We start from the raw sequence: 72,089 nt of genomic DNA on the forward strand, positions 1-72,089 counted from the left end.
TCAAGTGATGTTTTGTATAAACTCATTGTAGGTACATCTTGATCACATCACTTGAAATGATGTGAGCATTTTAGTTGGTCAGAGAATGGGTGGGCGTTGGAGACAGTGTAGTGCGGCAGAAACAGTGCAGTCAGACACTTTATTTCCAGTTATGACCAATTGACTTGTACTGTGATGAGGGAACCACAAGGGTATCAGATCCTTGTTTGGGTTCCTAGCTCCTGAAGCTGTAGCAGTTCACCTTTAGCTGGAATTCGTTAAGCTTGCAGTATAGTCCGAGTAGGTCAGGTTCCCTATCTGGCTCTTAACAGTAAGTTTGTTAGATCATCAAAATATAAGGCAAGAACATTAAAAACCTATCAATTTTCCCCTTTTTGATGATGACAAACTTAACATTTATAGAGTAGATTTAGAGCAGTAATAACCAGATTAAGTAACAGGGGAACAAGCTCTATCGTAACACATGTACTCTTTCCCCCTGAGTTAATGGCCATATTTCCCCCCCTTTTGGCATCATTAAAAAAGAGATAGAATAACAACACAAAGAAGTCCAGCTAAGCTAACTCATGTCACATATGTGTACATAATCATTAAAGAGAATAGAAACACAGAAGGAGAGTACTGACGTAACAAAACAAGGATTGATATTAATAAAACTTTAATATTACTTTGCTTTGAAAAAGCGAAAGGCAACATTGGACTGTTTAAAATGGGAGCATTAGTGTTTCATCCCAACCAAAAAAAACATCCGCCAAAACATCAAAGAAAACTTAACAAACATTTCCAAAAACTGGTCACTGAAGGGGTACTTAGGGGGCACTAGGAGTAAAGGGCTTGGAAGCTACAACAAGTGTTTGGAGAATGAGGTCTATTCGGGCATTTCCCGACTTTTGCTCATTGAGTAGTTCTGCTTTTAGGTTCTCTACTTGCGCCCTAAGATCAGCATTCTCCTTTGTCAAACGAGCCACTTTATCACTTGACACTGGAACCGCTTGGGCTTGCTGACCTTCCAAGATAGCATTCCTGGCCGTCAAACGATGAATCTCCTCAGTTGCACTATTCTGAGCATTAATATGTTGTGAGACGGTTGATGTACTTCCTACCCTCTTCTTTTCTATGCATTCACACTCTTCCAAAGTTGTCTATGAGAAATTCTGCTTCCTAGTCCCCACCTTGCCTGTCCCCAATGGGACTTCAAAGAATTTGAACACTTGAGTAAGCAGGAACCCATAGGGAAGGCCATGATTACCATCTTTGAAGGTGGCAACCTTTTGCATGTGTTCAATCATAATAGCAGGCAGACTCACAGGAGTAAAACTGTCCAGTTGCTCCATCAAGAATAGGTCAGACTTACAAGTCACTGACCTCCTCTCGGCTCGAGGCAATAGAACTTTGTTAACCAATTCGAACAACAGCTGATAGACAGGGAGTAGTGCTTTCTTATGGATCTGGTCCCCCTTCTGGTTTGCATTGGTTTTTACCATGGCATTTATGAAGTTAAACTGACATACATCTTTTACATGGGACACACCAGCTGTAGGAACTTTAAGAATCTCTCCAAGTAACTTTACATCGAACACGATGTCCACCCCATTGACCAAGGCACAAATGTGGTTAGTCTTAATTGGAAAGAGGCTAGCAAAGAAGCTTTGTACCTTATCCGCATATACCTTAGGTGCATCAATTTGAAATAGATACGCCCAACGTTGAAACTCGACCATTTCCAGAATTTGGTGCATTCCAGCCATCTCAGAGATTGTTGGGTCAAACGTACGCCCAGTAGAACTTTTTGATACCTCAGGCGTTCAGAGCCAAGGCTGACTTCAGTTCTCATTCTCTTCACATAATTAAGTTCTTCAAAAGGTTCAGACTTGCGTTTGCCGGACTTCTCTCCACTAAATTTTCCTTTTCCCTTGGATTTGACTAACACATCCTCATCAGACATCGAAAACTCACTCACCACCTCCTTCATCTTGGACCTAGATATTGACCCCTTCTCTATTGAAGCAGGCTTCATCTTTTTCGAAGACCATCTAACAAGTGAACTAGGTTCATCTGGGGTTTCCTCTTTCACCTCTACTATAGGGATCGCCTCATCACTTACAGGTACACCATCTTTCACCAACTTTCTCTTTTTCTTCTTACTACTCTTCTTGCTCTTTTGAAGGGCAGAATCGTAGGCCACCTTAACTTGAAGCCTAGTAGTAGGTCATATAGTTTAAGACTTAGGGGTGGACACAACCCTCCGCTTACTTATGAAGGCATCAAGAGCCACATTATCTAGGTCTTCTTCATCACTGGATCTCATTTCAGGTGCTTGAATTTCCAAGGGCATAACATCGAATGTAGGAACAACACTATCCTGGGAACGAGAGCCCTGACCTAGATCCTCTGGAGAGGGATCAGGTTCCTCATGTGATGCCCCAGTAGTATCTGCTAGTGCATCCCCTTCAACAGTTACAATGGCCCATTCTTCCCCCATACTGTGTGCCTCATTTTTCTGAGAGGTGATCTCATGCAGTACACCATCAGCAGACACTACAAACATGGTTACAACATTTTTCTCTTCCTCAAATGGTGCTACCACCACCATGGAATCGGTAGCAACGATGGAAGAACTCTTTGTGACCTCAGTGTTTTGACCTTGTTCTCCACTTGGTTTTTGACTGGTGGGAGCCTTAGACCGATGGGGAGAACGGAGCAGCAGTTTTAAGGGTTTCTGAAGTAGGAAGAGACTGGGAAACTGGGTGAGGGGTGACTGTAGCGGCAGGAGTGATAGTGGGTGAGGAAGGCTCAGTGGGAGCAAAAGGCTCCATAGATTGATCAATAGTAGTTATGACTGAGGCAGGGAGATCGGAAGTTGTCTCAACTATTGAAAAAAGTGGTGTAACGATGCTTTTGGGAAATTTTAATGTAAGACTTATGGTTAGGAAGAGCACGAAAGAGGGGTTTTTAAGAGGAGAGGATAATTATGAAGAGAGAGGAATATGCACCAGTTCTGAACGGTGGTTTGGGTGTGGAGAATTGCAATGTTTCAGAGGGAGATAGAACGATTTGAAATGAAGAAACGTGACAACAGGATCTAAAAAGTTGATGACATGGTAGTTGTGTTTTGTACCCTTTTTAAGACGTGTATTAAATGATGCACATAACTACTAACCTTTGGTACAAGAACCAGGTTCTTGACCTTTTTATTTGAAAGAATCAATCCGCTTTTATCATTCATGCACTGCATCTACAGCTTCTATCCTCATCATGCGTGTTTACCTGTAACAGTATTGAAGTGAGTTAGACATGGCCAGAAAATACTCTTAGCCAGTTATTTCTTGAAGGTGAAAGACAGATAAAGAGGAACCAGGTTCTCAATTGGGCTTTAAAAGCCCCAACTTCACTCTGTTTCTTTCAAACTGTTCCCTACTTAGTGCCTTGGTGAAAATGTCTGCAATTTGATCTTCTGTGCTGCAAAATTTCATACATATCAGCCCTTTCTCCACATTGTCCCTCAGAAAATGATGCCTCACATCAATATGTTTTGTCCTTTTGTGTTGAACTGGATTCTTGGCCATGTTAAGTGCATTTGTTTTATCACATAGAAGGGGCACACTCTCAGTGAGTACCCCAAAGTCCTCTAGTTGCTGCTTGATCTATAAAAGCTGAGCACAACAGGATGCTGCGACTACATATTTAGCTTCAGTTGTTGAAAGAGCCACTGAATTTTGCTTCCTTTGCCCCAAGAGATAAGACATGAACCTAAGAAGTGAGCCATTCCATAAGTGCTTTTCTTGTTCACAAGATAACCTGCATAATCTACATCAACATATCCAATCAGATTAAAACTGTCACCTGACGGATAATACAACACTAGGTCATGTGTTCCTTTGAGATATCTCAGTATTCTTTTGGCAGCCTTCAAGTGAGATTCCTTGGGATTTGATTGAAACCTTGCACACAGCCCCACACTAAAAACAATATCATGTCTGCTGGCAGTGAGATAGAGGAGAGACCCAATAATACCTCTATACATGGTTTGATTCATAGAAGATCCAGTTTCATCCATGTCCAGTCGAGTGGCAGTAGCAATGGGAGTCTCTATCACCTTTGATGCTACCATGTCAAGCCTCTTCAAGAGCTCCCTGATGTATTTTTTGCTGACAAATGGATATACCCTTTGGTGACTGTTTTACTTGAAGACCCAAGAAGAAGTTCAGTTCCCCCATCATGCTCATTTCAAATTCACTTCCCATGAGTTTTGCAAATTCTTCACACAAAGAATCAGTTGTTGCTCCAAAAATGATATCATCAACATAGACCTGAACAATGAGCAGGTTCCTTCCTCGTTCTTTAAGAAAAGAGTGTTGTCAATATTCCTTATTTTAAAGCCATTTTCCAAGAGGAACTTTGACAAGCTTTCATACCAAGCTCGAGGAGCCTGCTTTATCCTGTATAGAGCTTTGTCCAGTTTGAACACATATTCAAGGTGCTCATGACATTCAAACCCTGGGGGTTGCTTCACATAGACTTCTTCCTTAAGGAGTCCATTCAAAAATACACTCTTGACATCCATTTGGAACAAGGTGAATTCCATATGAGATGCAAAAGTGATTAGAATTCTAATAGCTTCCATGCGAGCCACTGGAGCAAATGTTTCATCATAGTCAATCCCTTCCTCCTAATTGTAGCCTTGGACCACCAGCCTGGCCTTGTTCTTTATGGTAATTCCATGTTCATCAAGCTTGTTTCTGAATACCCACCCGGTTCCTATAATGGTTCGATCTGGGGGTCTAGGTACCATGTGCCACACATTGTTTCTCTCAAACTGATGTAGCTCGTCTTGCATGTCTGTAATCCAATCTGCATCTTTCAAGGCTTCCGTGATATTTTTGGGTTCTATCTGGAAGAGAAAAGCTGACAAGGCAAGTGAATTTCTGGCTCTTGAACTGGTTTGTACTCTAGAATCTAGAGGAGTAATAATTTTGTCTATTGGATGAGAGCTTTGGTGTCTCCAGTTAGACGATTGAGGTTCATTTTGAGAGGAAAAGGGTATGTTTGGCTAATTTTCCTCTGTCCTTCTCTCAGATGATAATGGAGTTCCACGAACTGCATCAACCACTCTTTCTTCAGCTTTAGTGGTTGTAATTGAGGTGTTTGGTTCTATTGAAGATGAGGCAGCATTGTCTTCATTTAGCTCATTTACTTGACTCATCATATCTGCCTTTGTGTTTGTCATGTTAATGACTTCACCAGGTACTAGTAAGGGTTCTCCATCTTGATCTTCCTCATCACTCTTCTCACATGATGGATAAGATTCATCAAAAATAACATGGACATTTTTCTCAACACATTGAGTCCGCTTATTATATATCTTATAAGCCTTGCTTTGAGAAGAGTAGCCCAGAAATATTCCTTCATCACTCTTGGCATCAAATTTACCAAGCTGATTCTTTCCATTGTTGAGAACATAGCATCTGCATCCAAATATTCTTAGGTAAGTCAGCTTGGGTTTCCTTCCATTCAACAATTCATACGGGGTTTTGTTCAAAAGTGATCTGATCATGCACCTGTTCACCAAGTAGCAAGCAGTATTGACAGCTTTAGCCCAGAAGTTCTTTGCAATTCCACTGTCAATAAGCACTGTTCTTGCCATTTCTTCCAGAGTTCTGTTCTTCCTTTCTACTACTCCATTTTGTTGGGGAGTTCTGGGAGCTGAGAAGTTGTGAGTGATGTCATTTTCATTGCAGAATTCATCAAATTTGACATTGTCAGATTCTATCTCATGATCTGATCTAATGCATGCGACTCTAGACTCCATCTTCACCTAGATTTTCTTCACAAAGGCCACAAACACCTCAGCGGTTTCATCTTTGGTTCTGAGAAATAGAGTCCATGTGAATCTGGAGTAGTCATCTACTATCACAAAAATATATCTTTTTCCCCCTCTGCTTTGCACTCTCATAGGTCAACACAGATCCATGTGCAGAAGCTCTAGTGGCTTTGAGGTGCTCACATCTCTTTTAAACTTAAAAGAGGACTTCACATGTTTTTCTCTAGCACAGGCATCATAGACTTTTTGCATCTTGAATTGTGACATAGGTAGACCATGGACCAGGTCCTTCTTAATTAGTTTGTTCAGAAGAGAAAAACTTGGATGGCCCAGTCTTCTGTGGCATAGTTCAGCATCATCATCAACAGCTTTCAGACAACTCAGATCACCACTCTGTAAGGACTCGAAATCAGCGACATAAATGTTCTTGTATCTTTTGGCCACCAGTACCATTTCACCGTTCACAAGATCGGTGACTGTACATATTTTGGACAAGAATTCTACCTTGTTTCCTTTATAATAGATTTAAGAGACACTCAAGAGATTGTACTTAAGGCCATTGACATATTACACATTTTCAATCGAATGAGTGAGTGACTTCCCGACTTTTCCAACTCCAAGAATGTACCCCTTTTTACCATTGCCAAAGGATACACTCCCTCCTTGCACGACTTTAGTGAAAGAAAGTCCGAGGTGTTCCTGGTCATGTGCTTTGAACACCCATTGTCCATGAACCATTGTTGACCGCTTCCTTTAATTGTTCCCTGCATAAGAGATTAAGAGTTAGTTTTAGGAACCCAAGCAAGTTTGGATCCCTTGTAGTAGGCAAGAGGATGAATAAGAGTTCTTTTAGTCCAAGCAGGTAATGTGCGTTTTTTGTGAGTGGAAGCTAGTCCTTTTTTTGTAGCCACTTTTTCAACAAACACTTTGTTTTTCTGAATCGATTGATTCTTGGCCTGAACATCTTCCTTGAAGCGTCCAATGTTCTCACATTGGGTACAAGGCCGGTTATCAAAGACAGTGACGTACTTACTGTGAGGGTTGTGAGGAGTTTTCTCCCTTTGGAACCCTATTCCCTGCATGTTTTCACAATTATTAGTATGCAAGGCAGTGGTAACTTCTGAGGACCAGGTCCACTTTATGGACCTTTCACGATCATTCTTTACTCTTTCCAGATTAGTATGGAGTTTTCGTTTTTCTTAATTTCAGCACACATCCTAGATCTCATAGCTTTCACCTCATTTTCAAGCGTAATGTGTTCCTCACTGGCTATCTCCTTTCCTTTTCCAGAATTTTAGGTTTTGACTTAGTCCATAGTTTCACTATTATTTGCCTTAGGTCTGTAATTTTCACCAACAGATCATTCTTTTCTTTTTTGAGGATTTCAATGGTTTTCTTATGGTCAGTAGCTACAGCCTCTAAGTCGTCTCTAGTTTGTTCAGATTCTCCTAATTCTAAGGTCAAAGAATACCTATCCTCCACAAGACTATGAAAAGTATAGATTAGTACATCAGCTAAAGACATGAGTTTTTTGGGAGAATAAGATTTCAGATTTCTCTGAACATCCCCAATATTTATTCACAATTCGCAATCAAGGAATAGTCTGCCAACGAGAACATCCAGCCTCTGAACCTCACGAATACCCGAATCTTCATATTTGATCTCAACATCGTTCAAATGGCTGTTGCGTCACTCATATTCCATTATCTTACAGAAAAATACCCACAAGCCAAAACACAATGCACTTGCTAACACGCGAACTCTCCTCCAACAAAAACAAATAGTGCCAGCATAATCTTAAACACCAAAAATTGTTTGTGTCATCAAGAACTCATATCCTTCCCTCCAAAACTAAACCGCAACCTTGTACATGCAACTTTTCAACCCCACACAGCGCATCACCTCTAATATGCTAACTCGTGACACTACAAAAATTCCATAATCAACTCTGAACCATGAGCAAATTGAATATCTCATCAACCGCAAACCTTTCATTTAATTCAATCCAAGAGAATATCACCTCACACAATATAGCTTCTATACCTGTAGCAAACACCAACTCCGGCCGTGGTCATAACCATGATGAATCCTTCGGAACTCATTAACACATAATCGAGTCATCAGAACCGATCACATCTAACTCAACTGAGTCACACAGGCTGTCAACCCGAAAATAGCTTGATATGATATGCTCGCCCTGAAGGAACCTTCTGTGAATCCGAAGTCGTTTCTTGTATCTCTCTAATATTTCTATGTAGATTCATTCTTGACATAGAACTACCGCATATCTGATCACCATTCACCACCGATATCAACCCTACTTGTACACAAATTTAGAAGACCTTGAATGCTACATCGGACCTAGAACTAGTCAGATCCTTCTCGATAAACACTCACCTTACTCTAATCTTCAATACACAGCTAATACGCATCGATTAACCCGCGCTTTACTAGCACATGACTATTCGAAGAAAGAACCAAGCAATCCATCGACCTAGAAATTGATACAACGCATAATCCTACAATCCGATCGTCATTAGCAGACTTCCCCACTTAGTACGAAGTCATAGAACACCTCATCGGCAATCCAAATTACCATATCTTCATAGCATGCCCCGATCCCCCACTGCTATTTAGTTGAATACTTCAAAAACTCATGCAATACTGATCATAAAACACTCTGAAGACTCTGTCAAGCGCTTACTCATCCTTGCAATAGTCAAACAACTTCCCCAAATGCTCTGAAATGATAACATATGCACTCCACCGAATGGAAACCTCATACGAGACACATGATCCAAACTCATTACGCAGGAGATAGCCTACCGGCTGTACTCAAATCGACACCTTACCATGAATCTACTATAATCACAACAACTAGGCCACCAACCAGTCTTTTCAAGTTCGTGCTTACCAACTAGATACAAGAATCTGCCTCGTACCACAAATGAAGGACTGAAAGATCTATCACTACATTCGTTCCCAAGACAAGACAACACGTTGTGATGATAATCAAGCATCCATAGTCCTTCGCAATCCATCTACAACATTACAAATCGTCGGTGCATAACGAATACCGAGTGCGCAACATCGCATACGAACAAATAGGAAGAATCAAAGTCATATGTTTCCAGCTAAAACAAGGCCGCACGATGAGGAAAGAAAGAAGGGAAATTTATCCTAAATGCTCTACAACCCTAGCCGCCGCCTCTTTTCACAAAATCAAAGAACTCCGGGCACTACCACCCCACAACATATACATGAATGGATATATCTCCATGATACTGTCATGACCCGAAATCCACAAGTCGTGATGGCACCTAACCTGACCCGTTAGGTCAGCCAATTAATAGTTAACACAATTCTAATAAAATAAATATGATCAACAAATGGTATGACTGGATACCATACAAAATCCCAAGGACTGGTAGTACAAGACATGAGCTACTAAGAGTAGATTATTGCAAAAATGGATATAAAATAAATATAACTTTTGTTTCAAATGTACATAAACAGAATTCAACTCTACAATTACCCCAGTAAAAAGTGGTGGCCACATCCGGAAGGCACAAAAATCTTTAGAGTCAGCCCCCATAGCTCCGCTCCAAAATCTGCACGCAAGGTGCAGAAGTGTAGTATGAGCACAATCGACCCTATGTACTTAGTAAGTATCGTGACTGACCTCGGTGAAGTAGTGACGAGGCTTTTTAGTTAAAAGATACTCATTGATATAATCGGTACAGTAAACTAGCAATAGAACAATACTACAATATAACATAAAAGAGTACACGAAGCGAATATGCAAAGCAATAACTAAGTACTAGAAGAGATGACAATTTAATATTTCCCAATATCTCGACCAATACTTTTCTTAGACTGATAACCAACAAGCCACGATTGTAACTCCATAACTTTCATAGTGTGAGAAACGTACTCAAGATATCAAGTTAATGGCACGACAACACCCTTCGTGCACTTATCTCATCCTTACCAAATATGCGTATAACGGTACCAACTAGGTGGCAAAAATGTCGATAACAGTAATGAAGAAGTAGGAAATACACGAATGGTAATAATAAGCAAGGAAATACATATGGACAATGGTAATATACTAGGTTGAAGGCATAGGAGTACTGACATTAATTAGAAAATAGGAACATAAACTTCACCTAACTAGCATGGTAGAAGACCTAGTTGTAGATATAACAATTAAGAAGGGAAATCACGATCTTTATAAGCTAACAAGTAGAGGCATGAATGACTATCATGGTAGAAGGCTTGTACTAAAGTGCAACAAAATAGAAACGACTTGGATGTAGATATAACAGCAGGAAGGAAGGCATGATATTTGCAAGTTAAACAGATAGAAGGCATGGGCAACACAACAACAATTGAGGTAGGGGACAAATACAGAACAACAACGACAAGTCACATAGATAACATAGGTGCAACAGTATTAACTCCAGGTAAAGGCATGAATGTACACATAAGGAAAAGATATCACAACATAAGGCATGTCCCTCATCCTCGCCTGCACGGAAGCACCATTCGTGTCATGAACTCATGATAATATACGGCATCACCCTTCGTGCTTTTACTCCAATACTCACATGATAATATAAATAAAATGGATAATATAAATGAAATAGCATGACATCACTCTTTGTGCTTTTACTCTCAAATGAAATGGCACGGCATCGCCCTTCGTGCTTTACACTTCTCTTCACATGATAAAATATATAAAATTGTATGGCATCACCCTTCGTGCTTTACACTCTCCCTCACATGATAATATATAAGCAAATGACACGACATCATCCTTCGTGCTTTACACTCTTCCTCACCAAGAATATATATATCAATGACAAACAAGGTAGGAAGTATAAATAAAGTCAAAGAGAGTGGTTAAACGAATATTCTAAATGAAGCCCAATCACAACTTTCAAGCCAAGAATAGTTCACTAAACCCTCAAGAACCTTATTATTCAAGTATTTCAACAAATCTCAAGAGTGATCTACAACACGAGTATAGAATCTAATATCTCAAGAATAACGACTGTAGTAATGTATTAGTGTTTAAGCATAATGATGACCGGATTAGACACATCAATATTTCTCAAAATTCTGTCAAATTTTAATCAGGTTATAATAAACTAAATCTTGGTTTTTAACATTTAATTCCATATCCTTAGTGATTGGAAGTCAAGTAAGATATGAAACAAGGAGGTCACGTAATTCTACAAGGCACAATTTATAGTATAATTTACCCCCGAGCATGAATAAACCCGGCACATGCATATATGCTCGTCACCTCATATATGTACCCTGCATGTATCAAATAATGTCAATTAGTAGGAAAAATTTCCTCAACAAAGTTAGGCAAGATACTAACTTCAAACAATCCAAATCGATACACTAGAAGTGCCATCCCGTTCAAATCATTCTCCGAACGGTTCGAAACTAGCCAAAAGTTACTCAAAATCATCAAATAATGCCATAGAAAGCAAACCCAATCGATAAAGGTCGAATCTTTACACATTGACTCACCTTGAAACCCGAGAAAACTCACAAAATCCGATAACTCATTTAATTACAAGTTCAACCATACTAGTTTCACTCAAATCCGACTCCGAATCGATGTTCAAAACTCAAAAATTTACTTTAGAAACTTTGGACAAACTCCCCAATTTTCTCTTTAAAATTCACAATCCAATTACCAAAAATGAAGATAGATTCACGAAATATAACCAAAACCGAGTAGAGAACAGTTACTTCAATCCATATGGTAAAAATTGCCCAAATCCGAGCTCCCCAACTCAAAATATGACCAAATGAACAAGAACAAACCCTCAATATTAAATATTTTTGCCCAGTTGTTCTGCCTCGTTTTATGTGCCAAACTATCCCAATACTCACTTTTGATACCTCTAATGGATTTCTTGTAAAATCTCAGTCAAGTTAGACTTTTGAATCACCTAGTTTGGCCTTAAAATGAGGGAGATATGATATTTTGAAGTTTTAAATGAAGTCTGAAAATTTAAGGGATAAAAATGACATTTTTCGTAATTATTTTACACCAGAAAATCAGCAACGAAAGAATTTTCGTTTTAGCACCCAAAACTCATTCGGAACCTTCTGAACACAAACCATATATGCATTTCAATCATAAAACATGCTACAAACTTGATCGCGGACTCAAAAATCCAAAATAGATCATCTTGACCCGATATTGATCATGGTCAAACTCCAAATCCTTAATTTAACTAGTTTCTCAACTAATGATCCAAAACACACCCGAGCCCCTCGGGACCTCATTCAATCATACCAACAACAACAACAACATACCAGTATAATTCCACAAGTGGGGTCTGGAGAGGGTAATGTGTACCCAGACCTTACCCCTACCTGGAAGGTAGAGAGGCTGTTTTCGATAGACCCTCGGCTCAAGAGAAGGTGGAAGAAGAAGAAGAAGAAGAAGAAGAAGAGGAAGAGGAGGAGGAAGAGGAGGAGGATGAGGGGAGAAAAACAGACGAAGGAGACAAAAGACGATAAGGAAAAAAGGAGAAAAAGTAGCATCATATAGTAACAATCAGGGAGCAACAATTTACAGTAAAAAGGAGAAAGAGTAGCATCAAATAATAATAATCAGGGAGCAACAATTTTCAGTAGAAATTTAAGTACCAGATATCATAACAAACTAAAAGGAAGTAACTTTCAACCAACAACAAGAATATTACTAGTACTATGATACGAACTTATTCGAAGTTTCAAATCATATCAAACAATATAAACCACGAATCGTACCTCAAATGAAACTTAATGAACTTTTGAACTTTCAACTTCCAAAACTCGTGCCGAACCATATCAAATAAACTCGGAATGACTTCAAATTTTGCACACAAGTTTCAAATGACATAACGAAGCTATTCCAACTCTCGAAACCAAAATCTGAACCTGATATCACTAAAGTCAACTTCCAATCAAACTTATGAATATTCTAAAACTCTAAATTCCCAACTTTCGTCGATTAATGCTAGAACCTTCAAGAAACATCCAAATGCAAATCTGGACATACGCCCAAGTCCAAAATCACCATCTGAAACTAACCAAACCATCAAAACTCCGATTCGGGGTCAAATATTCAAAAGTCAAACTTGGTCAACTCTTCCAACTTAAAGCTTTCTAGTTGATAATTATTCTTCTAAATCAACTCCAAATCACCTGAAAACCAAAATCGACGATTCACACAAGCCATAATACATCATATGAAGTTAATCAAGGCTTCAAACAGCTGAACGGAATGCTAATGCTCAAAATAATCAGTTGGGTCATTACACCTTAGCACTTCCTTTTTGTATTACAACAAGCTAAAGATTGTGTAATAGACAATGTGTCTAGTAATAAACTAGCTACTTGGTTGCGTAATAGATACTGGGTTCATCAATAAACTAGCTACTTAGTTACGTAACAATCAAAGCCACGTCTAATAACTTAATCACATATCACATTACATCAGTAGAACATTACATTATCTAAAAGACTTCCAACAAAACAAACTTCCAATAATTAAACTATTCCTACCAACAACAAACCAATATTCCTTCTCACTTCATCGTCCAAGCTGCCACGAATCCGACAACGACGCACAAGAGCATAACCCACTTATTCAGCCTCATTTCATTCATCTTAACCATCCCTCCAACATAATCATTTACAGGATATTGATTGCCTCCAAATAAATCCCTCCATCATCATCATCTTCCTCATAAACAACCTTTGCTAATATATTTTCAAGTTCAGCCTTCTTCATTTGCATAATAATTTTTTCATGCTTAAGAGTGTTCTTTTCACACTTCAAACTACTGATAATGTCAACAATTCTTGGATTTAGCAGATCATCGTCCCATTCCCAAAATTGACATCTTGTACCCTATCGAATGAAATGGAAAAAATAATTTATCAATAAAATTGAATCCCCAAAATTAAAAAGAGGCAAATTTGTGAAATTATCTTACCTTAGGTTTCGAACATTTTGAGAATCGCCTACTAGCATTCACTGGAGTTATAGCTGTGAATTGGCTGGCAGCCATGCCGTAGTGACAATTCTTTCTTGACTCAAATGACGCATTCAACACTTAGCTCATTTTCTTTAATTGTTTGAGTACGTTTTCGGAAGTAAAAATTGAGGTTGAAATGTGATCAATTTTGTTTTGAGATGTCCAGTCAAATGGATAATTTTAAATAGGTCAAATGGATAATTTTAAATGGGTCGAAAAAATATTTGGCTATGGATAGGCCACATGGACATATTTTAATTCCTGAACAGCACGAGCTATCTTCCATCAACCACTAGTCGCTGATAAACCCCTTTAATGGTCTATAAACCTTGAACCCTAACCCTGAAAGTTCAAAATAAATCAATAGACTTCTTTAATGGACGAGTGTCAACTTTAGGTTGCGTCCTCAATTCTTACTGTGGTCGAGGATAAACTAATGGCCGAAAATTTACTAACATAAGAATTATACCATGTTTGACCTTAGTTTTTTTGATTTTATAGCATTTAAACATCTTATTAATGATATGGAACATTTAAAGTTATTATACTTGGTGGTGTATTTCATACTATTAAGAGTTAGTCACTCTAGAACATATAACAACACAAGAAGCAAGGCCTCTAAGTATAAGAGTGTTGTCTAGTGAAGTGTTGTCAACAAGTAATACCTCTAAGTAGATGGCTGTTGTATATTGAATATTGGGCTGTAATATCGACATGTGTTGATATTAAGTAATGTTTTGATCGATTATAATGAATAATTAGTCTTCAAATTGCTTACATTACCTTAACATTATTTTGTAATAATGGTCAATGGCTATATAATGAAAGTTGTGTTAATCAATTATCAGCTTAGGTTAATACCGATATAACGGATACGTTATACTAATCCATTTTATCCAATTCAAAGTTTGCAATTTGATGAATTAGTACAACTTTAAGTTATTCACAAATAATTGTCATTTTTGAATTAATGTAATTGAATTAATACTTTACACTAACGAATAACTAATAATCGATGATCTATCCCTATGTCTGTCCAATTTATAATTGATATACAGTTCTTAATTCTTTACAATGGAATTCTATTAGTTTACATTTACAATAGAATTATAGACCACCAATGGGGTAGATTATATACTGTAGGTTTATTCAACAATTCATGTGAAATTCTTTTCAATTCAATGGCGAAAAATTCAAATATTTGGAAGACTGCATATCAATTCGAAAAATGGTAATTAGGCAATATTATAAAATATTATATTGTTTAAAAATAATAAATTCAGCACTTGCTGCAAAGAAACTCAACATAGGCGAGAACAAGTGTAATATTACAAACTACGAGAAAAGATGGTGTTACGAAACTAAATTGGAGTGAGGTGTCTAAGAACCCGTTTGGACGTAAGAAATTTTCCTTTTTTTTTCCTTTTTTTGCATTCATAAAATTTTCAATTTTCACTTAAAGATTCATTTTAAAATTTTTCGAAAATTTGAAAAACTCTAAAAAGCTATTTTTCAAAATTTTTACTCAGATTACGCACAAAACTTCAAAAACAACCCAAAATTATATTCATGTCCAACACAACACTAATAGTTTTCAAATACCATTTTCACTTGATTTTTTTTTTGAAATTTTACAATTCTTATGTCCAAACGCCCACTAAAATTATTCCTGCTGCAAATTTTGTTAAAAAAAATAACAACAACGACCCAGTGAAATCTCACTAGTGGGGTCTGGGGAGGTAGTGTGTACGCAGACCTTACCCCTACCTCGAAGGGGTAGAGAGGCTGTTTTCGAAAGACCCTCGACTCAAGAGGACCCAAAGACAAAAGGAGATAATATCAGTATCACTACAAAAATCATAAGGAAAATAAGAACAACATGAAATCCAGAAGAAATATGCAACGCAAAAACGTTAGCTAGTAAATAAGCCCGACACTGAAAAGCGAAATAGTAAGACACGACATTGCCACTAGCTATCTTAGACAGAAACCCTACTAGACTAGTCTCACAATAGTACGAAGTAAGGCAAGACTCAACTACCTACTAACCTACAACCCTAATACTCGACCTTCACATCTTCATATCAAGTGTCATGTCCTCGGAAATCTGAAGCCTCGTTATGTCCTGCCTGATCAACTCTCCCCAATTCTTCTTAGGCCGATCTCTAACTCTTCTCGTGCCCTCCACAACCGGCCGCTCACACCTCCTTACCGGGGCATCTACGCTTCTCCTCTGTACATGCCCGAACCATCTGAGCATCGCTTCTCGCATCTTATCATCAATGGGAGCCACATGCACTTTCTCCAAAATATCATCATTCCTAATGCCGGCACATCCACCGCAACATACTCATTTATGGTATTTCAATCTTCTAAAAATTCTTTACAGAAAAGGAAAGGAAAAAGCATATAAAGACGTTACAAGATGCGGCGTACCAAATATACAAAAACAAAAGAAGAACCCATTACATTACTGGAGTTTAGTTCATTTTGCAATCCATTTAGGGCGCGGACTCCATTGTTCACAGCTCAACAGTATAGCACTGCTCACAAGTATCGGGGAAAATGAGGAGGGAAAGAGGTGAATTGATTTACAAGATTTACAGAGCCCTAACTTATGGCCTATCGCCGCTGATTCACCTTCACCTGCGGTGGCGCAAATTCCGCGGCCTCGAACATCCTCTCCGCTGGCGCGAGCGTCTCGGATTCCCCTCTTTCCCTCGTCCCCCTGGCCCTCTCCTCTGGTTCCACGCTGTCTCTCTCGGTCATACTCCTTATCCTTTCATTTTTACTACACTGATTCTTACTCCAATTTATATATAAGAAGAATTAGTGTGTGTATGCATACACATATACACTCAATCTCAGTCACAGCAGAGCTTCAATTGATAATGCATGGATGAATCTGAGAGATAAACTCAGATTCATCAAGCTCACATGGTATCATAGCAGTGTAGGTATATATAGAGTTTAAGTTCTGTGCATTGTCTGTGTAAAAATATTTACACAATCGGGTCATTTGAAATGTAATTGCTTCAAGTAATTGCAGTTAACTTCATTTAATAACATTGATTTATGACCTAGAATAAATGATCAGAAACCTGCTATAACATGTTAAATTACTTTAATGGTGTAAAAAATTCATTACACTGGTAGTGTATATAATATAAATCGTTTTATATAGGCTCTAATTTTTTCCACCATTGTGTATGTACTTGTAATTAATAAAATATGTATCCGTGTCTATTGTGAAGTATGTTGGCCGATTTTTTTCTTTCTCTTTTCATTTTTCCAGCTACTCTGCTCAATTTTTTGTTTCATTTGTTATTGTTGTTGTTTCTTTTTCTTTTTTACTCCCTAATTTAAAATTGTTATTATTGTTTGTTGTAATGTGAAATTAGGTGAAGGAATGTGTGCAATTCCAGTGATTAAATGCTGCATAGAGAGGAGGCCTGATGTAACTGTCTTAATGACGACTACCACCACATCAGCATTGTGAGTCTCTAATTTGAATTCCAAGTTCAAATGTTATTTTATTTTGATCGTTGCAGTTTGTTGCTTTGTTATTTCCTTTCAAATTTATTGCAATATTTTGCACTTATAGAAAATTGGTTTTGTTAGTCTTTTCACCTGACAATGATTTTCTATAATTTAGGGATGTAACGTTCCTTTAGTTTTTTTTTTTCTAAAATAAAATGGAGATATATGAAAAGGATGGTCCTGTGATTTGGGGAGGTTTAGGGAGGTTAAGTTCTTCGATTTATGCAAGTTGTATACCTGGCCCTGTATGGAATAATATGTGTCTCGAGAATCTCAGGAAAAAATATCGAGAAAAATAAACATGAAAAATCTCTGGATTGATGTCAAAAGTTTATGTTTTTTGCTGACCCAAGATTAGAGAACTCTTATGGATAGAAAGACCAAGCAATGTGGGGGATGGACATCTTCTTTAGGGTCTTGTATTTGTTTCTTTTTAAGCATTCAAATATATGGGTTGATCTTAATTGTGGTGCACATTACACGAGATGATTGCTTTTGATTCAATACCGTTTTGGATGCTATCAGTCTGTATTCCAGAGAATAAAAAAAGCTCATGTATTATCATGATGACTTATATATATTGTATTTAAAAGAAAATATATGAAAGCATGCACCTGAAACCAAAAATATTGGAAAATGTAGAAGTACTTGATATAAAAGTTTGGACAAGAGTCAGGAGGTGAAGCTATTACGGGGAGTCAGGTGTTGCACAATAGAACAGCTAAGAGGTGTATCATTAGTCATAACCTGTTTTAACTTGTTTTTCATTCATTGCTGGAAGAGTTTGTAGATGTGAATTCATTCTGTATCTTCTTTCATCACTATAGTTATTGCTGAACAGAAGATGTGTGATCTACAGAGAATATAAGGAGTCTAGGGTTCAAAGGAGAAAAGGAATTTCCCGAGTTCCGTTGTGTTTCAATATTTCCATGACTAATAAATTCAAGGTCTTTTTACTTACTACTAGTGTTGGGATTTTACTCACTTCCTATAGTTTTAACTTTTAATTGTAAGAAACTGCATCATCAGAATGAGAGACATTCTTCCACCTCTTTTTTCATTTTCCATTGAAGAGAAAATTCAGTATGTCTAATCTACTTTTGCTTTCCTACAGTGAGGTAATAAAAAACCAGCTTTGTGTAAAATTGCAGTGTCAGCACACACAATGTTTTCTACTTTCTGTTCTGCTGAAAAATACAATATTAAGTATCTGATTCTTTGCTTTCTTACAGTGAGGTGATAAAGCACCAGCTTCCAAATAATGTCATTTATCAGGTATTTGTTATGCTGTTTCCTTAAGACTGTATTATGCTTGATTTCTTGACATCACTAAGTTGAGTTGTCTGACAAGGCACTGCTATTCCAAATTTTTGAACATTTGCATGCGTAATTTTTTTTTTTGAAGAATCAATTATCATGCTGTGTAGACCACAAGCTCTTCTTCCTCCCGTCATGTTATTTTTATTCACCCTCCACATTTAAATTATCATTTTTTGTGGACCCTAGGATCTTTTCCATTGCTGTGATTTTTTCTCCCTTCCCCTTTCTTCTGAGCCACACTGGAAGAATGACCCTGTTCGTTTGCAACATTCTTATGATGTTCTGGCATTTCTTTTTCTGTACACGTGTTTCTTCTGAATTTCACTCCTGAGATGCTTAGTTCCATGGACAAGACTGAAGAACTTATGGTAGCAAACTATCAATTACATTTTATGTGTCTTTCTTACGTAGGCTAGAAGGTAGAAGGAGTGCCTCTGACATGTCTCTTTTTTTTTTACGCAAATGTACCAGTTTTCTCCCATTGACACTCCTGGTGCCATTGATGCTTTCCTTTGTCATTGGAACCCAAATGCAATCATTTTAATTGAAAGTGAGCTCTGGCCAAACCTCATTATAGGTGCCGCAAAGAAAAGGGTAAATATACATCTTATTCTATGAATGCTGCTGAACTTAGAGATCTGCTATTTTAGTTTCTAGTATCTTGGCTAAGGCTTGTCTTTTATCATCTTTATATTTTCCTGTTATGAGGTAACTGATGTAATGGAAATTTATTTTATTTTTTCATGAGAGGACTATATCATTTAACCTATTTTATTGTTCAGACACCTAGTTTAGTGGGTTAGCATCAATTATTTTTGTTCTTTTTTTTTTTCTTTTTTATATTTCACATTCTACTCACTTGTATATTGGTATAACATGTCTTTCTCTACTTTTACACTCCCGTTATGCTACTCAGATTGCACTTGCATTGCTTAATGCTCGAATGTCTGCAAAATCTTATGACAGTTGGTCTCAACCATTTATTATTCCTCTGACATCATTGATGCTCTCTAAATTCTTGTTGATTCTTCCACTGGTACGTCTCGTGTTTTATCGTTGACGTGTTTGTGATCATCTTTTAAAGGCATAATCTTACCTTTAAGCTTCTGCATTTATATTTCTACACAGAGCACTACACAGGCAATTCGTTTTCAACTGCTGCAGTGTCCACCATTCATCATAAATTTTTGTGGCGACCTAAAGTATGGTATGGCCAAAACTAAAAATACCTGATCTTATTATCTTGCATGTACATTGGAGCTACTAGCACTTCATAATAAACTCTTTTTTTGTATATCCTTTAGTTTACTGTGATTATTTGTTTCTTCTTAGTGGCTTAGGAATACACGTATGGCTTCTTTCTTTTTCAGGTTCAGGAATATTTGTCACATCTACCGCTGCTTACCAGAGAGCAGGCGTTGTACCCTACTTCTCACTTCCTTTTTTTCCTGATTTAGCTGTAGGAAACATTGAGACTGCTGAAGGGGATCAGAGAGCTCTGGAAGAGTTGCAGGTACAGCTTATGAACAGAAAGGTTTGGATGGCATCTTCCATTCATAAGGGTGAAGAAAAAGGTAAATTTCTTGATGTATAATATTTTCCATGTATTAGAGACAAGATGAAGGAACAAAAAGAATCTTGAGGCAAAGGGAGTTGGATGAGAGAGTCTTAAAGCCCCATTATCCTATGCTGTTATACCATGGTAGTAGTCTGAGATTGAGTTCATCTAGGCACGTGTGTGAACAATATGTGTTGTGGTTTAGTCCCTTACCTTCAATTTTCTCTAAGGTGTTTTGGATAGGTTAAGTGGGGAAAGGTGGAGGTAGAGGAACTAGGCATGGGCTGGGCCCTCAAACTCATCACTCATGTCTTCATGAGTCTACGACAGAGTAAAGAGAAAACTCACGGAGCATTAGTGATTGGAAGAAAAATGATTACTGGTAGATGGTTTATTTTGATTGGGGGCCAGGAACTCAGATGTATGTATGGATATCGATACCTACCCAGTTGATTGTTTCTGTGCCAAGTCTGTTGTCATGCATTTACGGATGAAGTCAAAAATTCCTAGTGGTTCAGATTGACCTTGATTTCCCGCTTCAGCTAACAAAGTTTAAGGTGATCTGCTCTCTGTTTCTTCTTGAATCTAACTTAAGAATGTTGTTCTGCTTCTAACTTATCTATAAAAAAGGAAGAGAATTCTGTTCTACTTCTCTATCACTTCTCTAAAAAGATACATGTGAGGATGTTCTCTTTTATGGTTATCAAGTGTTTGTATTATTGGAAAGGGAAAGGGAAAGGGAAGGAAGTTTTTCCCAATCTGAGAGGAGTAAATTTCTGCTCTTTGGATGTAGCAGAAAAGAAGTGAATTGAGTCTACTTCATGGTCTAATGACCTTGAATATGACTGTAAGTTACTTTGTGCTGCTGAACGAAATTATGACAAAATTGATATGCAGTCATGTTGGATGTACACAAAGAACTAAAGCAAATACATCTGGATATCATTACCATCATTGTGCCTCGGCATCCTCAGCATGGAGAACTAATTGCTTTGGTATGATTACTGTGCATTAGCCTATTATAAATGTTTTTATTTGTGTTGATGATCCATCTATGTCCTCTTCAAATTACTCTAGTATTTTTCTCTTGAACTTTAAACTTGACTGCATCATTAAGTTATTAACCATGACCATGCACCACTTTCTTGCCACTAAAAATGTCCTCATGTTCACTTGATTGGATGAGAGACCTTTATCGACCGGGGGCGAATTTAGGGGGCGGAAGGAGGTTCATCCGAATCTATCATGCAAAATTTGTTTTGTACCTCATATTATATTTTAAATCCCGCTGATACAGCCCAAAAGCATAGCTCAATGGTCAAAGGGGTTCAAAACCTTTGTGAGGTCACTAGTTCAATTCCCACTGGCCATAGTCTCTTCTAAATTTTTTAACTTTTTTCTTTTTTGAACCCCCTTAGCGAAAATCCTGCTTCTGCCACTGTTATTGACCTTTATCTTAGAATATGGAACTTGTATATTACTTGCTCTATCAAGGCTAGATTTATGATAGTCTTCTTCAACTTATGCAGGAATTGGAGAATGAGGGAGTAAGGGTGGCATTAAGGTCTCGTCATGATAAGCTCCTGCCAGGAACAAACATATATGTGGTTGATACATTAGGTTGTGACCTCTTTTTGCTTTATGATATTCTTTAAGCTAGTTGACTAAGAGATTTTCTTTTTAGATCTACTTGTTTTAGCCATCCGCATTTCCATTCAAAAAGTTAGTGACATTATTGTTTTTCTGTAGGTGAAGTAGTTGAATGGTCTCCATCATGCTTTTTCTCTGAATTCTTTAGTAGGATCTCTTACAAACTGGGAATAACTACATTAGAAATCAGAAACAGTTTTGCAGTTTGTTACTTGTTAATAAGCTTTTTTCAAGTTGTGGGTAAAAATGCGTCTAATATAACTATTGGGTGTGTTGTATTCACCGATGAATGATCTCGTCTCTCGCCACCTTCTTAAACTTCTATATGGCATGGATCCACATACTTCAACAAAGTACAAATAGCTGAAAGTTCCAATTTCCGTGTCTCACAAATTTTCCTTGTTTTTAGTTTACAGAGTAGAGCCAGCTTGCATATTAGGAGCAGTTCGAAAATCTAACCCCGAACAAAATAAAAAAGAGAGAAAATCTATCCCCTCATGCCACAATCCACATTATATCTATCCTTATATTATATGTTTTTCCACATAAGCTAGAAGGTGCAGTCTTAACTTCATAAAAAAGAGGATTAGCTACAGTGTTTAATTGATGAAATACTTTTTTTGCTTGTTAATGCAAAAATTTAAATGAAACAAAGTCACTGATTTTCTTATCATTCTGCTCTGTAGGTGAATTGAAAAAGTTCTACAGACTAACACCAATAGCCGTGATTGGAGGTTCATTTCTACCTGGTTCAGCTGGTCATAATATTTCAGAAGCCGCTGCAGCAGGCTGTGCTGTTTTGACTGGTCAATTTGGTTCCCTTCTTTTAAATAGAGCTTTTGATCTTTGGATTTCCTGGTTAATTTTGTCGTAGAATTCCAAGTTTGATTCTCATCTGGTGCATAATGTATATTTATATCGGTTCTTTGTTTTGGCCTAATTGTCAGGTCCTTATATTGGTCATTTCTCTTATATGGCAATACAGATGCAACGATTGAATCCTTTATCAGTATTACAGGTCTGGAAGCTTACTGTGAATTGTGATCTATAAAATTCAGTCGATTTATGTTCCTTTTTTCTTTTAGAAGTATAACTCAGTTGATTTGCAATAGAGTTCTACAGGACTGTATTCATGGTGTATTTTACATGCTTTGCATTGGAAGGGAAGGATGGCAGGAATATTTTAAGAAGGGGGTGGTTGAAATGGTTCAAGACCTATGTAGTCAAACTTCAAGGTCAACATTTGTAGGCTTCCTGTCAAACACTAAATTGGAGAAAGTGGCTTGACCAACCTGATAGGGAGAAAAGGAAGAGTCAACACAGTATATACCCATTAATGAGAAGTGGGAAAGAGCATGGTTGCAGAAATCCTATTTATACTTATAAAAAAAAATCCGTATCTATGAATATGGGAATGCAAGAATTCAATTATTTAATAATAGAAAATGAATTAAGAAATTTAAACTAGCAAGACTTCTTATAATTAACAACCTTTAAGTCAATAGCCTCCTTTGATTGACAAAAGCTTCAAGGATCTAGGTTTATTGTCTTTTGCTGAAATTCTGAATTTATTACATAGTACAGTACATTGAAGTGAAGTACTCCATATGAATTTTGTGAGATATGTAAATATATAGTGTAGCTTTTTATTTGCAACAGCAAAATATTTACTAAAAAGAGAATCCAACTGCAGATTTTATATAAATTGGTGCTGATGAACCTATGGTTTTTTTTGGGGTGGGGGGGGGGGGTTGGAAGATTAACGCATAGACAATATCATATTGAAGTGTTTATTGTGGTTTACTTTGTATTTGATTTTTATCTTATCTCTTTGAGATCCTTGTCAGACTTCTTTGCGCTGTCAGGTTTCTGGCCACATTCTTGTTGAAGCTCTCAGCAACCTTCTTACTGATGCAAAACTTCTGGAAGCACGTCAAGAAGCTGCTAAACAAGCTTATCATGCTCTGTCTCATGGGATCACTGAAAATGTTTGGAGCCTTTTAGACTTGCACATTTTTCGGAATGCACTGGCACACCGAGGTTTGATGCTGTGAACCCCTTTCTTCAGCTCATCCCTATCCATGATTGGTATTTGTCATGTTGAAAAGGTCTTGGCAAAGTTCCTGCTTCATTGTCATGATATCTGGGGCAGGGAACAAAAAATTCATGTGAAGAACATAAATTCTTTTCCCTCCTTCCCCTGTATATCTGGTGCTCTTCTGTTAATTTTCATTTAATGTGATGAGAAACGCCTCATCAGATCATTGCATGCTAGTACCATTCGTGCAATACCTTATTAGATATCCGGTTTCCCTCTGTTTTGTCCTCAGCTATAAGCTTCTTTGCCTGAACTTTCTTAGAAGGAAAATGCAGGAGCTTATAGTAATGCATTTCTCTTGGATAGTTGGATCCCACCTCCACCACTAGGTTTCACTAATGCTTTGGCTTATTTTTTTTTCGATTCCTGCTCTAGTATATCCTTGTAACTTGCTGATTGACTAAATTTTCACACTATTTCCGCTATCCTGGCATCCACAATATGGTGTTGATACTTCACTTACTCCCTTCAGGTATTGTAAACGGTAATATCAATTAGGGAGATTCATTATCAGTTAGAACCTGTATGGATCAATTAGGATGATTCTTAGCTTGTAATTATACATTCTTTATATTCCTTCCTACTTTAGAACATAGGTACATCACTATTTAAAGCCCAATAACTTGAGGGAATAATCAAGCTGAATCATTCCCGAAACACCTCTTTTTATTCTTCTCTCTTTTTTTATCGAGTCCCTTCTCTTAATTTTATTTTTATTCCCGAAAAAAGAAAAATCAACGAAATATCGTTCCGGCAAAACTAAGTTATGTCTCATCATTCTTTCACTGGCAGCATTATCTAGCCTCATCTCGCACATAAAGAAGATTTCCTACCATGTCCCCTATTTTTAGAAATCCACCATCTGCGGCAGCGGAGTAAACTATAAAGCTTCACCATGTTCAATCGTTGTTGATACCACATGCAGTTGTGTGGCATCTTCTCTGGTGAACAATCTTGTCGGGAATCACTCTATTCAGATTGCTTGGATCTCCTGCATCCTTCTAATCCATCAACCACCCTCCCCAAGTGATGAATCATCGAAACTCAAGTTTGTCATTTATTTCTTCAAGCGGATTTCAGTTCCTTTCTGTTCTCTTGGTCATGGAACTTCCATTTTAATCCCTCTATTGTGATTCATAAAGTGAAGTTTCTCTTCCTTTACTTCTTTGTTTCAGGGTGAACCTCGACGGTTTTGCTATTTTTTCTTCTCTAACATAACCTACACTACTCTGAAGGTCTTCCTTCTTCCTGTACTCCGTTCGAATTTGAGAAGATGTAATTTCTTTGAACCGGGCACTAGGAGTAACGTAGATATCAACTTGGCTTCCACATTCATCACGAGGGCGTAGATCTAGAAAGGGATTATTTTAATTCTGGTTTTCCCAAGTTTACTTCCGCATTCATCATGAGGGCATAGATCAAGAAAATTCTTTTAAGTCTTCAGCTCTATTACCGTGGTTTAACTTATGTTTCTCAGACTCTCCGAAAATGTTGGCGGGTGTGTGTCAGATCCTTCAAAAGTAGTGCATTTTTTAAGGATCCGACATGGGTGCGACAACATTTCGACAGTCCGTGCAACATAGGGTTTAAAAACCTTGAATTCTTTTTTTCTTTGAGAAACGATCATTTCGAACCTTCTTTATTCCTTGCAGTTGAGTAATCACAACGAGTGGAAGTTGCATGCAAGTGGGTGCAAAAAATTCAAGCATAAGTGATGCGCTCAAATTATTCCTATATAAATGGTGTAAGGTGGTCGATGCCAAATATAATAAACCAACTAGGTTGGGGTCGAATCCCACACGGAACAGTTGTGAAAAGATTACTTGAATAGTGTGTCACTTGACTAACTTCTACTCCGTTTGTTTGGAAAGAGTTTGGTAATTGTGAATTGTTAAGAGAAGCTATTTTGTTAAGAGAATTGATTAATTGGATTAAGAAACCAAGATTGGGTCCCTTTCTATGGAATGTAATGCTATCGGTGTTAATATGATATATTTCTAATGGGAGGTCCTTCGATATGTAAATGGTTCCTAAATGACTACCTAATATTTCTCAATACTTAGGTAGTATTTCCTCTTTATGATTTTCCCAAATATAAAAGAGACGCAATTAAGAGCAACCAATTTATGCCAAGTAGAACCCACTTATTCCTAAGCGATTCTATTAAACAAGGTTTAAAGCCTTGAGTTTTTGTTATTCAATTCTACCAAACCCTAACCCAATTTTCCAAGTGAAAGATAAAGTAACTTGGCACTGCTACGGGAGCTCTTAGTTGCTTGAGAACAAGCCAGAGTTTAAGTTGGGGGCGTTGATGTGCCGTAGAAATGCGGCACTTTCGATACCAATTTCATAGACTTTAACTTACCTTTTAAAGCATTTTGACTCATTTCTTATGTAATTTTGTTGTTTCTTAGGAAACCGGACTTGAAGAGCCAAGAACATGAAAAAGATGTAAAAAACCATGAAAAAATCATATTTGCAACAGATATGCGATCGCAGAAGTGATGTGCGAGCCGCATTTCTATCGCAGAAGCAACCAGAGCAGCACAATTTTAAGAGTCAAATATGCGATCGCATAACCATTGCGCGAACCGCAGAATTGCCGCACGAATGCGAGAGAAATTCCCAGTAATCCAAAGTGACGATTATGCGATCCATTATGCGGACCGCAGAATCAGTTTGCGGACTGCATAAATGGTATGCGATGGAAATTTGGAAGTGCTAAAGATCAGATCTGCGGCGTTGCAATGATTTTGCGGACCGCGGATCACTTCCCCGGTCCATTTTGCGATCACAAGCTAACCTGAAGGGCTATTTATGTTACATTTTGTCCGCGAATTTTGGGCCATTATAAATAGAATAACTAGGGTTTTTATGGGACATCTTGTCTCAAAAAGGTCCTACATTGAGAACATTGAATACACCACTTATTTTGGAGCTTTTTGGATAGATTCTGAAACTTTGTCTTTGTTCTAAGTTTTTATGACTTTCTTTAATGCTTTGTTCTTGTATTTTAGTATGACTAGCTAGCGTTAAATACTAAGGTTGTGGACCCTAAGTGGGTGTAATGTTAACGAGTGTTTACTATATATATATTGTTAGATATGTACATAATGTAGTCTTGTCCCACATTGGAATAGGAGTAGTATGTCCTTATATAGTATAGCTATAAATAAGGACCTCTTGTATTGTATTGAACACACAATATCAATATATCATATTTTCTCCCGTGCCTTCTCACATGGTATCAGAGCTATCGTGAGAGATTTATCGCTATGCATAAATTCCAGCGATTCCGGGAAGTGAAATCAGTCATTATTACCCTTTTTTTCCGGCAACTTTTCAAAGTTGTTTTGCGTCTGCTTTGTCTTGGTTAGTGTTGTGCAAAATCCAACACTACCACAAGAGTAGTCACTGTCCGGCGACCAAACCTCAGTGAAAATCTTTGGCGGTAGTGTAGCGGTCGGAAGAAAATTTTCCGGCGAAGTTCTGACGTCGCGTGGGCCACCGTGTGGCCATTTTTCGGCGACAATTCTTCAGGTCAGATTGTTCCCCTTACAATTCCGAGCCTACCCATCAAGGTTACACCAAATTCCGACCACTTTTATATTTTTCCGGCGTGAATAGTGATTTCAGAAGTGGACTTCCGGTCATTTTTTGAAAAAGTTTCTTCAGAACAGTTGGGTCGTATGGTAATTCCGATCCTACCCCTACTGTTTTTATTTCATTCCGACCACTTTGAATTTTTTCCGGATGCTACAGTAATATTCCCGAGAGCTACAGTATTTCTGGAGTGAACATTGTTTTCCGGCGCAAAACAGTATTCTGTTTTCCTGCTATAAACAATGTTTTCTCAGCGATTTCTTCAGTTTTCCCAAAGGAGTTACTAATTTTAACTATTTCAAGTTAACCCTACTACTATTAATTGTAGCGACATGGGAACCGATACTTCGAATAGTCGGATGGTTTCTTTAGTGGATTATTTTGAGTTTCTTCAGTACAAAGCAGGTAAGCAGACATCTTCTGAGATAGCTTCCGTTATTCAAACAGGTAATAGCGTGACTTGTGTCTCTTAATCTTTACCCTCTGAGTCTTGGGTCATTGATTCAGGTGCATCGGATCATATTTCTGGTAACAAATCTCTTTTCACTACTATTTCGTATTCTCAATCTCTTCCAAGAGTCACAATGGCCAATGGGTCTCAAACCATGACAACTGCAATAGGTCAAACAAGCCCAATTCCTTCCTTACCTTTAGATTCAGTTCTTTATGTCCCTAATAGTCCTTTTAATCTCATAGCTGTTAGTCGCCTAGACAAATCACTTAAATGTGGCGTTTTATTTCTTGATGACCATGTTTTTATACAGGAACGCAGTACAGGGCGGATCATTGGTACCGGGCGTGAATCAAATGGACTTTATTACCTTATCCTTGCTAAATCACATGGACTCACATCTTGTCTTCCTTCAACAACTTGTCTTGCTACTGATTCACCAGATTTATTACATATACGGTTGGGACATCCTAGTTTGTCAAAACTTCAGAAATTGGTACCTGGTTTATCTCACTTGTTAGCTCTAGAGTGTGAGTCTTGTCATCTCGGTAAGCATACTCGCTCTCATTTTCCTCGACGTATTGATAATCGAGCAGTCACCTTTTACTTTAGTCCATTCAGATGTTTGGGGTCCTAGTCGGGTCAGTTCTACCTTAGGATTCCGCTACTTTGTTAGTTTCATTGATGACTATTCTAGGTGCACCTCGATATTTTTTGATAAAAAATCGATTTGAGTTGTTTTCTATTATCCAGACCATTCACGCTGAAATTCAAAATTAATTTGGGGTTTTTATTCGCACATTTCGTAGTGATAATGCCCGAGAGTATTTGTCTTTCCCATTTCAGCAGTTTATGAAATCTCATGGGATTATTCATCAAACTTCTTGTCCGTACGCATCTCAACAAAATGGGGTAGCTGAAAGAAAGAATAGACATCTTATTGAAATTGCCCGTACCCTACTCATACAATCTCATGCTCCGTTGCGTTTTTGGGGGATGCAGTTCTTACATCTTGCTATCTTATTAATCGTATGCCATCTTCAGCTATCCAGAACCAAGTTCCATTCTCTGTTATGTTTCCCCACTTACCTTTGTTCTCTCTTCCACCCCGTGTCTTTGGAAGCACTTGTTTTGTCCATAACCTTACTCCAAGAACAGATAAGTTAGCTCCCCATGCTCTTAAGTGCGTATTTCTTGGTTTCTCGAGAACGCAAAAGGGGTATCGATGCTATTCTCTTGACCTCCAGCGGTACCTTATGTCCGCTGATGTTACCTTCTTTGAAACCCAATCATACTTCACAGGTCCAGGTAATTACTTAGATATTTCTGAGGTACTACCAGTCTCTTCTTTTGGAGATTCAGTCACTATATCCCATCCATCTTCCTCTACATCTCCAGCTCCACCACCTATAGCTCCCGTTCCACCATCTATAGCTCCAGTTCCACCACCTATAGGTCCAATTCCTCCACATAATCCAGTTCAACCTTCTGCAGCTCCGCCACTCTTGACTTATCATCGCCGTCCACATCCAGCATCAGGCTAGGTGATTCACGTCCTGCATCAGATTCTGCACCTACTGCGGACTTGTCTCCTCTTAGTCAACCAATTGTACTCCGCAAAAGTGTACGGTCCACACTTAATCCTAATCCCCACTATGTTGGTCTAAGTTATCATCGTCTGTCGTCACCTCATTATGCTTTTATATTTTCTTTGTCCACTGTTTCTATTCCTAAGTCTACAGGTGAGGCACTATCTCATCCTGGATGGCGACAGACTATGATTGACGAGATGTCTGGTTTACATGCGAGTGACACTTGGGAGCTTGTTCCTCTTCCTGCAGGTAAGTCTACTGTTGGTTGTCGTTGGGTTTATGCAGTCAAAGTCGGCCCGGATGGCCAGGTTGATCGGCTTAAGGCTCGTCTTGTTGCAAAAGGATATGCTCAGATTTTTGGGCTTGATTATAGTGATACTTTCTCTCCCGTGGCTAAAGTAGCATCTGTTCGTCTTTTTTGTCCATGGCTGCTGTACGTCATTGGCCTCTTTATCAGTTAGACATTAAGAATGCTTTTCTCCACGGTGATCTTGACGAGGAAGTTTATATGGAGCAACCACCTGGTTTTGTTGCTCAGGGGGAGTTTAGTGGTTGTGTATGCAGATTGCGCAGGTCACTATATGGTTTGAAACAGTCCTCTCGAGCCTGGTTTGGTAAGTTCAGCACAATTATTCAGGAGTTCGGCATGACTCGTAGTGAGGCTGATCACTTTGTATTTTATCAGCATTCTGCTCCGAATCTGTATATTTATCTGGTGGTTTATGGATGATATTATTATTACTGGCAATGATCAAGATGGTATTACTAATCTAAAGCGACATCTCTTTCAGCACTTCCAAACTAAGGATCTGGGCAGACTGAAGTATTTTCTAGGTATTGAGGTTGCTCAGTCTAGCTCAGGTATTGTTATTTCACAGCAGAAGCATGCCTTAGACATTCTTGAGGAGACTGGAATGATGGGTTGCAGACCTATTGACTCTCCTATGGATCCGAATGCTAAGCTTCTGCCTGGACAGGGAGAGCCTCTTAGAGACCCTACGAGATATAGGAGGTTGGTTGGAAAATTGAATTACCTCATAGTGACTAGACCTGACATTTCTTTTTCGGTGAGTGTTGTAAGTCAGTTTATGGATTCTCCCTGTGATAGTCACTGGGATGCAACTGTTCGTATTCTTCGGTATATAAAGTCAGCTCCAGGCAAAGAATTACTATTCGAGGATCGAGGCCACGAGCAGATTGTTGGGTACATAGATGCTGATTGGGCAGGATTACCTTCTGATAGACGATCTACATCTGGATATTGTGTTCTAGCTGGAGGTAATTTGGTCTCGTGGAAGAGCAAGAAACAAAATGTAGTTGCTCGATCTAGCACCGAAGCGGAATATCGGGCCATGGCTATGGCAACATGTGAGTTATTTTGGGTCAAACAGTTGCTCAAGGAGTTAAAGTTCGGAGAAATCAGCAGGATGGAACTAGTGTGTGATAACCAAGTTGCTCTTCATATTGCGTCAAATCCGGTGTTCCATGAGAGGACTAAACACATTGAGATCGACTGTCACTTTGTCAGAGAAAAAATACTTTCAGGAGATATTGTTACAAAGTTTGTAAAGTCGAATGATCAATTAGCAGATATTTTCACTAAGTTTCTTACTGGTTCTCGTATTAGTTACATGTGTAACAAGCTCGGTACATATGATGTGTATGCACCGGTTTGAGGGGGAGTGTTAGATATGTACGTAATGTAGTCTTGTCCCACATTGGAATATGAGTAGTATGTCCTTGTATAGTATAGCTATAAATAAGGACCTCTTGTATTGTATTGAACACACAATATCAATATATCATATTTTCTCCCATGCCTTCTCACACTGACGAAAATACGATATCAACTACCTATAGGTAATACCAAATGGAACAAATTTACTCATTTCTTATGCTTCATTTATGGTTGATGGTTGCAAACATTAACTAGTGCTAATTTACTTTATCTTTCACTTGGAAAAGTGAGTTAGGGTTTGGTAGAATTGAATAGCAAGAACTCAAGGCTTTAAACCTTGTTTAATAGAATCACTTAGGAATAAGTGAGTTCTACTTGACATAAATAGGTTGCTCTTAATTGTAACTCTTTTATATTTGGAAAAATCATAAAGTGGAAATACTACCTAACTATTGGGAAATATTGGGTAGTCATTTAGGAACCATTTACATATCAAAGGACTTCCCATTAGAAATATATCATATTAACACCGATAGCATTACATTTCATAGAAGGGGACGCAACCTTGGTTTCTTAATCCAATTAATCAATTCTCTTAACAAAATAGCTTCTCTTAACAATTCACAATTACCAAACTCTTTCCAAACTAACGGAGTAGAATTTAATCAAGTGACACACTATTCAAGTAATCTTTTCACACCTGTTCCATGTGGGATTCGACCCTAACCTAGTTGGTTTATTATATTTGACATCGACCACCTTACACCATTTATATGTGTAATTTGAGCGTATTAAATTTTGGCACCGTTGCCGGGGACTACAGATTTGAAATTACTAACTAGTGTGTGCTTTACTTTACGTCTTTTTCTATTCCATCACACTTTGCTTGTTTTATTTGGTGTCACTAGGCAAGCATGGGTAAGCCGGAGAATATGTTTGCGGATATGGATGAGTATGTTGATCATACAAACGTCATTGTCCTTCCTAGTGGAACATAGCCTAATCCTAATGCTAAAGGCGGAGGGGTTCTTTCAGAAATTCTACCGATGATGATCCAACACAACACCTCAAAAAAAAATTGGGTGTGTGTGCAATGCATAAGCAGAATCATGTTTCGGATGATATCTTAAGGTTGAGGGTGTCCAAATACTTCTTTAGCCGGAGAGCAAAGCAATGGATTCACAATCTTACCTCCCAACTCCATCCACACTTTGGGCTGAACTTGTGCATGTTTTTCTAGCAAAATGGTTTCCACAAAGCAAGAAATTCGAACTTCGGGGAAAAAATTTCTTCTTCAAGCAATTATCGAGGGAACAACTACATGAAGCACGGGTTAGATTCAAGCAGCATTTAGTGAGATCACTAAATCATGGGTTTTCGAAAAATATTTTGTTGGAGAAGTTTTACACGGGTTTGGATCCTATGAATTAATCTGTAGCCAACAATGCGGCTAATGAATCGTTCGTAGGCAAAACATTTGCAAGAGTAACTCAAATCCTCGATAAGGTGGCCGAACGCAACCAAGCCTGGCATTCGGGAAACACTGCGGATGAAGTCTCACATGGTACCCCTTCTTTGACCAACATGGTCAAGGAAAATCAAGAAAGAGATCAATTTATTGTCGGGCTTGCTACCAATGTCAATGTGTTGACATAAATGTTTCCGGAAAGCCAAACAAAGAAAGTTAATGTTGTGGAACAAGTAAAACCAATGTCAAATGCTAACTATCAACATCAAGAAAGCCAACAACAAGACTATCCTCCAATGCAATACGAAGAAGCAAACTATGTTAACAATTCACAGGGAGGATATCAAAGACAAAACTACCAAGGGTCGGGACAACAACACCAATGAAGACCTAACCCGCAAGGGCAAGGTAATCAACAATGGCAAAATGACCAAGGTAGTTCTAATCAAGGAAATTGGAACAACAACAATTTTGCAAATTGGAGTTCAAATCTTCTATGTTCCACAAAAGGGGCAATACTCTAACTCTCAACATTGGAGGGAGAGTTCTTCAAGCGATTCCAAATTGGAGAACATGCTTGAAAGATGTTGCAAAACCAAGAGAGATCCGAAACTTCAATTAAAAATATGACCGAGCTTGTGGATTCTCACACTGCATCTCTTCAAAAGTTGGAGATGCAAATGAGGGATCTCTCAAGAGAAAAAATCCCAAAACAAAAAGGCACACTCCCAAGCGATACAATTACGAACCCAAAGGGTAGTGGGGGTGGCCCAACCGCTCATTGTATTGCCATTACAACTCGAAGTGGGAAACTACTTCAATGTGAGAGTGAACGGGTGGTCGAAGTGGAAGATATTGAACAATAAGATGAGGCAATAGTTGAGGTGCCTAATGTTGTTGAAGTTAAGAGAATTCCAAGGTGAAAACTCAAGATGTAAGCCATGAAAAGGTTGAGGAAAAAGTAATAGGGGCATCAAAACCTCTAGCACCGATTCCTAGACCTTCCCCTCCATTTCCTCAAAAACTAGCTAAAAGAATTGATGATAGCAAATTCGAGAAGTTCTATAACATCTTAAAGCAATTATCGGTGAACATTCCGTTTGTGGAAGCGTTTCAAGAGATGCCCGGTTTTGCTAAATACTTGAAGGATTTGATCACAAAAAAGAAGACCATCAAGAATTAAACAGTAAGTGTCACCCACCGGATTAGCTCCATCATTTCAACAACCGCCGTCCAAAAGAAAGAGGATCCGAGGGATTTCACCATTCCATGCACTATTGGATTGCATAACTTTGCACGAGCTCTTTGTGATAATAGGGCTAGCATCAACTTAATGCCTCTTGCAAACTACAAGCAAGCAGGATTGGGAATGTTTAGGCCTACGAGTATGAGGTTGCAAATGGCCGACCGTTCGGTGAAGCGACCGGTGGGGATAGTGGATGATGTGCTTGTGAAGGTGGGGAAGTTCCTCCTCCCTGCCGACTTCGTTGTTCTTGATTGTGCAGTTAATAAAGAGATCCCTGTCATCTTAGGGAGACCATTCCTTGCAACCGGAAGAGCACTCATGGGCATGGAAACAAATGAAATTAAATTTTGGGTTAATGACGAAGAAGTTACCTTTCAAGCAAGTACGGGCATGAAATTGCCAAATGCATACGAGAGTATCTCGGTACTTGATGTCATTGATGTGGTAGAAGATGTTGTTGAGGTAAAAGATGGAAGAGGAACGCCTTGGTGAGGCATTGGCGGCGATCTTGACAAATTTTGATGGTGAGGACATAGAAGGATACATGGAGACGGTGAACGCATTGGAAGACCGAAGAAGCTTTCTTTTGACTTGGAGAATAGAGTCACTCCTCCCGCCAAGCCTTCAATCGTTGAGCCGCCACAACTTAAACTCAAGCCACTACCACCACAGCTAAGGTATATCCGAGGGATTCCCGGATATACCTTCTATGTCCTCAGTAGGAATCCCTCGGATATACCTTAGGTGTGGCGGTAGTGGTTTGAGTTCAAATTGTGGCGGCTCAACGACTGCAGGTTGACGGGAGGATTGGCTCTAGTCTCCAAGTCAAAAGAAAGCTTCTTCGGTGCATAAGTGTATGAACCAAGCCCTTCCCATGCGTTCACCGTCTCCACGTATCCTTCTATGTTCTCACCATCAAAATTTGTCAAGATCTCCGCCAATGCCTCACCAAGGCATTCCTCTTCCATCTTTATCTCAACAACATCTTCTACCACATAAAGTACCGAGATACTCTCGTATGCATTTGGCAATTTCATGCCCTTACTTCCTTGAAAAGTAACTTCTTCGTCATTAACTTGGAATTTAATCTCATTTCTTTCCGAGTCCATGAGTGCTCTCCCAGTTGCAAGGAATGGTCTCCCTAAGATGATGGATCTCTTTATCAACTACACAATCAAGAATAACGAAGTCGGCGGGGAGGAGGAACTTCCCCACCTTCACAAGCACATCATCCACTATCCCCACCGGTTGCTTCACCGAACAGTAGGCCATTTGCAACCTCATACTCGTACGCCAAGGCATTCCCAATCCCACTTGCTTGTAGATAGCAAGAGGCATTAAGTTGACGCTAGCCCCATTATCACAAAGAGCTCGTGCAACGTCACGCAATCCAATAGTGCATGGAATGGTGAAAGCCCCCAGATCCTCTTTCTTTTGGATGTCGGTTGTTGAAATGATGGAGCTAATCTAGTGGGTGACACTCACCATTTCATTCTTGATGGTCTTTTTTTTTGTGATCAAATCCTTCCAAGTATTTAGCAAAACCAAGTATCTCTTGAAACGCTTCCACAAACGGAATGTTCACCGATATTTGCTTTAAGATGTCATAGAACTTCTCGAAATTGCTATCATCATCTCTTTTGGCTAGTCTTTGAGGAAATGGAGGGGAAGATCTAGGAGTTGGTGCTAGAGGTTTTGGCGCTCCTATTACTTTGTCCTCAACCTTTTCATGGCTCACATCCTGAGCTTTCACCTTCTTCGGAATTCTCTCAACTTCAACAACATTAGGCACCTCATCTTCTTGTTCAACATCTTCCACTTCGACCACTTGTTCACTCTCACTTTGAAGTAGTTTCCCACTTCGAATTGTAATGGCCATACAATGAGCGGTTGGGCCACCCCCACTACCCTTTGGGTTTGCAATTGTATAACTTGGGAGTGTGCCTTTTTTTGTGGGGTTTGTTCTTTTGAGAGATCCTTCATTTGCATTTCCAACTTTTGAATAGATGTGGTGTGAGAACCCACAAGCTCGGTCATGTTTGTAATTAAAAAGTTGGACCTCTCTTGGTTTTGCAACACTCTGTCAAGCATGTTCTCCAATTTGGAATCGCTTGAAGAACTCTCCCTTCAATGTTGAAAGTTAGAGTATTGCCTCTTTGATGGAACATAGGGATTTGAACTCCGATTTGCAAAATTGTTGTTGTTGGTGTTCCAATTTCCTTGATTAGAACTACCTTGGTCATTTCGCCATTGTTGGTTACCTTGCCCCTGCGGGTTAGGTCTCCATTGGTGTTGTTGTCTCGAGGCTTGGTAGTTTTGTCTTTGATATCCTCCTTGTGAATTGTTAACATAGTTTGCTTCTTCGTATTGCATTGGAGGATAGTCTTGTTGTTTGCTTTTTTGATGTTGATAGTTAGCATTTGACATTGTTCTTCCATAATATTCAGTTTCTTTGCGTGGCTTTCCGTGAATATTTTTCTCAACACATTGACATTGGTAGCAAGCCTGACAATCAATTGATCTCTTTCTTGATTTTCCTTGACCATGTTGGTCAAAGAAGGGCTACTCCACATACGGTGTTGCCCTAATGCCAAGCTTGATTGTGTTCGGCCACCTTGTCGAGGATTTGAGTGACTCTTGCAAATGTTTTGTCCATAAACGATCTATTAGCCGCATTGTTGGCTACTGATTGATCCGTAGAATCTAAACCCGTGTAAAACTTCTCCAACAAAATATTTTTCGGAAACTCATGATTTGGTGATCTCACCAAATACTGCTTGAATCTACCCCATGCTTCATGTAGTTGTTCCCCCGGTAATTGCTTGAAGAAGAAAATTTTGTCTCTAAGTTCGGATTTCTTGCTTTGTGGGAACCATTTTGCTAGGAAAACATGCACAAGTTCGGCCCAAATGTAGATGGAGTTAGGAGGTAGATTGTGAATCCATTACCTTGCCTCTCCGGCTAAAGAGTATTTGAATACCCTCAAACTTAGGGCATCATCCGAAACATGATTCTGCTTATGCATTACACACAAACCCAAAAAAAATTTGAGGTCTTGTGTTGGATCATCGTTGGTGGAATTTCGGAAGAATCCTTCAGCATTAGGATTAGGCTATGTTCCACTTTGTAGGCAACCGCATCCACTCTAGGAAGGACAATGGCGTTTGTATCATCAACATACTCATCCATAAACGCAAACACATTCTCCGGCTCGCCCATGCTTGCCTAGTGACACCAAACAAAACAAGCAAAGTGTGATAGAATAGAAAGAGACGTAAAGTAAAGCGCACAATAGTTAGTAATTTCTAAATCGTACTCCCCGGCAACAGCGCCAAAATTTGATACGCTCAAATTACACCTATATAAATGGTGTAAAGAGGTCGATGTCAAATATAATAATCCAACTAGGTTGGGGTCGAATTCTACAAGGAATAGGTGTGAAAAGATTACTTGAATAGTGTGTCACTTGACTAAAGTCGTAATTCGACTCCGGTAATTGTGAATTGTTAAGAGAATTGATTAAGAAACCAAGGTTGTGTCCCCTTCCATGTAATGCTATCGGGGTTAATATGATATATTTCTAATGGGAGGTCTTTTGATATGCAAATGTTTCCTAAATGACTACCCAATATTTCCATGTAATGCTATCGGGGTTAATATGATATATTTCTAATGGGAGGTCTTTTGATATGCAAATGTTTCCTAAATGACTACCCAATATTTCCCAATAGTTAGGTAGTATTTCCTCTTTATGATTTTCCCAAATATAAAAGAGTTACAATTAAGAGCAACCAATTTATGTCAAATAGAACACACTTATTCCTAAGCAATTCTATTAAACAAGGTTTAAAGCCTTGAGTTCTTGCTATTCAATTCTACCAAATCTTAACCCACTTTTCCTAGTGAAAGATAAAGTAAATTGGCACTAGTTAATGTTTGCAACCATCAACCATAAATGAAGCATGAGAAATGAATAGAAATCAACCAATCATTATATATATATATTCAATGGTAAACACCCATTAACGTTACACCCACCTAGGGTCCACAACCTTAGTATTTAAAGCTAGCTACTTATAATAGAATACAAGAATAAAGTAATAAATAAAGTCATAAAGCTTACAAAAGAGAATAAAGTCTTGGATTCTCTCTCAAAAGCTTCCAAAATAATGGTGTATTCAATGCTCTAAGTCGCGGTCAAAATGTGAACAAAATAGCCCTTCAGGTTAGTATGCGATCGCAAAATGGACCGCGGAAGTGATCCGCAGTCCACAAAATTGTTGCAACGCCGCAGATATGATCTTCAGCACTTCCAGATTTCCATCGCATATCAGTTATGATGTCTGCAAATTGATTCTGCGGTCCGCATAATCGTCACATTTCTCTTGCGTGTGGCAATTCTGCGGTCCGCATAACGGTTATGCGACCGCATATTTGACTTTTAAAACTGGGCCGGTCTGGTTGCTTCTGCGATAGAAATGCGGCTCGTACATCACTTCTGCGATCGCAAATCTGCTTTCTTCATGGTTTTTGACATCTTTTTCATGTTATTGGTTCTTCAAGTCCGCTTTCCTGCAAAACAACAAAATTACATAAGAAATGACTCAAAATGCTTCAAAAGGTTAGCTAAAGTCTATGAAATTAATATCGAAAGTGCCATATTTCTACGGCACATCAATAAGGAGGGATACGTATACTACAAAATTCCAACCTATCAGTTAAGACAAAAAGAAGCTCCATGTCTAGTGGGGAAAAGTAAACAAGGATAGGCTGATTATTGAAAAAGATGCATCATTTATCAGTATATTCTGATCATGTTGTTTACATTAGATTATCACGACTGAATACCATGATCTAGTGTGGTATAAGGATCTGACTGACTTTTTCAGGTTCCATAATTCAGTGATTTAGTCCAATGATGTTTGATCGGCTGGAGTTGATGTTATTGCTGCAATCCTTCGAGTTAAATTATGCGGAAGGAGCAGCAGAAACTCTCTCCTGGAAGGTTGCTCCAGGCTTGAAATGAAGAACATGATAATCTGAATGACGCGCATTTCCATTTCTACAGATTGGACGAGAAGCTCATAGCTACTATAACCAATACTTAGAAATCTCTTTCACCTCTAGGCTGATTTGTTCCTTTTCTAGGTGTGTCAAGCATGTTTGTGCCAGGTGCAGCGTTCTGAGCTTCACATAGTTAACAACTACGCCTCAGTCCCTAACAAATTGGTGTCTGCTATATGAATCCTCACTGAGTTTCACAATGTTGCTGACGTAAAATGGTCCAGCTTTTAATGGGATCCATCAGTGCAACTTTCATCAGATTTTTATTCTGGGAAATCTCACTGGATATCGCCTGGAATTTTGATGGTGGTTTCGGTAACAGGTAAATGCAGTTGGCATTCCGGAATATATTCTGTTAACAATTTCTTACAGTTGGCATACTCTATGACTGGGCATGAACAATGACTGCTGGAACTCTATGCAAGGATGAACTGACATTGGCCGGGAATGGTGAGAAGTAACGTGGTACATTTTTTTTTTTTGAAGTGGTGCTATTTTAATGCATATTGGTATTTGGTGCTTTCTCTGCAGCAGAGTTCTCATAGTAATTTGATTTTTGTGATATGCGACAACTGTGGTTCGGATCCTTATGCTCACATTGTTGAAATTTGTTACAACGTGAGCTTCTGAGTTTATATTTAACTATGTATCTTCTATAGCACTGTGCATTGTCTTGTCTAGGTGCAGTATTACTGCTTGAAAAATGATAACTATACCCGAGCTGGCTACCCAAGCCTCTGTCCCTAGCCGTCGAGAAATTTAGGATGGGCTACTCTCTTCGGTAAAAGGCCATAGAAAAATGGGGCGGCATTTGCATCTATACCCGCTTTTTGTGTCACATTTTAACTTGTGCCCGCTTTGCAAAAAAAATTGCAAGCGTACCCGCTTTTTCGCATAACTTCAGCATACAGGGCTGAAGTAGCAAAGACAATCACGCAAAACTTCAGCATTCTAGTAGCGGGGCCTGAAGTTCAGCTCTAGAGCTGAAGTTTTTTTACCACCTATTAATATTACATACTGAGCTAAAGTTTTTTGTGTTGTAACTGGGAAACTTCAGCTCTAGAGCTGAAGTTTTTTTACCACCTATTATATTACATACTAGAGCTGAAGTTTTCGTGTAATAACTGGGAAACTTCAGCTCTAGAGTTAGAAGTTTTCGTGTTGTAACGACAACCCGCCCATACAGCCAGCGGGGAGGATGGCACTACTGGCAAAGACCGTCTGGCGAAAACGCTGCAGGCGCGAAGCGTGGTAGGCCTGCGCCGGGGGAGCATACCATAGGGAGGAAAGGGAGCCTGGACGGTGGAATTGGCAAAGATTAAAGAACAAAAAGATCTCTTGGCCGAACAGATTAGCCCCCTGATTGAATCAGATAAGGCACGCCTTGTTTGAAGGAAGTGGCACCGCAACTTGGATGAACTTCCATCACCAAGTGAAATGGTGGAAATCATTATTGACCGCTTCGGCTTTCGTGTAGTAACTGGGAAACTTCAGCTCTGGAGCTGAAGTTTTCGTGTTGTAACCGGGAAACTTCAGCTCTAGAGCTGAAGTTTTAGAAATTCATAATCTAATGTTGACAATGCTTTTGCCATTGTTGCATATGAGGCTAAGACTAGGCTGAAGAGATCAAATAGTACATCTGATTTAGTTATCCAATCAAATACTGAAGATTTGCTTATGAGCAAAGGTGGTGGATCCATTATATCAGAATTCTATAGTGCAGAATATAGGAGAAACAATGCAGCACCCAGCACTATGAGTGCTTCAGACATGGTGATTCCTATCACTTGCATGGAGCATAGCACAATTAGGATGGATAGCAGGTCCTTTGGCTATTCTCTTCTGTGCAGCAGTTACTCTTTTTGCAATATCCATACTTTGTGATTGCTATAAATCTCCAGATTTTGCAACACAGATTTATAGGAAGACACAGATTTATAGGAAGACAGGTCTTTTGTTTGCATATTTCAGCTATTTATTTCAGAAGAAGAAGGAGGAGAAAGAGGGCTGAAGTTATTTAAGAAGTGGGTATAAGTTAAAAGTTTTTAAAAAAATGGGTATAGGTTAAATGGGTACAATCTTTTGTAGAAAAATGAATAAGAAGAGTGTTTGATTGGATGAAGCAATTTATGTTGACGAATTTCCTCTTTTTTGTATAAAATCCACGAAGACAGACGTACTAAACTTCAAGATTTGTTAATCCACGAAGACAGACGTACTAAACTTCAAGATTTGTTTTAACCAAGGCTATAATAGCTATTTGGTCGTGTTCTTTTTTGGCCCAAAGTATTTTTTATTTTTTTTTCTTTTTCTTTTGTGGCCAAAAAGTGTTTGTTTTTCCAAAATTGTGGTGTTTGGCCAAGCTTTTAGAAGGAAAAAAAGTGTTTTTGAATAGAAGCAGAAGTAAATTTTGAGAAGCTGAAAAAATTAGCTTATTCCTAAAGACACTTTTTTTGAAAAATACTTTTGAAAAAAATATATTTAGAAGTATTTTTTTTCTTGTATCGGGGATCAATTGGAAACGGTCTTTCTACATTCAAAATAGGGATAAAGTGTGTATTTACTATCCTCCTTAGATTCCACTTGTGGAATTATACTAAGCTTCTTTTTTATTGTTGTTGTTCAAACACTAACTGCAACGCAAATTGTTTATCATTAAAAAATAAAAATATGACACTTTTGAGAAAAACACTTCCAAACAGGCCGTCTCCAAGTGAGTCCGAGGAACACTCTTCAGAATAGTGTTGGAAATTGGCTTTTTCTTAAATTTAAGCCCACGGTCTGATAAGGCATACAGAAATTACTTCTTTCAAAATATCTAGATGCAGAAATGTCTGTAGAAGTTCGTATAGCACTACTTTACTTTGGTAGGTAAGGAGGAAGTTCCTTAATAATAAAGGATGAAACAAAGAACAACAATAATTATTACACCTTAACCTACAAATTATTATTATTATGCACATTTTATAAATAAGTATCGGTCAAAGGAGCATGGAAATTAAAAAGAAAAAAATTATATATATCAGTCACGTAGCTTGTATCAGAAAATAAGGGAAACTGCAAATTAAAAGGAGGATCTTGTTACTATAAATCCTAACTAGTAATAAACTATGTACAAACAAATGTTCTAATGCTTGAACACAACTGTTGATCAAGCATGTTGTTTGACCAAAAGATGTCAAAACTTTTATGATTGAAACAAATAAAGATAAAGATGAGGTCAATCTTAATTAAACATAATAAAACTCAGATCTAAAAACGAATTCGGAAATTGATGAATAGAGCAAAATAAGAGCAAACGATCTTCATTCATCCTTTCCTTTCATCCTTTATCAAATTTAGGAGCGGTCAATTGTACATTTTGGAGGAAAATAGAAGGAGAGAATAGAGAGAAAAACGAAACCCCCTCCCCCCTTTTGGAATTCATCCCCTATATATATAGTCCTGGGACCATGGCTACCCTCTCCGGTCGACGTGCCCTAGGGCCGCGGCTTTTCGGTCGTTACCTGAATGTTGTCTTTGACTTACTAGACACTGTAGATACTTGGATCAAAGTAGGTCGTGGTGGTCCTCGCTACCCCACCCCTTAGGCGGGGTTCCAGATGGGTCGGCTATTGTGGTTAGATTTTGACTTATATAGTTATTCCTTCCGTCCGTTGGGGTCGTCTATGGGCGGACCCGACAAACGGATTGTGATTTTGAACACTTAGGAAAAATGTGACTGTTTGTGCCTTGACCGTAGTTTTTTTTCTTTAAAACCAAGGCAATAGCGCGACACTATAACAGTGCCTTTGGACCGTCGCGGCCGTTCGGAACCGAAGCGTTTGTTTGATTTGAAACGTCGTTCGTGGCTGCTGTCATTATGACACGCATTTCCTGGGGATTGAACCGTTTCGTGCCCTTATCAGTTTCAATTGGTGACTCTTGGGTTTCCCGCTCGGGGAATTTATGTCCCTATAAATAGAGAAAAGATATCATTCGTTTGGCACACTTTCTTGCCTTTGTTGAGAACACACTGTAGATCTTCCTCTTTTCAGATACTTTTAGATTTCCGATCCTCTTCGGTTAGCCGGAATTTTCCATCCCCATCTCTTCTTCTTCTTAAGCCTTTTGTTCTATTCAATCGATACCAATGGCTGGTGGTTCTTCCCGCGCTGATAATCCTACCGCAATTTCGGCGTCAGAAAGTGATGTTCCTGCTCCCGGAGTAAAAGCGATAGAAGATGAAGGGATTTCGATGGCGGCCGAGATATTGCCTCGCCTTGGAAGGTCGTGGAACGATTTCCACAGCCCCGCCGGAGAAGAAACGGAACCTTCCCCCTCTGTTATGACTGAGACGGGGATTGCGGAGCTGAGGGCAAAATGTGGGATCCCTCATCATGTTGAAATGTTGTCGGCGGTGGGAGATGATATCATACATTTCGATCGCCCAGGATATTGTGTGTTCTACGCCTATCCCTTCATCTTCGGGTATACGCTTCCTCTTCCCCTCTTGGTAGTAGATTTTTGCCATTTTTATGAGGTATGTCCGGCTCAACTTTCACCGTACTTGTATAAATTGTTCCTCATGTTACTCAAATTTGTGGAGCTTGCTGGTCGGGAGGTTACGTTGAGGCACATACTCAATATCTTTTCTCCTCAACTCATCCGAGGCACGATGATCCACATGCGCTATCGAGGGACGAAGAGTCTGGTGGTGAGGATGGACGGCAGGGCCAACTGTCGCTTTTATGAAAACTATTTTTATGTGCGTACAGAGCACCTTGTGGCGGACCCAACAAGATTCCCTGAGAGATGGAACTTCGCACGTAAGTCTTTGTACTTTTAGTTGGAATGATAGTCGACCACTTTCGTTTGGGCGGTGTTTGAACTGCTTTTTGCTTTTGCAGCCGCAAGATTACCTCCTGCGCATGTTGATGATATCCGCGAATGGGTGAATGTCATTCTTTCTCATACAGCGGGAATTCGCGAATGGTCGTCTTTCTACGAGAGATACGGGTGTAAGCCCCTTACTGGTAACTCTGCCGCAGTCTCTGTTTTTCATTTTGCAATTTTGGCTTTGTTGCTTATACGACATTTATCATTGGCAGGAAGAGTGCGAAGGACGAGGGCTCCTCCACTTGCATTTCATCAGCCGACGTCCTCCGCTCGGCCCGTGTCGAGGCATGCTGCCCGTCCTTTGGCAAGGGCTGCTCAAGTTAAGTCTGCGGCCGTAGCCGTATGCGCGGAAGTCGTTCCTCAACTCGGGGCTCCGACTTTTGTTATCCGCCCAACGAGGGAATCTTCCAGTACTGAGGATGGCGAGGGACCGTCAAAGAGAAGACGGGTGGAGTCTGAAGTGGCTCTGTCGACCGTGATATATTTAGAGGTTGACGTCCCCATGATAGAGTCAGAGATGGGGAACATTGCTAACCTGTCTGCAGAGGTGGAACCGATCGCCATGATCAAACTATCGACAGAGATTCCAACTGTCATAGATGACCAACAGACTACTGTGATGGGTAATCGAAGTCTCGAGGCCGCTGTTGTTAGCCGCAGATAGGGGAAAAGGCGTCGTGGTCGATGACTACGAATCTGAGTCTAATCTTGATCCTGACGACGCTAGGATGTTTGAAGAGGGACTTACTCGTTTGGTGGTACATGCGGGAGGCCATCCCGTATACTCGAAATCTCGTCGGATATCAACCACATGGGGGATACGGAAGACCTAGTACCGCAGTTTGACCTCTTGTGTTCCGCCACCGAGAGCGAGGCTCTCCGAGATGTTCGTGATATTGATATGATGCACGAAGTGGCCGCTATAGGCCTGAGGGTAAGTTTTTTCTCTCTTATGTTCTTTTCATCTTTGGCGATCTAAGCCTTAATCGACCTTTTTCGTTTTTCAGACGTACATGGTGGAGATTGAGAGTGCTCGTAGGGCCGACACTCGGGCTAAAATTTTCCTGACGATGTTGGAGAAGTATCGGTGCTACCGCAACAAGTGCCGCGAGATGCACGAGCGGCTGAAGGTTGGCGCCGGTGATCGATCCCTTGGTAAGGAACTGGAGAAGAGGGACCAGGAGTTGATGCAGGCCATTCACAGGAGTAGCGTGATCGATGAGCAACTTCGTGCAAAGGACGAAGAGCTTGAGCTGGGTAAAGGGGTTGCTGCAGAGTGCGAGCATCTCCAGGCGAAGGTGCGGTCGATGCAGTCCGAGTTGCACCAGAATGCCATCAGGGTCGAGGCGCTGAGTGCGGAATGGGTGGGAAAGTTGGCCGAACTGGAGAGAAAGGTTTTCGAGTTGGAGAACATGGAGAGTTCTTGGGCGTCGGCTTCAGCGAGGGCGGCGGCTTTAAAGGACACTATCTGCGTCCTTCGATCCGAGCAGAAATCTAAGAGGGTGACAGCGACGCTTAGGGAGGCGAGGCTCGAAGAGCGTATTAGCGACATTGATCGGGAAGCGTCAATTTTAGGATACCGGGTCGCTGCTCTTGAGGCTGAGAAGGCGCAATTGTTGGCCCAAGTTGGATCTGCCTCTCCCTCTATTCCCCGCTATCTACACGAGCTCTGGGTGCATGCCGAAGCCCAGCTGGACATATATAAAAGTTTGTGGGAAGCGGGCAATATTTCTGAGGCCGCATATGAAGGAGCCCCGGCTAAGGCACGAGAGGCTCGTGTTAATTATAGATATGATCCTGCGACGCCGGGGGCCGACGATGATGATAATGCTGAAGAGATACTTCCTGGATACGGTGACGAGGAGGGCGGCGGTGATGATGCCGAGTGAAATAATTGTTTATCTTTGTTTGTGTTGTTGTCCTTGTGTTGTTTTTTTTTTCTTTGGACTTGCCCGGCTTTTAGTCGTGTGTAATTCGTAACTATTAGCGCGACTGCTTTAAATAAAAAGTTTTCATTGGTGTATGTCTTTTGCACTCTCCTTCCTTCTCGTTTGCATAATTTTGGCGTGAAATTTCGCATTCCCGTATGGTCGGTTCCTGATTCTCGGGGGATTTAATCTTAGTCGGACTGAGTAAGACTTCGTCGTATGAGTCTGAATGGAGTCGTTGATCTTTCGGCGATGGTCGTTGGCCTTAAGGGTATAATTTCAAACTTGTCGAAATGTTAGGCCGTCGCTGTTCGATCGAGGTTGAACTCTTCTATTTGGCGATGGCCCTTGGCCTTTAAGGGTGTTATTTCAAACTTGTCAAAATGTTAACCCGTCGTTGTTCGATCGAGGTCGAATTCTTCTTTTTGGCGACGACCCTACATTTAAGGGTGTTATTTCGAACTTGTCGAAATGTTAACCTGTCGTTGTTCGATCGAGGTCAAACTCTTCTCTTTGGCGATGGCCCTTGGCATTTAAGGGTGTTATTTCGAACTTGTCGAAATGTTAACCCGTCGTTAGTCCCAATTTTTTGGAGAACCGGGTATCCTCTGGGGGAGTCCCAGTTTTTTTGGGGGGAGTCGAGCATTTTCTGGGGGAGTCCCAGTTCGCTTTATTTTGTTTACATTGGAGAGCATAATGTTGAAGTTTTCTTGTCTAGTCTTTTTGCTTTCCGACCTGGGGATGCCGTTGGCGGTCGATATTTCAGTTGCTTTGTAGTAGTTTCCCATTCTCCAGTTGAGATGTTCCTTTGCTCGCTCGCCCGCACGACACTTGTATTCCTGTTTGAGCAAACAACAGAAGGTGAGCCAAAAATGATATTTTCCTTACCCCGATCTGATGAATTGGTGAATGAGGGTGGATCAATAGCATTGCTCGCTTTGTCTAGCTTTTCGGGGTAGTGATTTCTAAATTCGGTGGCCGTATTCAGCTCTCTTTCCTCTTCTTTTTTGTGCTCTTGCTCCGTGTGGGTTGGGCTCGCCTTAGCTAGTTCATGGATCGCCCGGTGTATGGGGGAGGATGTTGGTTGTCACTTCTGCTTGCATACAACATCATGATCTGGATTGGCACGTGAGGTTCACTTACCGCTCTTTTTGGTGGGTGATTATATTTCCGGTTTTTGATCTGGAAGAGACTAGGAAATTTCTGTAAGAAATCCTCACAGACTGCGCCAAATTGTTTGACCAAAAGATGTCAAAACCTTTATGATTGAAACAAATAAAGATAAAGATGAGGTCAATCTTAGTTAAATATAATAAAATCCAGATCTAAAAACGAATTCGAAAATTAATAAATAGAGCAAAATAAGAGCAAACGATCTTCATTCATCCCTTCTTTCATCCTTTATCAAATTTAGGAGGTGGTCAATTATACATCATTTTGGAGGAAAATAGAAGGAGAGAATAGAGAGAGAAAAATGAAAGCCCCCCCCTCCCCGGAATTCATCCCCTATATATATAGTTCTGGGACCATGACTACCCTTTCCAGTCGGCGTGCCCTCGGACCGCGGCTTTTCGGTCGTTACCTAAATGTTGTCTTTGACTTACTGGACATTGTAGATACTTGGATATAAGTAAGTCGTGGTGGTCCTTGCTGCCCCACCCCTTAGGCGAGGTTCCAGCTAGGTCGGCTATTGTAGTTAGATTGTGACCTATACACATGCTATGTGTAAGTAACGGATTATATTTTTATATGTCTGCCCTTTGTAGTCCCCAAATGGCCGTTAGCCCGTTACCTAAATAAAATCTGAAATGACAAAAATCAAAAAGATACGACAGTCCCCACTACCACTTTTCTAGTATTAATACGACAAACTAATTAGGTATACTTGTACGGCTTGCCTTTTGATTTGCAAATTGTGGAGTATTTGTTGGTGGTGACATCCCACGGTTGATACTCATAGTTGTTACTCCCTTCATTTTAATTTATTAATGAACCTAACCTATTTGATTTATAGCACAAAGTTTAAGGAAAAAAAAGACTTTTGAATTTGTAGTATAAAATAAGGCACATATATTTTGTACGGTTATAAATCATTGCATAAAGATAAACTATTTCAAAATATGAAAATTGATCATTCTTTTTGGCACGAACTAAAAAAAAATAGGTTCACATAAAATGAAACGGAGGGAGCATATGTTATAAATACTACTATATTTTATTAAAGACCTTTTTTGTTACCCATACAATATTGCAGAGCTTTTTAGATGAATATATGTAGAAATTTTAAAAAAAACTCAATGCTTAATAATAGCGTCTAAGAAGTTAGAAAAACGACTAAAGGGTTACATGGTGAGAGCAACAGTATCCCTAGTCCAAAAAACCCTTTGAATTGTTCTCAAACCACTTGAACAATTTGAAATTACTTTTTTTTTTTTAAAAAAAAAAGTTTGACCTACTGCTTCGACATTTCATGAAGTGTTTGAGGATTTGAGAAGTTGGAATGATGTCAAGATTCGAGCAGCTGAGCTTTAACAGTAATATTATAATATATAATATTATACTAGTAAAATAAAAAATAAAAACAAAAATGAAAATGAAAATAAAAAGAAAGGGGGTATGCTAGCTAGCCTGGTGATTGTTTTTTTCTTTTGGTAATTCTAGCAGGGGCTGAAGGCGGATCCAGAATTTTTACGTGACAGAGGCATATTATTCTGTTCAACTAGTGCTCCTAAAAGCTTTTAGGATTTAGAGTGTCAACTGCTTTAAATTAATCATTGTCAAAGTATACACATATACATATACAAAATTTTCGCTGAAGTTTACAGGGTTCGGTGACCCCTCACTACTACACATAGGTCTGCCTCTGCCAGGGGCAAAGCTAGAAGCTCGAATATGGGTTAGGCCGAGTCCATTAGCTTTTGCTTAAATACTGCGTTTGTATTAAAATTTTCAGTAAATATATATAAATATTAAATTTAGAACTCAATTATTATCATTTAAAGTCATCGTTCTAAAAAATTTAAATTATAAATTAAAATCTTAGCTTCACCTCTAATTATCTAGCCAGGTGATTGTTTTTTTCTTTTGGTAATTTTAGCCAGGGACAGAGTTAGAAGTCCGAATACGAGTTCAGCCAAAATCCATTAGCTTTTTCTTAAACACTGTATTTGTATTAAAATTTCCCAATAAGTATATATATATATATATATATATATATATATATATATTAAATTTAAAATTTAATTATTGATATTTAAAGTCATCGTTTTAAAATTTATAACCTATAAATTAAAATCATAGCTCCGCCCCTGAGTATCTAGCGAGGTGACTCTGCCCATAGAGTTTGACAATATTTTATAGGTGCCAAAAAAAGAGGAAAAGAGTCGATGAAAGCTTTGCCCTTTGGGAGTCTGGACTACTGGTTAGTGTTGTTTTGTTAACAGTCAACCAAAGAGAGGCGCCAGCCAACGAAGAAATGACCTCAAACACGTGTTGTTGTCTGTTTTTTCTTTTGAAGACAATGCTACTTCTAGAAATTGCTCGAAGGATACGACAGTAACCCTCGTTACTTTATTCTGTACTCGATTAATTCCTTCCCAAGAAACCCCTACAACAACCCCTCCCCCCCAAAAAAAATAAATAAATAACATAGTGTTAAGTTTGACCATAAATAATACTGCTATACTAGTTTTTGCCATAGTTTCCATGCAATCTTAACTTTACTAATATTTATGTGCACCTATGCAAAATCTCCGGCGATCTCAACTCTCTCTAATATCTCCTTGTCTTTCTCCACACCATGGAACCCCCACCGATCAAGCCACCACTCCCACCGGAACCTCCGGATAAACACATTCAAATGGAGGTAGAATTACCTCAACACTCTTATAAGGAAATGCTCCTGGATAAACAAGTGAGCAACCAAACCAACTTCTACGACATGGATAACCAATCAATTCCAGAATTGGATAAAAGGAAGCACATTGAAGGCTCTATTCCCCTCTCACAAGAAGATAAAGATCGCCTTTATCTACCATGGAGATACTCGGTTATCATCAAAATATTCAAAAGGAAGATGCCTCACCACATGCTTCGATCTAAACTAATTGACCTATGGAAGCCATCCGAACAGTTAATCTTGATTGACCTAGGGTGAGAATTCTACATAGTAAAATTTAGCTTAGAGGAAAGCATGGTGAAGGCGCTACACCTAGGGCCTTGGTTTATCTCTGGAAACTTCCTATCAGTACGGAAATGGGAATCAAAATTTGTCCCTCAAGAAGCCACCCTCACCTCTACTGCCATTTGGATACGGCTACCCCATCTGCCAACAGAATTCTACGACAAGGATATACTAGAAAAAGTTGGGAGGAAACTAGGCAAACTCCTCAAGATAAACCAAGGTACATCCTCTACCCTAAGGGGGAGATATGCACGCATCTGTATCCAAGTGTCACTAGAAACCCCAGTGGAATCAACAGTAATCATAGGAGACCATAAACATGAGTGATTTATGAAGGCGAAGGAACCCTTTGCACCATTTGTGCCAGAATAGGGCACACTGCTCCCAAATGCAACTATAAGTCATACACATCCACAACATCCAATGGATCACAGGAAGTTCATCAAAAGGAACCAGCCCCTGAGGAAAGCGAATGGAAGACTGTCACTTTCCCACGAAGACGCAAGCAGGGACAACCAAAAACAATTATCAACAATGAAGGTAAAATGCATAAACCACAGTATATTCCACAGGAAGAAGAGATACAGGTAAACATGTTTGACGCCATTTAAGGTATATTCTTACAAACCCAAACTTTTAATTACAATTCAAAAAACTCATTAAACAGTACACAAAAAAACAAAAGGAGGCCAACTGGCCCAATAAAACTCAAACACGGGCAGAATACAAGCCCAAGAGACCAGCCCAACACGGGAGCCAAACAAAAAGTGGGGCCAACAACAGATGACCCCACATGTTCAAATCACGAGCCCAATTCTCAAGAGGACACCAGCCCAAACCCCAATGCCCCAATCATCACGCTTGGTAGAACGCCCAATGGGGCTGGTCCCTTATCCCCAAATGGGTACTCCACCATGGGAACAACTAACAACCCAACTCCCTACCCAAACACTAAAACCTATGCCTTCCCTACCAACTCTACTGCAACATCCTCTAATGGAGAAATCCCAACAAACACAAATGATAATCGAGTGCCCTATCTATAACCCCTTCCTTCTCTAGTCGAAAAGACCACAATCGTCACCTCCATTACATCCCCAATTAATGAACACTCAACCCCCGAGTCCCAATGCTAAAAAACCCTTCCACTATCCAAGATGTGACACAAGAAGGGTTAATGATGGGAGAACAGCCCTTAAACTTCACTCCCATCGTTACCCAAAGTAGTAAACTCAAAAAGCACAAAAATGGCAAAAGAAATGCTGCCCACCACCATCTCCACCCATTCACTACCACCGGACCATCAACCGGTCTCCTGGTTGGAGGTTGCCTTGCAGGGGAAAGGGCTTTCCTACGATTTCACCCTGGACAATTGTAGGGTGACACTGATAGTGCAAAATCCAGCACACCTAGCCAGGGTGATGGTGGAAGCTTTGAACAAGGCTTTGGTGGCGTTTGGACCTCTCTTATGGCAGTCGATGGCTAACAGCGATAGCCTATCACCAATAACAGACCCCCAAACACTCAACAATCACATCCTACAGAGCTTTCAATCCCTCCCCTTCTTCCCAGATCTGATAAAAGAGGACCCAGTGGCGGAGCCGGTCTTCATCCCGATCGACCTACCAACCAACCCCTTATCTTCCACTCCAAAGAGAACGAATAACTCACCACCCCACCAGAATATCCAAAAAGGAATCTCCAAAGCACTGGAGATACTCAAGAAGAAGAATACCCCAGAAGAGCCGGAACAGACTTACCCAGCACCAAGGACAAACTTGATCCTACTCGACTTGGTAAGATCGATAGAATTCAGCACGGAAGCAAGCGAGATAGTTGTGATCCTGTGCCCCAAATCCATGTTCAAGTGTGGAAGCCTAGTCTCAGCCCAAACACATGGACCGTTGAAACCACTGCTAAACCTAACCCCAATCCTGAGCTTGAAGAGAAAGTCTCCACCCCCCCCCAAATGCCAGGTCTGCCAGGACCAACGAGACCTCGAGAGGGATCTCACAAATCACCCACAACTCCAATAATGAACTACATCATATAGAATGTTAGGGGTGGAAACAATGCCGAGTTCAAACGGCACTATTTAGAGATAGTGAGAATGCACAATCCTGTAATGCTAGTATTGCTCGAGACAAAGATGGCAGACCACCAGTCCTTGGCCCAACAGCTTGAATTTGACATGATCATCCAGTCTCCAGCAGTAGGCCCATCTGGGGGAATTGTGTTTATGTGGAAAAGTGATCTCGTAGCTGTGAAGAAGTGGCTACCACCCCCCAAGGTATCCACACAATGGTGAAGGTAAGCCCAGATCACCCTCAATGGCTCTTTTCAGCTATTTATGCTGGTAACCTCTTAACGGAAAGAAAGCTCCTATGGGAGCAGTTAACCATTATCTCTAATAACACAAGAACAAACTGGTTCATAGGAGGAGGAGACTTCAATAAAGTCTTAAAAGCCAGGGACAAGTTTGGGGGAAACCCTATAAACTTGAGCCGCAACAACCTATTTTGGGAATGCATAAACAAGTGTCACCTAATAGACCTAGGGTATAAAGGCAGTAAATACATCTGGACTAACAAAAAATATTCCAACAGAACTTCCCTAATCCTGGAAAGAATTGATAGGTGCTTTGCCAATGAAGGTTGGATAGAACAGTACCCTAAGGCTACTGTACTATACCTCACTAGGATCCACTCAGACCACTGCCCTTTAAAAATTCAACTGGTAGGGCCTCCAAATAATAAACCCTCAAGGCCCTTCAGATTTGAAACAATGTGGGCTAGCCACCCCTCTTTCCCCAGTATCATCAATAGAGCCTTCTCTAACCAATCCACCCTTCTCCAATCCACTGAAAGTTTCAAGACTCTGTTAACCAAGTGGAACCAGGAAGTCTTTGGAAACATATTCCATCAAAAAAAGAGACTCATGGCCAGAATCTATGGTATTCAAAAGTCTCCTAGCTACCAATTCAGTAGCTTCCTTCTAAAGCTTGAAACAGACCTTAATGTTGAGCTGAACCTCATCCTCAAGAATGAGGAAGACTTTTGGAAACTAAAGTCTAGGATCAACTGGCTAAATGAGGGTGATGCTAGCACCAGATTTTTTCACACTTCACCCATTAATAGAAGAAGGAGAAACAGAATCCTATCCCTCAAAGAAGAAAATGGTAACTGGCTCCATGACCAAAAAGATATCTAGTTAGCCATTGTTGGCTTCTTTACTGAACTATACACAACTTCTCACTCTGAAGACCTATGGGCAACCACTTACCACTCCACCATGAACCCATTTTGTCCCAAAGCGACAGGGTTTTCATGGACAGACCCCTTCAAGTGAGTGAGATAAAAAAGGTTGTCTTCTCCAACAAACCCTTCAAATCCCCAGGCCCTGATGGCCTCCACCCTTTCTTCTATAAAAAATACTGGGATATTGTAGGGGATTCTGTCACAAAATTTTGCCAAAAGTGCTTCAACACAAGCTCCATGGATAACACCATGAACCAAACCCTTTTGTGCCTAATTCTTAAATGCCCACAAGCCTCAATGTTGAAAAACTTCAGATTCATTGGCCTTTGTAACACCATTTACAAAGCAGTCACAAAGATCATTGTAAACAGGATAAAACCTATTCTACCTCACATCATAGGACCAAGCCAAGCAAGCTTCCTAACTAACAGAAGGGCATGTGACAATGCCATCATTGTCCAAGAATATATCAACCATTTTAGGAAAAATGAAGGACGAGAGTGGCAATATGATTCTAAAAATAGACCTATAGAAGGCATTTGACAGGCTGGAATGGTCTTTTATTAGAGACACTCTAGATGCCTTCAATTTCTCCAAGGGCCTATCCAGGCTAATCATGTCTTGCATAAGTACTTCCTCCATCTCCATCCTTATCAATAGAGGGAAAACTATACCTTTCAACCCCTCAAGAGGCATAAGACAGGGAGACCCCCTATCTATTCATCCTGTGTATGGAAAGACTTTTTAGGTCCATTGGCAAGGATGTTCTGCAAAACCAATGGCACCCCATAAGCATAAGTAGGTCTGGACAAAAAATCTCACACCTATTCTTTGCAGATGACCTCACCCTCTTTGCCAAAGGTAACATCAGAAACTGCAATACCATCCTATCCATATTACACAACTTCAATAGTCAGTTAGGACAAAAAATAAACCTAACCAAATCTAGAGTCCTGTTTTCCTCAAACACCACCCAAGATACCTCCCAACATCTCACCAACCTCCTGTCCATCAAACACACAACCTCCTTTGGAAAATATCTTGGTTTTCCCATTTTTCACAAAAAACAAACAGCCTCAGACTTCCAATTCATCATTGACAATATGCAAACCAAGTTGGCTGGCTGGAAAACAAAATACCTTAACATGGCTGGGAGAACAGTCCTGGCCAAGACCACCCTGAGCAGCATCCCAAGCCATGTAATGCAATACATCACCCTTCCTACCAAAGTAACAAATCAAATTGATAGAATCTAGAGAAACTTCCTTTGGGGCACCACCCCTGAAAGGAAAAAGCTCCATTTGATTAAATGGAATATAGTCACTAAGACCAAGTCTAGAGGAGGGCTAGGGCTTCAAAAGGCTAGCATTAAAAATAAAGCTGCTCTCTCAAGTCTGGCTTGGAGAGCTTACAAGAACACCAACAGTCTTTGGGCCAGAGTTCTGATCCACAAACATTGCAACATGTCTACACTACCCCATGTTTTGAGACATCCAAGGAAACCCAAATCCTCAATTTGGAAGGGCTTACTAAAGGGTTGGGAGATCTGTAGCAAAGCCAGCAGATGGGTTGCTTAATAGAGGAAATAGGGTCAACTTTTTAAATGACATTTGGATTCCTAACCAGCCAGCTATCAGGCATATGATAGAAGGCCCCCTAACCCAAAATGACCTCCAAGTTAGGGTTGAAGCAATTCACAATATGGGTGTCACACCTCCTTTTTTTACCTACACCCTGTAAAGGGGTATAAGGGAGTTTTTCCAATTAAAGGACAATAGAAACGGGATTAATTATTTAAAGATTCAGAGTCGCCACTTGGGAGATTTATGGTATCCCAAGTCACCGGTTTAATCCCGAATCGAGGAAAAGTTTGACTCTGTTTAACAGTCCGCAAACCAAAAATTCGGGTAAGGAATTCTGTTAACCCAGGAGAAGGTGTTAAGCACTCTCGAGTTTCGTGGTTCTAGCACGGTCGCTTAGCAATTTATACTTGACTTAAATTGTCCAATTACCTATTTTAGAACCTATGTGCAATTATTTTTTTTGGCATTTAAATCACTTGATTTATTCGTAATTAAAGAATTGAGTTACGCGTACGTATACACTTTTGTTTTGGAGCGTCAAAAATCATGTCACGCGTACGTATCCATAATTGATAACGTATTCGTATCTAAGAAAATTTTAGTTTGAAGCTGCGCGAACGCATCCCTCGAGTCCCCCTTTTTTTTAAGAGTTAAATTTGCAATTATGGTACGCGAGCGTAAAAATAATCAAAATACTAATCTAAATTGGGTCTAAAGCAAACTACGATCGTTTAAAACAACAAAAGAAATTTGCGGAGGCCATAAAAAATTCAATTGATGGCGAACCCCGATTATAAAAGAGTTAGTATTAATTATCTGAGGGCCATGGATTATTTAACAAAAATGGCAAATCTCAATTTCTAAAGAGTTAAAATTAATTAAGTGAGGGCCATGGGTTTTGGAATTTTATTCAACATGGCATACCTCGAGTTATTTTACTCAGCCAAAACGAACTAAGGATGTTCATAAGTGATTATTTTGCTAAATGGGAAAAATATGCTAGCTTTATGACTTAATTGCTTTACCAATTCCTATACGAAATGGCTCGAACCAACAGATCATATTTGTTTTAATCCCAATCCAATTTTGTATCTTCCTAAGATTAACGAACGGCCTAACCAATGTAAATGCTAACCAAGCAGCCTATCGATTAATATGGCAATGGGAATTCAATTTAACGAAATTCACATTTTTCTCAAACAGGTTATTTTCCAACTGAAGATAGAAGCTACATAATCTTGTAGCAAAATTATGAACACTAGCAAATGACCAAATAAATACAGAGGAGGCAAATTATATTTATTCAATTCTTACGCACCAAGAGAACAATACAAATCCGCCGATTATTACTGGCTTTAAATGATTACTAGTTTATATCTAAAGCCCTTAAAAGAGAATAGCCATCGAAATAACTTAAACAAACATATACCAATCAGATTTCGAAATTACGACAAATTCATTGCAGTAGGAATGAAGGATCGTAATTCAACATACTTCAGATTTCCATTCAAACTTAAAAGCCAAACGAATCAAACCTAATAATGGTTTGATTATGAAAGCAATATTAAACTCCAATTTCAACTATTAACAAAAGACAATGGAATTTAACAATTTTAATTTCACAACAACGCAACTAATCACGCTGCTCCTGCGCAGAAGCTACCATATCTAGTGATATTTGATCATTCAATATCTAATTAAGCAAATGGCTACTCAAAATTATATGCAGAACTCCATTACTGACCTAACTAAGCAAACATGTTGTCCTGACTTTTAAGCAGATTTAAACATTATGACCAGGTCCATTTACACAGTGCTGGTTTTAGATTACAGAATATTCGACCAAAATCGAATCCCATATCCATTTTAAACCAAACTCAACCTCTAGAAGCACTATCAGTGACCAACATTCAAACGTAAACATATTCAAACTAAACTCGAAATAAAGACAGAATTAAACTCTTCTAATGAGAATAAATGGCCAACATGCTTCAAATCTTCCTGATTTCCATATCACAGAAGGTTTTATAGCGGGTAGAATAAAAATGTACCTGGAAATAAAATAAGGAAGTAGAAAAATGAGGTATCAGCAGTAACAGCAGTGAAGTAGAATTCAGCAGCAACAGGTGACCAGCAAACCAATTTCAAACTCAGGAAATAATATGCAGCAGCCCAGAAATCAGTTTTGATCGAACAACAAACCAGATTCAGTTAACTTTCGATGAAATTGACTCAAAATCAGGGAGGCAGTGAATAAAAATACAGAATATCTCTATGTATATGAATTCAGTCTCTATATCTCCCTCTCTTAGGTCTGTCTCCCTTCTCTTAGGTTGGTATCTCTCTCAGAAAGTTTTCTTCCTAATCTCCTCAGCTCTCTTTCTGTATCTTCAGCTCTCTTTCTCATCTCTATTTCTGTCCGTCTTTCAGTCTGTTCAGCTCTTTTTAAATAGACAATTAGCTTAGTGCCTTCTCCATTACCAATTCACCTTTTCATTTCTTAATTGTCCACTGATTCAGTGCTTTTAATTAATTCGGTAATGCAATTTCTACCCTACCACTGTTAGAAGTTTCTCAATTAGTGACCACTTGCATAAATCAGTCAATTATTATACACATTTAACCAAACTCAAGATAATCTTTAATTTAACCGACTAAGTTATTAGACGAGATATGATTTCCAAATTCTAAACAAACTGACCACACAAACCTATGAAACCAAGAATAAATTCACCAACACTCTGAAAAACCAAACAACGAACAGAAAATAGTTTATGCCAGAAGATTGGTCGAGTTTTCAATTGAAATCGACCAGAGAAAAGAAAAAGAGATGAGGAAAGACGAACATCAAAATAATACCAATTAAACTATAAATATAGAAAATAGGACAGAAGAAATCACCGGTCAGTAGTAACTGAGGAAAACCTTCAAAACTTCAATTTTTAAACCAAATTTTGACTTTAACTGTGTGTTCTTATCAAGAATACACAGATAAAGTCAAAATTAGCTTAAATGTTCGATGAATCTTGACTTTGCAGTTTTAGGTTTGAAGCTTAGATTCATTATTCGACAAGTTCTGGTTTGATTCGAAGGTAACGGATCGTGGATTAGGGAAGATGGGGTTGTGGTGGTCAAGGGGTGTTAGTTTAGGGTTGATTGGAGGTGGCGCCGCCACCGGAAGGCGAGGGTAAATGGTGGCGGCTACTAGGGTTCATAGCCTAAAATCAAGATTCGAACCGTTTTAAGGGTGTTCGAAGGAAACTAACTATGGATTATGAAAGAGGAGATCAAGGGGGTTCTGGGGTGTGAGTTTGGTGGCGAACGGAGACGGCGCCGCCGGCGACAACCGGTGGAAATTAGGGCGGCGGAGCTCTAGGGTTTGAGGAATTTGAGAGAGACGAGGGTGACTAAGGGGGGTGGGGTCTATGTGGACAAATATATACTGGGGTGAAATTGGATCCAGGTTGTTCGATCAAACGAGATCAACGGCTTGGATCATCTGACTAATTGGAACGACGTCGTTTGAGTGATTTAAAGACCGGATCGGTCTCAGATGAAATGGTCGGGGTTGGGTAATGGGCAAAGCTTTGGGTCGTTCGATCAAATGAATTCAATGGCCCAGATTAAAGCATGTCCAAATGACGTCGTTTGGTTTAGTCTGGTGACGGACCGGGTTGGGACGGGTTTGGGCCGGACTGGGGGGGGTTCAGGTGTATTTGATTTGGGCCTCTTGAATTAAATTGAACTTGGCCCAAATTTGACTTCATTCTCTTTCATTAATTCTTTTTCTTTTCTTTTCTTTTCTTCTTTTTTCTTTCAAAAATTAAACTTAAAAATCCTAAATTAAATTATAGAAAACCTAAATTAGCTTAAAAATATTAATTAACTTTAAATAACACCTATTACAAATAATTAAACACTTAAATTAAAAGAAAATCACACAATTTGACCAAAATACAAAAATATGTTATTTTTGTGAATTTTTATTTTTGTAAAACACCTAATTATTAATTAATTCTAAAAAAAGTAAAAATCAAATCTTAAATGCAAATGCTACATTTTTTGTATTTTTGATGCATTAATAAAATTAAACATGCACACAAATACATGCAAACAATCAGGAAAATCACACGATAATTCCTAAAATAACACATAATCAAAGCCAAAACCTAATTTTGGGAATTATTTTGGAGTAATTCGTATGAGGCAAAAATCACGTGCTCACAACTGCCCTTTTTTGTCCGGAAACACGAAGAGTTTTCGTGCAAAGATAAAGTAAGCGGATACGAGCGATTTTTGCCTGTTTGAACACTCCGTGGGAAGCATTTATTGAAAGATTTGACCGAATCTCTGCTTCAAAGGTTTCCTACATATCCTTGGCTATAAAGGAATCAGATCAATGTAGTTCGGGAAGTTTTGGTAGTTGGGACTACTATGAAGCTGCGGTTTTACTGTTACTGCTGTTGTTGCTGCTGATACTGCCTACTGACCTCCTTATTACATCATGACAAAAATGAAGAAGCTAGACTAAGCTATAATTTATGTTTTACAAAGATTTATTTCCAAACTTGATCTTATGACTGATGTTACCTCGTTGACTTGTATTTTCCTCAGAAGTTCCTTTGTGGCTGACTTGAATGGTATTCTTTGAAATGCTTTCCCTGCTTCTCCAGGAGGGCGCCTGATTGCTGAACCTTTTAAATGTCTTCCTTTGATTATTGTTTCCTCTCCTCTGTTCTCCAGGCGGGCTCCTGATTATTTGAAATTTGAATTGTTTTTTGCCTTCGTGCTCTTGACTACTTGAAATTCGAATTGTATTCCCTTGTTCTCCAGGTGGGCTCCTGATTGCTGAGACTCGAAATGTATTCCCTTATTCTCCAGGTGGGCTCCTGATTTCAACAAAATAGACAAAAGCAAAGAAAAATTTCTGCCCCAGTTTGGTAGATGGGAATATATAATCATGTTCCCAAATATCAGTAAGAACTTGAAAGTGAAAACTTGAATTGTACTCCCTTGTTCTCCAGGTGGGCGCCTGATTGCTGAAACTTGAGTTGTTGTTCCTTGTTCTCCAGGTGGACGCCTGATTGTTGATACTTTAATTGTTATTCCTTGTTCTCCAGGTGGACGCCTGATTGCTGATACTTCAACTATTGTTCCTTGTTCTCCAGGTGGACGCCTGATTGCTGATACTTCAATTGTTGTTCTTTGTTCTCCAGGTGAACGCCTGATTGTTGATACTTCAACTGTTGTTCCTTGTTCTCCAGGTGGACGCCTGATTGCTAATACTTCAACTGTTGTTCCTTGTTCTCCAGGTGGACGCCTGACTTCAACAAAAATAGACAAAACAAAAGGAAGTTTTCTGCCCCAGTTTGGTAGCTGGGCGCATCTGTGAGTGTTAAACTGAAGCATATTACCAAATATTAATATGAATTTGAAAGCTAGGTCCCATTATCCAAGAGGGTCCTGACAACTCTTAACTAAACGACAATTTTAAATCTAAGCTATATCTTTTAAAGGCATGACTTCTGCTAAATCTTGTTATCTAAACCAGTTTTAAACTATGTCCCATTATCCAGGAGGGTCCTGATAACTCTTACGCGAACTTTGAAGCCAACTTATATTCCTTTTGGTGCACATTTGTCCTATATTTACTACTTATGATTGTTTTAAAGTTTAACCTAGGTCCCATTTTCCAAGAAGGTCCTAAAAACTCTTAATTAACGACTATCCTAACAATAAAAGCTTTAAAGCCAACTTATATTATTTTGGGTTACATTTTTACTAGATCTTGCTACTCATGATTGTTTTGAATTTTAAACTGAGTCCCATTTTCTAGGAGGGTCCTGATCAAACCTGCATGGTACTTGCTTTCCTCGCAGGGTGCTTCCTGAAACATATGTCATATTTACCCTTATTTCAAATCAAAGAAGATCTTGTCAGTTTAAAACGTGGTGGTTAGTTGTGGCATTCTTGCTGGGGAGAGTTTTCTCTTTGTCATGCTTTGCTTCAACAGACTGCCTTGAACTGGTCGAAAGGACTGTTTTGACCTCATGACTGATCCTTAACTGCAGGATCCCCAATTGTTGTTTTCGCTTCTGACCCTTCTGTCTGAACTTGTATATATCCCATGACATTACTGAACCATTCCACCGATTCCACTTTTGCTTACACCCTATGTCTCATTTTTCATCATATTATCTCCAGCATGTCCTAACAGTACTTTGCTTTGTGCAATTTTGAATCTTGGTAGTATACTTTGACATTCCTTCCTATTTGTTGGAACAAAGCTAACCTTGGAAGAACTTTAGAGGTGTAAAAATTAACAGCAATGAAATGCGACGATTTTGAGAATTAAGAATAAAGAAGAAAGTCCAAATTTGGATGACTGTTGGAGATAGGAAAAAGGAACTTATCTGAGTGGAGTCACTGGCACCAATAATCATGGTATGCATTTTGGATTAATCAGCCCAGTCTATTTAACCAATCTCTTTTCCAATTGTTTTACTTTGTTCTCCAAGATTTCCACAACCCAATTTTACTTTCCGCCAAATACGGACCCGAAGGTTTTCACCAATAAGACTCTCTCATTTTTATTTTCTCTCAGCTTTCGTCGCCTCATGGTGCCCGTGAAGGTTTTCACCAATAAGACTCTCTTATTTTCATTATTTTTCCTGCTTGGACCATAGTGTTATCCTGATATGAATCACTTCTATTTGCTCAACTTGGCATCTCTCGAAGGCTGATCGGAAGGTCTTTCTTTGGACCGTAATGTGGGCTTTTGGATGGGGTTAGAAAGAAAGGGTATCAAAGGCTCAAAATAATTTGACAGGGGTTTAAAATTACAATTTTTGGAATCATATTTCTTAGTACAAGTACATCTTCTACCCCAGTTTCTTGCTTGGGGATCTTTTGATATTTTATTTTACTATGACCGAGCCGTGAGGCTGCCTACGTATCCTTAACAGGAATCGGGTCAAACATAGTTCACACCTGAATTTCCTTGTTGTTATGCTTTTTTTTCACTTCTTTTCTTTTCTCTTTTCTCTTTTCTTTCTTTTCCTTTTTTTTATTGACTCCAAAAGAGGGGTATGAAAGAAACAAATGCGACTCAAAAAGGGGAAAACAAAGGGTAGAGTGTTTAGATAGCAAAACAAATTGCCTTCGTCATTTCAACCTTCGAAATGATTCCAAATACAAACAATCAACAATTATAACAAAGAAATCATACATAATATCGCTTGACTGCATCGGAATTGATAGCTATGTCTATGCATGTTCCTTCAATATCTGTTAAACATAAAGCACCATTGGACAATACTCTGGTCACAATGAATGGCCCTTGCCAATTCGGGGCGAACTTGCCTTTTGCTTCAACCTGATGTGGAAGAATACGTTTCAGCACTTGCTGACCCACTTCAAACTTTCTGGGACGCACCCTTTTGTTGTATGCTCTTGCCATTCTTCTTTGATATAACTGGCCATGACATACTGCTGCTAATCTTTTTTCATCAATCAAGTTCAACTGCTCCAAACGGGTTTTGACCCACTCATCATCATCAATCTTAGCCTCAGCGACAATCCGAAGGGAAGGGATTTCAATTTCTGCAGGTACTACTACTTCAGTGCCATATACCAACAAATAAGGAGTTGCACCTACCGAAGTGTGAACAGTAGTGCGATATCCCAACAACGCAAATGGTAATTTTTCGTGTCATTGACTCGAACCTTCTACCATTTTCCGAATTATCTTCTTTATGTTTTTGTTGGCTGCCTCGACTACTCCATTCGCCTTGGGACGATATGGGGTAGAATTGCGATGTGTAATCTTAAAATGTTGACATACCTCTTCCATCAAGTTACTGTTAAGATTAGCACCATTATGTGTGATGATCACCTTTGGGATTCCGAATCGACAGATGATATTTGAGTGAACAAAATCGACCACTGCTTTCTTGGTCACCGATTTGAAAGTTTTGGCCTCAACCCATTTGGTGAAATAATCAATGGCTACCAGAATGAACCTGTGCACGTTGGATACTGCTGGCTTAATTGGTCCAATGACATCCATGCCCCAGGCAACGAAGGGCCATGGTGCCGACATTGTGTGCAATTTCGATGGTGGAGAATGAATCAAATCTCCGTGTATCTGGCACTGATGACATTTGCGCACAAAATTGATACAATCTCGCTCCATGGTAAGCCAATAGTAGCCTGCTCGGAGAATTTTCTTTGCCAACACATATCTGCTCATATGTGGTCCGCAGACTCCTGAATGTACTACGGACATGACATCCGTAGCTTGTCTAGCATCTATGCATCTTAATAATCCAAGGTCTGGTGTTCTCTTATACAAAACTCCTCCACTTAAGAAAAATCCACTTGCCAACCGTCGAATTGCTCTCTTTTGATCCTCGTGGCTTGCACTGGATATACTCCCATTCTGATGTACTCTTTGATATCGTGGAACCATGGTTCGCCATCAAGTTTTTCTTCAATCATGTTACAGTAAGCATGCTGATCTCGGACTTAAATATGCAGAGGATCGACATAAGCTTTGTCCGGATGGTGCAACATTGATATCAGGGTAGCCAAAGCATCGGCGACCTCATTATGGACCCTTGGAATATACCTGAACTCCACTGATCGAAACCGTTGACAAAGATCATGTAAACATTGTCGGTACAGTATGAGCTTCAAGTCTCGCGTTTCCCATTCTCCTTGAATTTGATGTACCAGAAGATCCGAGTCTCCCAAGACCAAGACTTCCTGGATATCCATATCTGCAGCTAGCCTTAGACCCAAAATACATGCTTCATACTCAGCCATATTGTTGGTGCAATAAAACCGAAGCTGAGCCGTAACAGGATAGTGATGCCCTGTTTCAGAAATAAGCACAGCTCCTATTCCGACTCCTTTCATGTTGGCAGCCCCATCAAAGAAAAGTTTCCAGCCTGTTTTTTCAATTTGCTCCAGTTTGTCGATATGCATCACTTCTTCATCGGGAAAATAAGTTCTCAATGGCTCGTAATCTTCATCGACCAGGTTTTCGGCCAAATGATCGGCCAATGCTTGGGCTTTCATCGCAGTCCGAGTCACATAGATGATGTTAGGGCTGTCAAATTTGGCCCAAGCCCAAATGACCCGCCCAACCCGTCCAAGGTTGGGTTGGTTATTGACCCACCATTTATTGAACTTAACCCATCTTGACCCAACCCATCTCAATCCAATTAAAGTTGGGCTAATTTTTAGCCCAAATTGATCCATGAGTAAGTTTGTCAAAATATCTGAGAAATAATTTTATTTTTTGTTTAATATTTTAAATATGACCATAACAAAAGCAAAAAATCCTTATTTAGTAATTATACAATTTATAAGAAAATAACATATATTAATTAAAGTTTAATAAGAGTTGGGCGGGTTGGGTTATGACCCGAATTTTAACCCATTTTGACCCAACCCATCTTAGCCCAAGTAATTTTTGGGCGGGTCAAATCAACCCATTTTGACCCGCCCAAAATTGACCCAACCCGCCCATTTGACACCCCTAGATGATGTCAAACTCTGTGAGCAGTATCTACCACTTTGCAAGTCTCCCTGTCGGCATAGGCTTTTGAAAGATATACTTCAACAGATCCAAATGCGAAATGAGGTAAGTAGTGTAGGATGACAAATAATGTTTCAATTTCTAAGCCACCCAAGTTAGGGCGCAACATGTCCTTTCCAGATGAGTGTACTTAACCTCATAAGCCGTGAACTTCTTGCTAAGATAGTAGATGGCCTGTTCCTTTCTGCCGGTGATGTCATGCTGCCCCAGTACACAACCAAATGAATTTTCCAAGACTGTCAAGTAAAGAATCAAAGGTCTTCCTGGTTCTGGCGGAACCAGCACGGGTGGGTTTGACAAGTATCCTTTTATCTTATCAAACGCTTCTTGACACTCATCAGTCCACTTGACCGCAACATCCTTCTTCAACAATTTGAAAATAGGCTCACAAGATGTCGTGAGCTGAGCAATAAACCTGCTGATGTAGTTCAACCTCCCTAACAGACTCATCACTTCAGTCTTGTTCCTCGGAGGTGGCAATTCTTAGATGGCTTTGATCTTTGATGGGTCCAACTCGATGCCTCGCCGGCTGATTATGAATCCCAACAGCTTTCCGGATGGAACACCAAATGCGCACTTGGCAGGGTTAAGCTTGAGGTTGTACCTGCGAAGTCTCATAAAGAATTTCCTCAAATCCCTAACGTGGTCGGCCTGATGCTTTGATTTTATGATCATATAATTCACGTATACCTTAATCGCCTTATGTATCATATCATGAAACACTGTAGTCATTGCTCTCATGTAAGTTGCCCCGGCGTTCTTCAAACAAAATGGCATTACCCGGTAGCAATAAGTTCTCCACGGTGTGATGAATGCCGTCTTTTCTGCATCTTCTTCATCCATTAGAATCTGATGATACCCGGCATAGCAATCCACAAAAGATCCTATCTCATGCTTGGCACAATTATCGATCAAAATATGGATATTGGGTAATGGGAAGTTATCCTTCGGACTTGCTTTGTTGAGATTGCGGTAATCGACGCATACTCTGATCTTGCCGTCTTTCTTTGGCACAAGCACGACATTAGCCAACCAAATAGGATATCGAGTGACCCGAATGACCTTTGCATCCAACTGTTTGGTGATTTCTTCTTTAATTTTCACACTCATATCAGTTTTGAATTTCCTCAACTTTTGCTTGACATGAGGAAACACTGGATTGGTGGGCAATTTGTGGACCACTAAATTAGTGCTCAAGCCCGGCATGTCGTCATATGACCATGCAAAAACATCTTTGAATTCGATGAGTGCTTTGATTAACTCTTCCCGGATCTTTGGCCCGAGGTGGACACTTATTTTAGTCTCTCGGATATTATCTGTGTCTCCTAAATTGACGGCTTCTGTATCATTCAGGTTGGGTTTGGGTTTTTTTTCAAAGTGAATTAACTCCTTACTAATCTCTTCGAAGGCCTCATCCTCATCGTATTCTGATTCGTAATCACAACCTACTTCTTGAACTATTATTTCGGAATCTGATTGATTTTTAAGACTGGGCTGAGGATTCCTTATGCATGCCATATCACTAGAGCCAGCGGAAAAAAAAGTGTACAGAAAAGAAAGACAAAAGAAAAACTATCAGGAATGATAAAGAAAGGGAAATTGCATTTCATTGAATGAAACAAGGTTTGCACACTTCAAACAGACTGAAAGATAAAAGTTTGGATTACAACCCTGGAATGATCCAGACAAACTGAAGGAAAATCAAAATAAACTACCAATACTCCTTTCGAATGGGGAGAGGAGTGACTTTCCAATTATTAAGCTTTGTTTCTGGCCCAACGAATTGAATTTCTGCGTTGCTAGGACCTTCACCCCTTTCCACCATGTTCACACCATCAAACAACTTTTCAAATCTTTCAATTAACTCATCGTCAGGATTAATCATAGAACTGGGAATTGTTGTTACCGGGCGACTTCTGGTACCCGAACTTGACAAATGATTTAGAAAGACGTGGGACTGGCTTTGGAAGGACCCATGCCTTCTGTTTTAGCTTTCTGGCCTTTCTTATGTCTGTGGCAGTGGGCTTGAATCCCAAACCAAATGTTCCCAAGTTTTCGGGAAGAGACACCGGCTGTATGATGCCTTGCAAAGATGAGCCCAATCCTTTACCTAATACAAAACCATTCTTCAACATCTCATAAGCTACCATGACTGATGCGGCGGTTATCTTTGGATTTGGAATGTATTTCCCCTCCGGAACTTTCTCTACCAACATCGTGTCAGAAACTTGGTAGACCCATGGTCCCTGGTCATCTTCCACCTCAATGACTGGTACAATGGCATTGCTGTGAGCACATAAACTGTCTTCCCTATGCACAACTATTTCTTGTCTATCCCATTCAAATTTGACTACCTGGTGTAGTGTTGATGGGACTGCTTTAGCGGCATGGATCCAGGGTCGACCCAATAGTAAGTTATAGGAAACAGCTATATCCAACACCTGAAACTCCATTGTGAACTCGACTGGCCCTATCGTCAGCTCCAGCACTATGTCCCCAATTGAATCTTTACCTCCGCCGTCAAATCCCTGCACGCAAATACTATTCTTATGGATCCTTTCATCTTCTATTTTCAACTTACTTAGAGTGGAGAGAGGACAGATGTTTGCGCTTGATCTGTTGTCAACCAATAGCCAGGTCACCACAGAGTTCTCACATTTTAATGTGAGGTAAAGAGCTTTGTTGTGCTCAATACCTTCTACAGGCAATTCATCATCGGAAAATGTGACTTTGTTTACTTCGAAGATTTTGTTGGCTATTTTTTCCAAGTGGTTCACGGAGATCTTATCGGGAACGTGTGCCTCATTCAAGATCTTCATTAAAGCTTGACGGTGCTCGTCTGAATGGATCAATAATGACAATAGGGAAATTTGAGCGGGCGTCTTTCTTAATTGTTCCACGATAGAGTAGTCATGCAGCTTCATTTTCCTCAAGAATTCTTCTGCTTCTTCTTCAGTTACGGCTTTCTTTATTAGTGCTGGATTATTTTTAGCTCTTCTTAACTCCTCGGGAGTAAAACACCTTCCCGAGCGAGTCAAACCCTGTACTTCACAGATTTCTTCCTTGACTTCCTTCCCTTTGTACATCACCGTTACCCGTTCATAATTCCATGGAATGGCTTTGCTATTGATTATTGGTAATTGAGTTACTGGCTTGATAATAACCCGATCTGTGCGGGCTCCTTCCACGATTATGATGGGTTTGCTGGCCGTTCCCGGTACAATCACCTTTACCCCTTCCTGTTTCGTTGTAACTCTGCTTAAAAACCCCTTCTCTACTGCCACAGATGGCTCAACACTCTTTTTTCTCTACTTGAGCACCAACTTCTCATCTGCTGATTGTTCATCTGTCTTGACTCCACTAGACCGAATCATCATGACGATCTGTGATGGCTTCTTGGGTTCCCCCTCCGCATGCACTATTTCGATCATATTTGCCTCCTGGCTGGCATCGGATTCCTGTTGATATTGGGTGCTTCGGGAGCTTGAACTTCAATTCTATTGGTATCAATAAGCTCCTGTATCGCACTTTTCAAGTGCCAGCACTTTTCTGTATCATGACCCGGAGTATCAGAACAATACTCACAGCTGACAGTATAGTCAAGATTCTTTGGAGGAGGATTTGGTAGTTTGGACTGTATCGGCCTTAGCATATCTATCTGTTTTAGCCTATGGAACAGACTGGTGTATGATTCTCCCAGCGGAGTAAAGGTTTTCTTTTTCTGCAACCTTTCACCCATGAGTGCTTGACTAGGCATGAAACTTGGTCCGTGAGTGTTTTGGTAGGCTCGTGGATGTGGATAAGTGTTTGGTAGGATAGGAGCACGCCATTGAGTGTGGGCAGGAGGTTGGATGTATGTTTGTGCATGGTGGACGGAAAAATGAGGTTCTGGTGGGGGATAGTAGTGTTGGGGTGGATTGTGGTGATAAGTTTGTTGGTGGGGTCGAGGTTGATTGTAGTGGTAAGGTGAACCTCTGGATCCGGACCAAGTTCCTGAATCAACCATTGTTGCTTCCTCTCTTTTCTTCTTCCCAATCCCTCCTATGTCGCCCTGAATAGCCTGAGTAGTCGCTTTGATAGCCGAATAGCTCGTGATTTTATTCAACTTTAGGCCTTCCTCTACCATGCCCCCCATCTTTACTACTTCGTTGAATGACTTTCCCATAGCTGAGACCAAATGGCCATAGTAAGTAGGTTCCAAAGCCTGTAGGAAGTAATCTACCATCTCACTTTCCTTCATTGGGGATCTACTCTCGCTGCTTGCTCCCTCCATCTGAAACCATATTCTCTGAAGCTTTCACTGTGCTTCTTCTCAAGTTTAGTCAAGGACAGTCGATCTGGAATGATCTCAAGATTGTATTGGAAGTGACAAGCAAATGCTTGCGCCAGATCATCCCATGTGGCCATCTCCCATGGTCTTGGCGGGTATACCATTCCAATGCTGATCCACTCAAACTCTGACTGAAGTAAGCCATTAACAATTCATCTTTTCCTCCAGCTCCCCTCATCTTGCTGCAAAAACCCCTCAAGTGGGCTACTGGATTGTCGTGATCGTTATATAGATCGAACTTGGGCATCTTGAAACTTGCCGGTAATTGCACATTCGGGAACAGACATAGGTCCTTGTAGGCCACGCTGACTTGACCTCCCAACCCCCGCATGTCTCTAAATGATTGTTCTAAGCTTTTAACTTTCCTGAACATCTCCTCCTATTTGGTATTTTTGACTGGTTTGTCAGCTTCTATCGGGAGGTCAAAGCGAGGAGTATATGAATGGGTTTCTGGAGCTTTAAAAGTGGGCTCCGAAGGGTAGTATTGGTTGTCTTGGGCCTGGAACATAGGCTCGCTAGGAGATTTGTGGAGTGTAGCTGGTGGAGCTACTACGAAGACAGGAGTTACTGGCGGAGGAGGGTATGGAATTAGTTTAGGGGGTGGAGATTGTGGTGTATGAGAAGTGGTGCCCCGGTAGTGCTGGTAAATGGGAAAACTCGGGGATAGATCGGTGGCAGGATGATCTTGAGTTTGAGACGGTAGTGGGGTGGAAGTAGGGTTAGCAGGGTAAGCTAGGGGTGATTGTCCTTTAGACCAGGACTGATACATCTCGGCCATCTGTTGCTTAAGTTTGAGCATCTCCTCTTTCATTTTACTGACGTCCAACTCCTCTACCTCAACACTTGTGTCGATATCCGGGATAGACATGATTTCTGGTATTGGTCCTTTTGATCTGGTTTGGTAATGATAATGTGCCAGTATACTCTAGATAAACTAACTGCTTCAATTCTCTGGGAAAACAACAAACTTGTTAGTTTTCAGAGTTTAACACATATGTAACCACACATAGGAATGCAATGCACCTAGGCAATTAGTCATTTCTATCATGTATTTGCTCGGTTGCTTGTGTCATCCCAGTTTTTCCTGACCTTTCCCTTTTATTGTCGCCTATCTTTTATTTCCTTCCACTTTTCATTTTATTCTTTTCTTTTGGTTGTGGTAAAATCTTATGAAGATTGCCTACGTATCATGACCCTGCATGAATCAAACCAAGCGTAGTTCTGGTGGTCACAATTATTTCTTATTTTTAACAAGCGAAACAGTACAAAGACAGAAATGACATTACATTTGGACAACACTTTAAGAAAATGGTTTAAAAGACTCAACATGGACTTAAACTAAAACATGACTATTATATGAAAAGTTCCAACAACTATGACTACGCTTCAGTCCACAATCTTTTGCTTTTAATTACTGGAACATCTGCTCACGGTGGGGCTTGACCCGGCTGAACTCCTAGTGTACGGTACATCCTCTCTAACTCCATTGCAAGATGACGGGCAAAAGTAGGTGCATGCTCTAGAAACCTTTCATAATCCATCCCTTGGAGATTTTGGTCTTGGTTTTGCAGTCGCTCTTGGCGAGTGGTGGCTATATCTCTTATGTGATCTTCGCGATCTAAAGCTGACTCCAATTGAGCTCGAAGTTTGGCTTGATCGAGTCTTGCCTGTGCTCTCTCCCTATCAATATTTGTGTGCTGATGTTCTCTATTGTACCTTATCATTTCTTCTAACTGTGCATGAAGTTGAGCTTCTGAATATATCCAACGGTCCTTCTCTCTCTTGAATTGAGCCATTTCTTCTTCGAATCTCATTACTTGGCGTTCCTTACTTGATTTGGCCTCCTCATTTAACTGTAAGATTTTTTCCTTAGCTTTGTCTAAGGCTTTTTCAGTCTTTGTCAAAATGGAGTCATAATTTTGCATTTTTTCCATCAGATTGGCAATGATTTTCTGATCTTTCCAACTTTTCACTGGCGCTTCAGAGGTTTTCTTTATCTACTGAAACTGAGCGTGGAGAGTTTTATTATCGCTAATCAGACTCTTCTTTTCACCTTCTGCTTCTTGTGCTTGTAAGTCTTTCTCCAAGTTGAGATTCCTCGGGCTTTCTTCTAAGGCATGAATAGTTGCTTTGTACCCCTTTTCCTTTTCTCCCTAAGCCAACCGTTCTTGGATTTTGTCATCAAAGGCTTGAACATGCGGTCTTTTTATGGGCCTTATAGGATCAGGTTCTGGTGAATCATCCACACGGGATCTTTTCTCAAACCACCTAGCATAGCCCGGATTTATCTCCCCTTTCGCAGGATCTGGAACTTGGGTATCATCTTTCAAGTATCGACAACCATTCCAAATCTGCTGGATTAAAGCCTCAGGGAGAGTGGCTTCGGGGTGTAGCTCAATCACTTGTATACTCAAATCTTCATCATCAGGCACCACTTGGTATCTCCCTAGCTGTCTTAGAACTCTCTACGGCGCATACGACTGGACGCTTCTTAAACCCAACAGCAGCAAATAACTCTTTAAGGTTAACATGTGTATCACCTCTCTTACCGGGAGCCATCCCAAAGTCCACTCAATTTGACTCGCCATTAAAGATCTTAAATGGGATATCCAGGCTTCCACCCCTTCTGGAGATTTATAATCTTTTATTCTTTCTTCATAACTCTCGATGAAATTGTCCTTGCTTGGACCATACTGCACGAACTTGGGGTGATGTTGGAGATGTTCAGTCAACCACATTTGCAACAAAATATTGCAACCTTCGAAGAATTTTGCCCCGGATTTACACAAAGTCAACGCCCGATAAATGTCTGAGAGAATGATCGGTGCAAGAGTGTGATGTTCTTTGGTAGTGAGGACTTGTACGACTCTGGCTATGCGAATATCAATCGTCCGCTCTTTGTTTAGGAAGACCATGATTCCTAGAAAAGCTACCATAAAAGCGAAGCGTCGGCGAATCTGTCAGGTATCCTTGTTTTGTTTGTTAGTAAGGCCCTTTTCATGAATTTCAAATCCATCCGGCTTTCCGAACCTTGAATATAGGAAATTGAAAGTACAACACCCTTTGACAACGTTGTTTTTTCTAATTTGATTACTAATATTCAAAAGATCAAAGAATCGATGTACTGAGGGAGCCTTTGGGAATATAAGATTCTGGTTTCTCAAATCTCCGTCAAAACCG

General features: G+C 39.7%; 1 protein-coding gene across 5 annotated transcripts; it reads left to right on the forward strand.

Annotated features, from left to right (window-relative positions):
- The first annotated feature begins 16,265 nt into the window (after positions 1 to 16,265).
- LOC107801790 (putative 3-deoxy-D-manno-octulosonic acid transferase, mitochondrial) lies at positions 16,266 to 39,804 on the forward strand. Of its 5 annotated transcripts, none has more exons than XM_075254041.1 (13): positions 16,266 to 16,642; positions 17,280 to 17,373; positions 18,651 to 18,693; positions 19,210 to 19,332; positions 19,655 to 19,774; positions 19,867 to 19,945; positions 20,196 to 20,312; positions 21,194 to 21,291; positions 21,826 to 21,916; positions 22,633 to 22,752; positions 22,894 to 22,964; positions 23,794 to 23,986; positions 38,972 to 39,804. In XM_075254041.1, exons 1-13 carry the CDS (start codon positions 16,444 to 16,446, stop codon positions 38,986 to 38,988), a joined length of 1,365 nt encoding a protein of 454 aa, XP_075110142.1. In that variant the 5' UTR covers positions 16,266 to 16,443; the 3' UTR covers positions 38,989 to 39,804. The 5 variants fall into 5 exon arrangements, with proteins under 5 accessions (XP_075110142.1, XP_075110144.1, XP_075110140.1 ...); XM_075254043.1 differs by having other exon boundaries at positions 23,812 to 23,986; XM_075254039.1 differs by lacking the exon at positions 38,972 to 39,804 and adding an exon at positions 29,940 to 31,505.
- The last annotated feature ends 32,285 nt before the right edge of the window (positions 39,805 to 72,089 follow it).

Source organism: Nicotiana tabacum, chromosome 5 (assembly GCF_000715075.1).
Source record: "Nicotiana tabacum cultivar K326 chromosome 5, ASM71507v2, whole genome shotgun sequence".
In the NCBI taxonomy this organism is placed as follows: Eukaryota; Viridiplantae; Streptophyta; class Magnoliopsida; order Solanales; family Solanaceae; genus Nicotiana; species Nicotiana tabacum.

Excerpts from the sequence above, each read along its gene's own strand:
- LOC107801790 (XM_075254039.1), top strand. The coding sequence starts at position 16,444 with ATGAGGAGGGAAAGAGGTGAATTGATTTACAAGATTTACAGAGCCCTA. Across the intron at positions 22,753-22,893 it reads AGGCTGTGCTGTTTTGACTG|GTCCTTATATTGGTCATTTC; the intron begins GTCAATTTGGTT and ends CCTAATTGTCAG. Across the intron at positions 22,965-23,793 it reads ATCCTTTATCAGTATTACAG|ACTTCTTTGCGCTGTCAGGT; the intron begins GTCTGGAAGCTT and ends GATCCTTGTCAG.